The sequence below is a fragment of the Heloderma suspectum genome, chromosome 8, assembly GCF_057233095.1.
Source record: "Heloderma suspectum isolate Gila_16-S chromosome 8, 16-S_ref, whole genome shotgun sequence".
Taxonomy (NCBI): domain Eukaryota; kingdom Metazoa; phylum Chordata; class Lepidosauria; order Squamata; family Helodermatidae; genus Heloderma; species Heloderma suspectum.
Window position 1 is genome coordinate 29,437,082 of NC_139465.1, and position 72,089 is coordinate 29,509,170.

At 44.6% G+C, this 72,089-nt stretch overlaps 1 pseudogene; it reads left to right on the forward strand.

Annotated features, from left to right (window-relative positions):
* Positions 1–14,363: 14,363 nt before the first annotated feature.
* LOC146338998 (uncharacterized) lies at positions 14,364–39,915 on the forward strand (annotated as a pseudogene).
* The last annotated feature ends 32,174 nt before the right edge of the window (positions 39,916–72,089 follow it).

The window sequence follows — 72,089 nt, forward strand, 5'->3', positions numbered from 1 at the left end:
GGGGGTTGGCGGGAGGGTGGCGGGCTGTTCCACCACCGATTTCAGGGGGCTGAATGTGCTGGCATTCGGGCTCCCTGAGATCCGTGGTGGAACTTTCGTACATCCCTACTGGCGGCAGCTGCGGCGGCGGCTGCTCTTTCGACCAGCTGCCATGGCCACCATTTGCATCTGCTGTTTGCCGTTTTAGCCTTCATAAATATTTACGTAGGCTATTACGGTGAAAAATAGGGGAACAGAAATAGCGTAGTGGGCTCTATTTGCATTCTTCTTCTTTTTTTTGCCATAATAGCCTACATAAATATTTACGTAGGCTAAAACGGCGGGGGGGAAAGGAACACAAATAGCGCCCACTATGCTATTTGCATTCCCCTTTTTTTTTTTTTTTTGCCGTAATAGCCTACATAAATATTTACGTAGACTAAAACAACGAAAAATAGGGAACGCAAATGGTGGCTGCCATAGCCGCTGCCATTTGCGTATGCTGATTTTTGTTTTTGTTTTTGTTTTTGCCTTCCATGATAGGCTACGTAAATACTTACGTAGCCTATCACGGCAGCCTGACTGGACACAAATGGCGGCCACTACGGCGGCTCCCATTTGCCTCCAAAGCAGGCAGTCCGTGGCCGGAACTCCGGTTGCGGATGGCCCTGGCCAGCTGCTCCACGGAGCCGCCACGGAGCGGAGCCGGCCGGGCAGGATTCTGGGGAGGAGGACCGGATTGCTTCCCCCCCCATCAAGGATTCCAGGGGGAGGGACAGAGCACCTCCCCCCCCACCGCGAATCACATCCGCGAAAAGGTAAGTGACTTTCGTACATCCCTAGGAAAACCATAGCTTTGATTAGACGGACCTTTGTCGGCAAGGTGATGTCTCTGCTTCTTACTGTGCTGTCTAGGTTGGCCATAGCTTTCCTCCCAAGGAGCAAGCGTCTTTTAATTTCATGGCTACAGTCACCGTCTGCGGTGATCTTGGAGCCCAAGAAAGTAAAATCTGTCACTGCTTCCATTTCTTCCCCTTCTATATGCCAGGAAGTGATGGGGCCAGATGCCATGATCTTCGTTTTTTTAAAAAACAAGCCACTTGTAGGGAACCTAAAATAATTTCAAGATGATGATGATGAGGATGTTTTCTCTGGAGTAGTTTTGTACATCCCTAAGTTGTAAAGGGATTCCACCTAAGGTAACATTTGAGATGAATTTAGAGGTTTCTGTTTAAATTTAAAGAAAACAAAAAGAAGGAGGGGGACACCCAAGGAATGTGAAAGAAAGTATTAAAGGGTTTTGATGAGACTATCAAAACTGTGCAGCAGTGTTTCCCATATCCCTTTGTGTAATGGAAACAGTACAAGAAGACAGCTGATCTCTTTCATGTAGATACTACAATGAGTAACAGGGAATGCTGTGTGCCTTACAACACTGCCCGCCTTATAATACACTGACAAAATCCAGTGATTTTTGCAGTGAGTTGTGACCTGCATGAAGGCAACAGGAGCCACACAGAAATGCGTAAGCAATTGGATCTGGTAAACACACATTTGAGAGATCACTTTTTCAAGGGTACATTTTAGTAGACATCTAACTGTGCTGCAGTGTATTCCTTTGGGGTAAGGGGGAGGAAAAATCTGTAAAAGCATTAGTGATTTGCTAGGAGCATGCTTCTCATCATCTTTCATTTTTCAAGGGTAATTTACCAGCAGCGAGCAATGACAAAACTAGTATTCCCTTTGCCAACAAAAAAAAAGCCTAAATAAACTTATTTGCTGTGTGATACAGGTGATCTTCAGAAATTGCCTGTGTTGTTCAGTTATTTATTTATTTTTGCCCAGCCTCTGTTTCTTTTTTGTCAGTTCATAAAATGTGGAACGTCAATTTATATCTGTAGCACCTCTCTATCTAGCACCGCTGCCTGTCTCTTTATATAAAGTGCTTTATTGTGTTGTTTGGATGATGTCAAGTACCGCAAACAAGAGATGTCTGCTTCTTTGAATTGCCCTAACACTCAATGGGAGAAGTTTAGACTATCAAGGCAATCCAGATGAGGATCAGCAGAGCGTTGGATGGCAGGTGGAAGGAGCAAAATTCATGAAATATGTGTCTATGTATTTTCAGCATGCAAGTCTTTTGCTGAGGGAATGGCACTGGCTGCCTATTCACTACCGGGCCAGGTTTAAGGTTTTGGTACTAGTGTATAAAGACTAAACCTGGGACCAGGATACCTGAGAGAGCGCCTTCTCCCTAGGGATGTATGAAAGTGACTTACCTTTTCACGGATTCTGTTCATGGTGGGGGGGGAGGCATTCCGTCCCTCCCCCCAGAATCCTCGACGGGGGGGCGATCCGGTCCTCCCCCACGGAATCCTCGATGGCCGGCTGTGCTCCGCGGCAGCTCTGCAGAGCAGCTGGCCAGGCCCAGGCCAGGGCTGTCCACAGCCAGATTTCCAGCCGCGGAGGGCTCTGGGTAACAACAACAACAACAACAAATCGCGTACGCAAATGGTGGCGGCTATGGCTGCCACCATTTGCGTTCCTTATTTTTCGCCGTCAGTCTACGTCAATATTTACGTAGACTAAGACGAAGAAAAGAAAGGGGAACACAAATAGCGTAGTGAGCGCTATTTGCGTTCCCCTTTCTTTTCTTCATCTTAGTCTATGTAAATATTGACGTAGACTAAGACGGCGAAAAATAAGGAACGCAAATGGAGGCAGCCGTAGCCGCCTCCATTTGCGTACACTTTTTTTTTTTTTTTAACCTAGATGAGATTGGCTATGTAAGTCTTTACATAGCCTATCACGTCTATGGGGGGGGGGAGACACAGACTGCAAATGGCGGTGGCGGCAGCCGTTCAGAAGACCAGCCGCTGCCGTTGCCGCCGCTGAAGCCGCTGCTGGAGCTGCCACTGTCCAGAACATCCGCCCCAGGTAAGTCTTGTCCCGGGGGGGATCCGCGGGGGGTGGGGGGTGGCAGGCCGTTCTGTGATGGATTTCGTGGGCCGAATGCACTGGCATTCAGCCTCACTGAGATGCATCATGGAATTCTCTGACATCCCTACTTCTCCCTTACCAACCTGCCTAGTCACTAGGGGTGTACGAAACACACTCACCCGTCTGGTTGGGGTGTCCTTTGGAGGGGGCAGGCAATCCCTCCCTCCCCCCAGAATCCTCCCTGGCCAGCTCTGCTCTGCGGCAAGTCCGCAGAGCCACCGACCGGGCCCATCCGCAGCCAGACTTCCGCCCACTGCTGGTCTGCAGCCGCAAATGGCGTCTGGCATAGCAGACTCCATTTGCATCCCTGCTTTAGCTGTGATAAGCTATGTAAATCTTTACATAGACTATCACAAAAAGAGTAGCGATGCAAATGGTGTAGCAGACGCCATTTGCGTCCCCGCTGTTTGCTGTGATGGGCTACGTAAAGATTTATGTAGCCTATCATGGCTAAAGCAGGGACGCAAATTGGAGAATTTTTCAACGTCTTCCATTGATAGTCTAAACTTCTCCCATTTGCATCCACAGACCAGGGCAATGGACAGCAGCAGACAGACCTGGACCGGCCAGAGGCAGGTGGGGTCCGTCCCAGGAAAATGTCGTGGGGGCGGGGGAGTAGTCCATTCCACCACGGACTCACGGGGGGCGGATTCTAAAGAATCCAGCCTCATTGGAGTCTGTGGAGGATTTCTCCGCCATCCCTACTGGTCACTGAGTTCATCACAACATCAGATGGCATGTTCCTGGTGTTTCCACATGGCCCTGTGGCCTGATTGGAGTCCACCCGGAGATAGGGATGTCAGAGAATTCCGCCACGGATCTCTGTGAGGCCGAATGCCAGTGCATTCAGCCCCCCGAACTCCGTGGCAGAATGGTCTGCCACCCCCCCACCCCCCCGCGGATCCCCCCTGGGACGAGACTTACCTGGGGTGGATGTTACGGACAGCAGCAGCTCCAGCGGTGGCAGCAGCAGCGGCTGGTCTTCCGACCAGCTGCTGCCGCCACCACCATTTGCAGTCTGTTTCCCCCCGCCATTTGTGATTGGCTACATAAAGACTTACATAGCCTATCACGTCTGGGTTAAAAAAAAAAAAAAGCGTATGCAAATGGCGGTGGCTACGGCTGCCACCATTTGTGTTCCTTATTTTTGTCCATCTTAGTCTACATAAATATTTATGTAGACTAAGACAGTGAAAACAAAGGGGAACACAAATTGCGTCCACTACGCTATTTGCCTTCCCCTTTCTTGTCTTCGTCTTAGTCTTCGTAAATATTTATGTAGACTAAGACGGCCAAAAATAAGGAACTCAAATGGCGGCAGCTGTAGCTGCCGCCATTTGCGTACGTATTTTTTTTTTAACCCAGATGTGATAGACTACGTAAGTTGTAAAGCCTATCACAGCTTTACATTACGTAAAGCGTAGCCTATCACAGCTGAATTCAGGGACACAAATGGTGGCAGCTATGGCCGCCGCCATTTGCGTCCCTGCTAGCCAGTGGCTGGATGTCCGGCTGTTGGCGAAGCCGGCTGGCAGCTCCATGGAATCCCTGCGGAGCGGAGCCGGCCGGCCAGGATTCCGGTGGAACCCGGTGGAGCCAGGTAAGCGGGGTTTCGTACATCCCTACCCGGAGAAGAGCCTTCAGTGTGCTGGCACCCTTTCTATGGAACTCCTTGCCACTGGAGGTCAGGCAGGCACCAACGTTGTCTTCTATTTGGCACCTCCTGAAAATATCTTTATTTTAAGAAGCCTTCCTTACTGAAGCCAAGTTGTTTTATTGTGTTTTTTTAAAACAATAACAACAACAACAACAACAATTTTAATATGGTGTTTTATTCTTTTATCTTTTTGTCTTTTATTGTTGACCACTCTGGAATCAGTTTAGGTGTGGAGCTGTGTATAAATGTTGTAAATAAACAATCAAATTTATTATTTTGGAGAGAAAGAGGCTCCATCTGTTTACATTTTGCCTAATTGTTTGGCTAGGGCTAAGCGGATTTCCACTTTCTGTTCCTCTGGTGCTCTGTCTGTTCATTTTAACTTGTCCACTGCTCCATCCAGCCCAGTATTGCCAACACTGTCTAGTTCTCCAGGGTTTCAAACGGGAGTTTTGGCTGCTCTACCTGTAGATGCTGTGGATCAAATCTGGGATCCTGTGTATCCCAAGCATTTGCTCTATCACTGCGCTACTGCCTCTCCCCAAGCTCAAACATAGGTGCTCTTGCATATTGGTAACATGACACTAGGAAAGAACCCTGATGGACTTATCTATGCACTCACATCAATATTACTTTTTTGCGGTGGTCTATTAATTTGGTTGCATTCATCAGTAATGTGTGTGCATATAAGGTGTGTGTGAAGACAGGAATGAACATATGTAACTGAGTCGATTTGCACTGACCTACAGCCTTCCCCAATAAGAAATTATAATAAAGCAATAATTTAAGTTAAGGGCAGAAGAAATTCTGCACCATTTATAACAAAACAGCAACATGACAAGTCAATCTGTAAATCTTGTTGAACTAAATGGGTTTTCCAGCTTCTGTTTAAGAGTACATGGAGGTGTTTGTTCATTTTGTTTTCATTTATTTACAACATTTAAATGCTGTATGATAACAAAGTTCCCTGGCCAGCTTACAGTAACAAGGAAAATGTTACAATGCAACTATCAACCATAAACAAGCAAACTAAAATAGAATACAGCATACAAACTCAACAACATCAGAGAATAAAACAATAAAACAAGGCTCTAAAACCACCAAAAGTTAAACGGATTTGAAAAGCTTAAGGGGAAATTCCAGGGAAGAGGTGGTGTTAACACTGTACCAACATCTATCCTCCAATTTCCTGAAAGTTTTCTTTCCCCATGAAAGAGGCCTCCATTTTTCTAACTCATTCTTAGAAGGTTTATGATTTTTTTAAAAAGTATTTGTGTATGTGTGGGGGTGGGTGGGGGTGGTGAGCTGACCACCTAATCATGAGGTGGCCATAGACATGTTCTATTTTTCTATTATTCTGTTATTCATCTCTACATTGCTCTGCAGCCCCCTAGGATGCCTGCATTTCCCGATTTGAAAAGTCCTCCCTATAAGAGGAATTACCACATGATATCTTCCCCTGGGCTTGTATTGAAATATGGGACACCAAGAAGGCTACAACCTGTGAGAGGGAAGATTGTGCAATGAAAGAAAAGGCATTCCTACATCCTCCTCAGCTGCCTCACTAGTAAGAACCCTGAACACAACCCATGAACATTTCTTCCAAATTTTCTTCTCCTTTGACTTCCTTTTCAAAAGCAATTTATTCTCAATCAAATTGAATGAGAATGGTTCAAAAATGTGGAAGGTTTTCTTTGGTTGTTTTGCAGAGCACTAAATTCCACTACATGTATTATTTCCTGAGGTGGTCGCTGAGAGGATAGAAATAACAAGTTGCACACTGGAATTTTGTGTCCAGATTGGTTTGGGAAGAAACTGCTTACCTAGATCAATTCCAGTCCAGCTTCCATCCTGGATTTGAGACAGAAACAGACCTGGTCACCCTGGTGAATGGCCTACACCTTGACATGGATGGCAGAAGCACCACACTTTTGGTCCTTCTTGACCTCTTAGCAGCATTTGAAACCATCAGTCATGGTGTCCTGACTTTCTGGTCTTGGCAGGTACAGTACTACATTAGTTCTGGTCCTTCCTAGATGGTCAGTTTCAGAAAGCAGTATTGGGCGATTTCTGTTCTTCCTATTATGACCTTTGGCTTATGTAGTATCACAGGGGTCCATCCTACCCCTGATGTTCTTCATGATCTACAGAAAGCCTCTGGGAGAAATAATCTGGAGGTTTGGGCTTTGATGTATCAATATGTGGATGAAGGATCTCATGGAGGCTGTATGTAGATTCATTCCCATCTTCTCTATGGGAAACCTGCTCCACAGGTTCCCACCAGTGAAGCCATAATAGAGAGATGTAGAGGGGAGAAGAGATTGATAGTATGTGCACTACCAGGAATTTGTGATCCTAAGGGAGCCAGTCAAGATGATAAAACTGACCAGGGCAAGTTCCCTCACTCTAGAGTAGCTGCATTATGTATATCAGTCTGCCAAGTAGCAAGGAGATCTGTCTGTCTGTCTGTCTGTCTGTCTGCCTATGATCTATCTATCTAATCTGTATACTCCTTTTCTATTAATAACCCAAATAGTTCACAGTCAAAAATTGGAACTTAAGGCTGCCTTCTTTAAGGCACTCACTATGACGAAAGCCCTGTTAAATACAGGGGGACTTACTTCTGAGAAAAGAAGTGTAGGAATGTGTGTCAAAGTGCTCAACGGATGTGTACCATTTGGCCATATTTTTAGAAACAATTAAGCAAGCCAATGTCTAGATTTTCATGTCAAGCAAACAAATCAATTTACACACACACACACACACACACACACACACAGAGAGAGAGAGAGAGAGAAATTGGCCTGTAATAATAACTGCTATATTTATGTTGTTGTTTAAATATAATAACACAAAAATGATCACAGAAGAAAATATTCTTAAAATACACTAGTGTACTATTATTATTACTATTATTACTATTATTATTATTATTTATTGTCTCTGTTTTAATTGTTTTAAGCTGCTAACCTAACTTACTAGGTCATAAGGCCCATGGAACACTGCAGGACTCACTTCTGAGGGCCGATCTACATTGCGCCCGCCATTTCAATGAATTCGGTGTCCTGTCGGGTTAAACGCTCTTGCATTAAAACATGATTATTCACACTCACCCATCTTCCCCGTTGCAGTGCTTCATCGAATGCATGACCTCAGTTCACGCTCGAGCGCTGTGCTGTTTTCCTGCTGTTTTCCTGCATGCGCTTGTCTGATGTCTGATGCTAAGCAGGGTCGGCCCCGGTCAGTACTTGGATGGGTGACCATCTGGGAATCAGGCTTCCTGCACTGAGCAGGGGGTTGTTCTATCCCTTCAAGTGAGACTAAATTTTACCCCCTCCTATCCCCCACTCCTGTTTTTTTTTTTTTTTTTAATTAAGGCATTATCCTCGCAGAGTCGGGGCTTCTCAGCGATGTTTTTTTTTTTTTTCTAATTCAGGCATGATCTTCGAAGCTTCGAAGTTGTGAAGCTTCACAACTTCAAAGATCATGCCTGAGCCCTGAATTAGAACAAAAAAGCATTGCGGAGAAGCCCCAATTCTGCGAGGATAATGCCTTAATTTTTTTAAAAAAAAACAGGAGCGGGGGATAGGAGGGAGTAAAACTTAATCTCATTTGAAGGGATAGAATAACCCGCTGCTCAGTGCAGGAAGCCTGATTCCCAGGTGGTCGCCCATCCAACTATTGACCAGGGCTGACCCTGCTTAGCTTCCGAGATCAGAGAAGTGCATGCACATCCAGACCTTTTCTTGTTGCTGAGGAAACATTGAGTGCTGAGGAAGCTATGCAATCAAGTAGCCGGAAGAAGACATGGGGCCGTTGAGAGCTGTGATTGGACAGGAGGGAAATACAAACACTGCCATATATGGACAGGCGGGGGAGGGGACTACGACCGGATACAGTAGCAAAGGTGGAAAATCAGAGCACATTAAGGGGAAATACCGGGATATTAGGGTATTGAAAGCGGGAGCACGGAAGCGGGAAATTCCAGCTCCAAATCGAGGCGGGTTCTGCGTAGTGTGAAAGGCGGGCAGTCAAACCTCATTGGAAGCGAAAAAGGTGGTAAGTGTAGATCCAGCCTGAGTAAACATACATAGTATTATGCGGTTATTGTCCCTTTTAATATGCATGTCTGCTCAGAATTAAGTTCCAGTGAACTGAGTGGAACTTACTTTCAGGTAAGTATGTATAGCTGTATGCTAATCTTGTATGTGTATATCTATGTTATTTTCGTAAGCCACATTGTATGTTCTTCAGACAAAATAGAGGAATAAAAACAATACATATGAGCTGAAACTGAAATGATACACTTGTACAAGAAACTGCCCTGGAACTATACTGTTGTAGTTTAGATACAGATTTTGCATGCCCCAAAGCTTGCACAGTATTCTGAAAATAATAATGAATTTGTGTAAGACAGACAGTGACCCAAACTTGCTGTGAAGGTGAGCATTATGTGTGTGTTTTGACCAACAAGCCAGTTACTGTAATTATGTAATTCAGCAGCATCACTAATTTGTAGGGGACTTTTACTAGCAGAGTTTCTCATTATTATTTTTTCTTCCAAAGAACAATGTTTGGAGACTCTCCAGTATTAACAAATAATGAATTATACCCGAAGTATGCTCAGGTTCTGTCACTACCACCATTCCCTGTTTGACATGGCTGGGTAGGAAACACCCTTGACCTTTATGAATCCAGACATAAGTTGAGGATAAGGCACCACCGGGGAGGTCTGAGATGATGGAATCTCTACAATCACACCACAGGAACCACCAAACATTCAAAATGGGACTTATTTATTCATAAGCAAAACAGACAGGGTTTACAGATGGAAAACTAGGGGTGAACGAAAGTCACTTACCTTTTCTCGCAGCTTTTTCGCGGTGGGGGGGAGCGCTTCGCTGCTCCCCCCGCGAAGTTCAGGCCGGGGGGGGAGGCTTCCCGCCTCGCCCGGCCGAAATTCAGGCTGGGGGGGGAGGCTTCCCGCCTCGCCCGGCCGAAATTCAGGCCGGGGAGGAGGCTTCCCGCCTTGCCCGGCCGCGAACACGAAAGTAAAAAAAAAGAAAAAAAAAAGTCCCCTGATAGGCTACATGACGATTCACGTAGCCTATCACGGCTAGATCTGGAAAGTCAGCCGTGATAGGCTACGTGAATCGTCATGTAGCCTATCACGGGTGACTTTAAAAAAAAAAAGCGCGTACGCGAATGGCGGCCCCCATAGGGAGCCGCCATTCACGTTCCTTATTTAGTTGCTGTAGTCTACGTAAATGTTTACATAGACTACGGCGAAAATAAGGGCAACGCAAATAGCGTTGCCCTTATTTTCGCCGTAGTCTATGTAAACATTGACGTAGACTACAGCGACCAAATAAGGAAGGGGAATGGCGGCTCCCTATGGGGGCCGCCATTATCCGTACACACTTTTTTTTTTTTAAAGTCACCCGTGATAGGCTACGTGACGATTCACGTAGCCTATCACGGCTGACTTTGCAAATCTTGCCGTGATAGGCTACGTGAATCGTCACGTAGCCTATCAGGGGACGTTTTTTTTTTTTCTTTCATTGCAATGGCGGGGGCGGCAGCCGGTCGAAAGACCGGCTGCCGCTCCCGCCCCGCTCGAACACCGGATGAACCGCCAGCCGGACCCGCCGCCGGGAGGGACATTCAGGGAAGGTAAGTCCCGTCCCGGGGGGGTCGGGGGGCGGGGGGGGCGGAGGATTTCTCCCTGAAACTTGTTCCGGGGGCCGAACACGTTGGCGCTCGGCCCCCCGAAGTTTCGGGGAGAAATTCTCCGCCATCCCTATGGAAAACATGAATTAATATATAGAACCTATATTCAGGAACAAAAGAAACAAACTAGCTACAAACCATAGCTACACTAGGGATGTGCAAATCAGCAAAACTCCAGCTCACTGAAGTTCTCTGAATTCCATCTCGAAGCTCATTCTGACTCAAGTCCGTATCAGATTGCCAGCTTTGTTTTATGGGTGTTTTTTTTTGCAAGAACACCCATGCATATTTTCATGTGTATTTTTCCAAATATTTGCATTAATTGTGTGCATCTTTGAAATGTATGTATTCTTCTCCCATTGATTAAAGCACGTTTGTGTGCATTTTCAAAAATACGCATTTTATGTGCATTTTTCAAATGTATGCATCCTGCCAAACACCTCCCTGCCACCCCACCACCCCGGTCCCCAAAGCACAGTACAAGCTCAGAAATCTACAGGCTTTGACTGTAGATTGTGTCTGAGTCCATGTTTGGTCCAGAAGGTGTAAACTGGGTAAATCCTGATTAAAAAATGAACTGAAATAAATTCCTCATACATCTCTAACTCTAATCCTTGGGTTAGAGAAGATAAACAGCACCATTAGCAGTGTGGCTACCATACTGGGGGGCAGCTGGGGTGAGAATGAAGGTAGAGTAGAGAAAGTGGAGAGAGGAACACTGACATTACCTCTCTTAGAGTGCAGGAGAAAGGATTCTTGTATGTGTCTGGGGTTGGGGGTGCTGTGGGTAACACGATTGTTCTTGGCACCAGGACACCAGTGTTGTTTCTTTGGTTGGGGGCTCAAATTGTGGCAAATTCAGGACTATTTGCCCCAGTATGTGTATGTAGGACCATAATAACCCTATATATGTGGCATCCAGTAATCCAAAGTTTTCTTTGTTTGTTCCACTGTGGACACAAATGCAATTTATGCACAATTAAATGAGCAAGTTTTGGACGCTGAAACAAAATGTCTGGAATTCAAGAGTTCTTCATGAGAATAGTGCTCACTTCACCTGTGTAAACCAATGGCAGAAATAAGCAATTGGTGTAATTCTTCCCCCCGTCCCCTCTTTACCCTGTTGCAGAGTTGACCAATTCCATTGCTCATCAAAGTTTGCTTAGTACTGGCACCAACCCATTTTTTCTTGGCCTTCATTTCCAGATTAATAGAATTGGGATGGCATTAATAGCCCTTTAGATGTGCTGCATGATTTCTGTAATTAAAGTGTCTATATGCCACATTATTTCCCAGTGAATACTGTTTAAAAACCAGTGAACCTTGGGGTAAAATGGATGTCTACAGAAGCTAAAGGCAAAAAAGTGGAGCTCCACTGACAGACAAGTATTTATAACAGTCCCCAACCGTCTATGATAATTTCTGTTTGTTTAACCATCTAAGCCTCAAATCTCCAGATTTTTTATAAACAGTTTTGGAAAGATTAAGGGTAGGGATGTATGAAACTCACTTACCTTTTCACAGATTGATTCATGGTGGGGGGGGAGGCGCTCCATCCCTCTCCCTGGAATCCTCGATGGGGGAGCAATCCTGTCCTCCCCCCCAGAATCCTGCCTGGCCGGCTCCACTCCACGGCGGCTCCGCGGAGCAGCCGGCCAGGGCCATCCGCAGCCGGATTTCCAGCTGCGGATGGGCTGGTGCGGACGCAAATGGAAGCCGCCGTAGTGGCTGCCATTTGTGTCCAGCCAGGCTGCCATGATAGGCTACGTAAGTATTTGCGTAACCTATCATGGCTACCCCCCCCAAAAAAAAACAATGTATGCAAATAGCAGCAGCTACGGCGGCCACCATTTGTGTTCCGTATTTTTCTCCATTCTAGCCTACGTAAATATTTACATAGGCTATTACGGCGAAAAAAAGGGGAACGCAAATAGCGTAGTGGGCACTATTTGCATTCCTTTTTTTCCGCCGTTCTAGCCTACATAAATATTTAATTATTTACGTAGGCTAGAACGGCGAAAAATAGGGAACGCAAATGGCAGCTGCCATAGCCGCCGCCATTTGCGTACACTGTTTTTTTTGGGGGGGGATTAGCCGTGATAGGCTACGTAAATACTTACGTAGCCTATCACAGCTGCAAGGACAGCAATGGCGGCCGCAGCAGCCTGGCTGTGGCCAGCCAGGAGACCAGCCGCCAGAGTTGCCGCTGCCAGAGCCACCGACAGAACCGCCACCACTTCCACTGCCGTCAGAACCACCACCACCACTGAATCCGCCGCATCCACCCCAGGTAAGTTCCGTCCTGGGGGGATTCCATGGGGGGGGCAGGAGGCCATTCTGCCACAGATTCTGGGGGGGCGGATTCTAAAGAACTCACTGGAATCCATGGCAGAATTCTTTGCCATCCCTATTTAAGTGGAACTTCCAGGGAAGAGGTGGCATTAACACTGTACCAACATCTGTCCTCGAATTTCCTGAAAGTTTTCTTTTCCCATGAAAGAGGCTTCCATTTTTCTGCCTTATTCTCAGAAGTGTTATGATTTTAAAAATGTGTGTGTGTGTGTGTGTGTGTGTGTGTGTGTGAGCTGACCTAATCACGAGGTGGCCACATGCATGTTTTATCTTTCTGTTATTCTGTTATTCATCTCCCCCTTGCTCTGCAGCCTCCCAGACTGTCTGCACTGATTTGAAAAGTCCTCCCTATGGGAGGAATTACCACATGGTATCTTCACCTGGGCTTGTACTGGGGCACCAAGAAGGCTGCAACCTGTAAGAGGGATGATTGTACAATGAAAGAGAAGACAATACATCCTCCTCAGCTGCCTCAATACTAAGAACCCTGAACACAACCCATGAACATTTCTCCAAAATTTTCTTCTCCTTTCTCCTTTTCAAAAGCAATTTATTTTCAAACAAATTGAATGAGAATGGTTTAAAAATGTGGAAGGTTTTGTTTGCTTGTTTGTAGGGATGTACGAAAGTCACTTACCTTTTGCAGAATATGTTGATGGTGGGGGGGGAGGCATTCCATCCCTCCCCCCGGAATCCTCGCCTAGGGGGAAGGTGCTCTGTTCCTCCCCCCTGGAATCCTCTGTGGCTGGCTGTGCTCCACGGCAGCTCCACAGAGCAGCCGGCCAGGCCCAGCCAGGCCAGAGCCATCCACAGCCGGATTTCTGGCCGTGGAGGGCTCTGGGTAAAAAAAAACCACAAAAAAACCCCGTGTACACAAATGGCAGCACCATAAATATTTACGTAGGCTAAAACATCGAATCAAAAAGGGATGCAAATAGCGCCCGCTACGCTATTTGCGTTCCCCTTTATTTTTGCCGTCATAGTCTACATAAATATTTACGTAGATTAAGATGGCAAAAATAAGGAACACAAATGGCGGCGGCTGTAGCTGCCGCCATTTGCGTATGCAGTTTGTTTTTTTTTTAAACCCACCCAACCATGATAGGCTACGTAAATCTTTATGTAGCCTATCACGTCGTGTGTTTTTTTAAAAAAAACCTAGCCATGATAGGCTACACAAATCTTTACTTAGCCTATCACGTCTTTTTTATTTTTTTACAAGGCTGGAAATGGCGGCGGCAGCAGCTGGTTGGAAGACCAGCTACTGCTGCCGCCGCCGCCGAAGCTGCAACCCGGAAGATCTGCCACAGGTAAGTCTCGTCCCGGGGGGGATCCATTGGGGGGTGGGTGGGGGGGCAGGCTGTTCCACCACAGAGTTCGGGGGGCCGAATGCACTGGCATTCGGCCTCACCGAGATCCGTGGCAGAATTCTCTGACATCCCTACTTGTTTGGTTGGTTGTTTTGCAGAGCGCTAAATTCCACTACATGTATTATGAGGAATTACCCCAGGATATCTTCCCCGGGGCTTGTATTGAAATGTGGGACACCAAGAAGGCTACCACCTGCCAGAGGGATGATTGTACAATGTGCAAATATGATGAGCATTATTCCAATTGCCATTTTATATCTCACAAAATGGCGACCATGAAGCTCAATGAGACCGCCAGGGTGAGTGCAGGCTATTTGCCGAGCATGAGCAGAGGGCGAGCAGGGGCAAGGACTCAGCGAGCTGGGCTCGGGGGTGTGGGCAGGGATGGTTCCGCCAGTTTCCCAGACTGAATCAGGTGACCATGCCACCCCTACCGGCAGCTGCCTTCTTGAGCTGCCATTGTAGCAGCAACGGCAGTTCAGGTGCTCCCGGGTAGGTAATGTTGTGTAATTGGCAGCTGTAAAGGGCCCTTTTCCACAACAGCACAGGTGTCATGTGGTCATAGCTATATCTATGGCCACAGAGGATGAAATCTGCCCCATCATACGGCTTCGCATATGATCTTTGGAAGCCACAGAATTGCTCCATGAATCAAATAATTATAGCAACATATAAGCATTTATACAGAAGCCCTTAAAAAATGCATTTGGGGTGGGACATCTTTCCTATCAACATTTGGAACTTTTCTACATGAGGCTATTATTCTGCTGTATCTACTTTCAGTTTTGTCACAGAATTGAGATCCGAGCACTAAATGAAGAGTGTTTCCTTTCCTGCTTTTTGCTACATAACCTTTAGGTGGCACTGTGGAATAGTGGAATAGCACAATTACACAAGGGGGAAGAAAGTGTTTTCTTTTGCTTTCACAAATAATTCCACATTCTCCCTGCTCTAAAACACACACACACACCCTTCAGTGAAAGTGCTGTTTAAAATCAGAAATAAACTGGAGGGTCACAATGTCATCTAAAGAACCCATAAACAACAATGAATAGGGAATGACGAGCACACAATAAATGCCTCATGTGAAAAGCTCATGCTGTAATAAGTGCTGATGATAATACAGTGGAGATTAATTTTCTGAAGAGAATGAACATAAGAAAGACTACACAAGCACCACACTATGTAGACATTGCAAAACAAGCCACCAAGCCAAAGCAACCATCACAGTTTGCTCAAAACATGGTGGTTGCATTGCATGTCTGTTGCATATGGGCCACTTCCAGAAAAGCAAGTTCTCCAGATTTCTGACACTTGGCAAATCCAAGTGGGAAGCCACTGAACCACTGATGGCATTCTGGATCTGTGTTGGTGCGGCGGGGGAAAGGTAATACAAGATTGGTTCAGAAAAATATAGTCATTTCCCCCAAACCAGCCCAATGCATGGAGGGCAGTGAGTGTGCAGAGCTCTGGCTACCCTGACTCCACCATCCCTGCTTGTACACCTGTCACCAGCACATGTACAAATCATGTAGATCCATGTGGGAAAACAACCACATGATCCCATATGATTTATAAACATAGACAGCAGTCAGATTATATGTAACATTCTCGTTCTGCTCCACATTTTGCTGGTTGAGGTGGGAAATATCATCCAAACCAGCCCACAGGTTCTGTTTGAGATCTAGATGGGGCTGCTGCCACCATTCATAGATTGTACTGGGCTGGACAGCCTCAATTGACTCAATATAAGGCGGATTCTCATACTAACTAGCTGCACCAATGGAAACTAGGGATGGTGCCCAACTGAGTCCAGAAACCTGCCAAATCCTTGCCCTTGCTCACAAACCTGGCTCAGTGAACCCCCCCCCCCCCAGCCATGCAAGAGGCTAGGAATTATGATAACTGCCTAGTCTCCATGCAAGCCCCATTTTAGTGCATGATGGGGACTCTTTTCTTTTTTTTTTGTAGATCTACTGTTGTGCTCAATGGTGGCCATAAAGGGTCATTGCAGCCATATTAGAGGCCTCTAATATGGTTGAAATGGAAGTTCACAGCCACTGTTGTTTGCTGCAGTAGATCTCTTAAAATACAGAGTCTCCATCTTGCACTAAAATGGGGCTTGCATGGGGACCAGGTTGGCAGCCAAACAAACGGATGCCCTGAGCTTCTGCAGAGCCACTCCCCAGTCCCCAACAGCTCACTGGCTTGTGCTGTGCTGTTCACCTGGTTGGGTAAGTAGGTGTTCGGTGGGCAAAGCATAGAGTGAGCACGGGGGTGGGTGAGGGGTGTCCAGTCATCCCTAATGGAACCTATAACTTCCTCTGTTTAAAACTATGATTGAAGGTGGGAGCCATTTTAAAGACCACTGCCACTATTTCCCTGCTTTGAATTTCTTTTTCAAATCATTTTGATGGCATTCCTTCTTCCCCCCACCCCCTCGGAAGAGCTTTAAAAGTTTTGAGTTTCCATGGGGACAGCAGTCTAAATGGACAGATTTTAAAAACAAACATGTATTTATTTATTTGCAGTATGTATATACCACTTCTCATCTGCATAAAACCCAAAGTGGTTTACAAAAAGCATGCAAAAAATGCACAGTAGTTTCATATTAAAAGATGGCTCACAGGTGCGAGAAAGCCAAAGTAAACTGATGGGTTTTCAACCAGAAAAAAAAGAAAAAAAGAACCCCAACAACATGCCAGTGATGAATCGCAGAGGGGAGATTATTCCAGATGATGGGCTCGTCTCTATGTCATTGCCAAATGGAAATCCATAGGCTGTGACATGGACAAGGCCTCTCCTGAAGATTGTAGTTGCCTGGGAGATTGTTATAGGTGGAGATGTTCCTTCAGGTCATCTGGTCCTGAGTTGTAAAGCTCTTTATATACTACTGCCAACACCTTAAACCTAGTCCTGTAGCAGACTGCTGGCCAGTGTAGATCCATTAGCACAGGCAAAATACGTGCATGGTAAAGATCCCCAGTCAGTAAGCTAGCCACGATATTTTGCATGAGCTGCAACTTCCAAACCAACCCTAAGGGCAGCCCCACATAGAACACATTACAGTGGTCCAATCTTGAGGTTATGAATCCATGGATCATAGTGGTCAGGCTAGCCCTATCTAGACTATCTGGCTGCATGCGTGAACAAACCACATCCTCCTATACTGGTCAGAATGAATTATTGAGATACAATGCATCCAAGCACATCTACAACACCCACTTTTAACAATGGTGTGCCTATTCCATGATTCTTGCCTTTATAGACTGATGTTAGTGTGTGTGGGGGGGTAGCATCTGAGTGTTACAGAATTAGCTCTTGAATAAATGTTTCAATCACTCTTTGTATGTGAAATCAATGAGAAATTAAATTAGTAGCTAAATCTGGATATGTAGGTTCTCTAAGCAGCTTAAACCACTGCCTTTCAAAATCTTTCATTTGCTGAAAGTAAACTGCTCATGCAGTAACTACTATAGTCATTAAATTAAAACCATGTTTTGCAAATTCTTAAATGGCACTGAGTCAACAGAGTGGAACCCACTGGAGTCAGGGGGAAGAGGGTGGGAAATAGAATTATCTTCATAGTTTCTGAAGGATTTGTTGTGCTGGACACTTGTATGTACTGGATAGTCAGCAGTTCATCATGACCATTTATATAACTCCCTAGAATATAGCATTAAATCAGTTACAGGGAATAATGTTCTAGGACTGTTCGGATGATGCCCCATTATTGTTCCACAACTTTGTTCCACCCCCAGTTTCTGGTTTGCCTTGTCCCAGTCAGAGCTGGGCTGAGAGTGCCATTTTGAAACTTTTTCTTCAAAGATTGTAAAGGGATGAAAGGAAGAAATTAAGACATTTTCAGAGGTGGAGGTGGGGGGAAATTACTAAATTTTTTAGAGACCAAGGGTGCAATCCTGTGCAATTTAGACAGAAAAAGTCCTATAATTCCCAGCATGGTACAGCCAACCATGCTGGCTAGGGTATGCTGGGACTTGTAGGACTTTTTTTTCTGTTTAAACATGCATAGGATTGGGGACTATTGGGAAAGGGGGTTCCCCCTTATTTTAAAAGTATAGTTCACCCATCATTGCTTGCTATTAAAAAGAACAAGGACGAAACAACAACCACTTCTACCATTAATTTTTCTGGTAAGTCTCCTGCATACCTCCAATAATTTATTCGCTCTCCCAAATAAATAATAAGAAGTATCCCAGTTTCACAATCTGCAAAGAGGAGGGATAGGGGTGAGATTAAATTGGTTTGAATTTTAATATGAACTAGGAGAATTTTGTTTCAGATCACAAATCACTCGAAAATACCCCATTCACAATCCCAAACATGAATGGGCATGCATTTTCTCCAGAAACATTTGGAAGTTTCCAAACTTTTGTTCATAAAATGTGGGCTTGAAAAATGTGTAGCCTTCTCAAATTGCACAACTTTCCACAAATGCACACATTTTGAAAAATGCACAACTTCCTTGAAATGCAAAACTTTATAATCACTAGCACTAGGGGAAATTGGCATAACTTTCACATCAATGTTCGTAGAAATGTACAAAAATTATATGCAATTTCATGTGACCAAATAATTTGCCTAAATTATTTACCAACTGGAAATGGGATGGAATGAACTTGTATTTCAAAAAGTCAAAGTTGTAGGGACCAAACAGACAGATTTCTTCATCTCTAGTGAAGAGGTCTATGGACGTGGGACAATATTTTTATCTCAGTGCTACAATTCCCAATTTAATGTGGAGAATTTCTAAAATTAATTTTGGAATTGGTGCATCCACAGTTTATGATAAGAACAGGAAGAGCCATGCTGGATCAGATCAAGGGTCCATTTAGTCCAGCATTCTGTTCACACAGTGGCCAACCAGCTTTCCAGGGGAAACCCACAAGGATGACATGAGCGCAACAGGAACCTCCCGCCCATGTTCCTCTGATACTGGAGTACATAGGCATGCAGCCTCTGTTTCTGGAGGCATCATATAGCCACCAGGACTAGCAGCCATTGATAGCCTTATCCTCCATGAATTTGCCCAATCGTCTTTTAAAGCCATCCAAATTGGTGGCCATCACTACATCTTGTGGAAGCGAATTCCATAGTCACCTATGTGCTGTGTGAAGAATTCCTTTTATCTGTCCTGAATCTCACAGCAATCAGCTTCATGGGATGACCTCTGGTTCTAGTATGATGAGAAAGGGAGAAAAATGTCTCTCTATCCACTTTCTCCACACACCATTCTGTACAAATCTATCTTGTCTCCCCTTACTCACCTTTTCTCTGAACTGAACAGTCCCAGATGTTCTAACCATCCCTCATAGGGGAGTTGCTCCGGCCCCTTGATCATTTTAGTAGGGAAGTCCAAAGCCCAAATAACAAGGCAAAGCAGGATGATTCAGAGGTGCATCATCTTGCTATGAAGCAGATCAGAACAGCACCGAGGCACCCCAAACTGAAGAGGGTCACCTACGACATGGCTCGGTCTGCCTCATATATTCAGAGCTCTTCTTATTCCTTATGAGCAGCCCAGACTGGCTGTCTCCAAAATGTATCAACTTCTGAAAGATCATGCGGGGGTGGGGAGGAGGGAGAGGGAAGGGGAGAGGAGGCAGCAGAGAAGGAGTGAGTGAGCTTTGCTGTGAGTCAGCCTCTGTTTGCTCATTGTAGGAGAGATGGTGTTACTGGAGAGAAGAGGACTAGAAGCTAGAGCAGTGGTCTCCAAAGTGGGGTGCATGCACCCCAGGAGGGGGCACAAAATGATCCATTGTGGTGTGCAGGCCGCCTGATAATTGAGCAACCTCCCACTGCCCTGACGAGCTGCCATTGCGTGCAATGATGGTGGTGGTGGTGGCAGCGGCAGCGGCAGCAGGATGGGACGGGAGCTGAGAGGGAAGCTCCATGGCATTTCTCTCTCTGTTCCAGTCCTATCCTGCCTTTGCTGTGCCACTGACAGCAAGTGTGCCAGTCTCTGCCAGGCATGGCAGAGGAAGCCTTAGCCCTTCCCACTCTCCTTTGGCAGAACGAAGCTGAGAAGAAAATGCATGCTATGACAGCTATGCTAGTGTCTCCCCACCCCACCCTTCTGTAATAGGTTTACCAATCATTTGTGTTGGTTATTCATTTAAAAATCCAGAAAAGATCACAGTAGTTGCTTATCTCCCCGCCGCTGCCACACACACACTTTTTCAATTCTCTCTCAACATTTAGTTTGCACTTACTTTGATTCTGTGTGTGTGTGTGTGTGTGTGTGTGTGTGTGTATCCCTTCCTTGTTCTTGGCTCCCCCCCACCTCCCCTTCTGAATTCCTGTATTCCTGCCCTTCCCATTTTTGATCTCTCCCCCACAAACCCCCTTTTATTTTCTGTTAGAATTATAGCTACCCCCTCCCCCACTTGTAGTTTAGTTTATTGCTCATGTCCGTGTGGGGGATCCATGCACAGCCCTACAATTTAGCCCTTTCTGCACTTTTTCCAACTCTATGATATCCTTTTTTAGCTGCAGTGACCAAAACTGTACTCTGTATTCTAAAAGCAGTCACACTGTAGATTTGTATAATGGCTGTGTGATCTTGGCAGGTTTTGTTTGTTTGTTTGTTTGTTTCAATACCTTTCCTAATTATGCCTAACATGGAATGTGCTTTTTCACAGCAGCCACACACTGGGTCGACATTTTCATCAAGCTGTCCACCACAACCCCAAGATCTCTTTCTTGGTCAGTCACCATTAGCTCAGATCCCATCAGCTTATACTTCATCTTGGGATGTTCATGTTCTGCCCCAATGTGCATCACTTTATACTTGATTGCATTGATCTGTACTTCCCATTTCAATTCCCATTTTTCCAGTTTGGAGGGATCCTTTTGGAGCTCCTCGCAATCCCTTTTTGTTTTAACCACCTAAATAATTTGGTGCCATTGGGTAAAATCTGATGTAAATCCCACTTGGAGTAGACTCATGGAAATGAATGGGACTTAAGTTAGTCATGATTAACTTAAGTCCCACTCATTTCAATGTGTCTACTCCAAGTTGGACTTATGTTGGTTTTTACCCATAGCTTTTCTTTCCATGTATTCATTCACACCTTCTTTTATTCTCACCTAGGTTACCAAAGGGTACAAGCATTTGCATGCATTGAGAACCACAATGCAAAAAGAAATCTTTCTTGATGCCATCATGATTCCTTTTTGCACTGTGATTCATCAATGCTCTGAAATAACTATGTGCTTTGGTAACCTGATGGGGGGGAGGGGGAATGCACAAACGAGCAGGAGGAACTGAAAGTTGAAGCAATGCACATCTTCCACTGTCTGTAGAAAGTCTGTAAATCAAAATGGAGGAATAGCCGATTGTTTCACATTGGTGTCACTTGGCAACCAAAACCCCCAACAGTTAGGGAGAAATTTTAATGGGGAGAATTTGGAAATTTGTTGTTTTTGTTCAGTTGTGTCCGACTCTTCGTGACCCCATGGACCATAGCACGCCAGGCCTTCCTGTCCTGCGCTCTCTCCAGGAGTGTGCTCAAGTCCATATTCATTGCATCAGTGATGCTATCTAGCCATCTCATCCTCTGCCATTCCCTTCTCCTTTTGCCTTCAGTCTTTCCCAGCATCAGGGTCTTTTCCAGAGAGTTTTCTCTTCGCATTAGGTGGCCAAAATATTTGAGCTTCAGCTTCAGTATCTGTCCTTCCAATGGGCACTCAGGATTGATTTCCTTTAGTATGGACTGGTTTGACCTCCTTGCAGTCCAGGGGATGAATTTTAAGTTAAATCTACTTCAGTGTTTAATTAAATAAGATACCTTTACACTTCAAAGCAGGCATTCTGCAATATGCAAACAAACAAACAAAACACCTAGAAGGAGGTGTGATTAAATGGGGGGGGGGTGAAATTAAACTGTCATAGTATCTTAATCACATCACTTGGCTTAGTTCATTATAATAACCAATTCCCCATATGCCATGAAGTCTTAACTGCATAGAATGTGTTCTAATACATTAGAACAGTGTTTTGTTTTGTTTTTTCAAATACCCAGAAACCCTTATTATTTCATTTCTGCATTCTTTTGGTCAGAAATTGTGCATAGAAAGAAGTACTACAGGAAAATGGCCACAGACACATGGCTTTGCAATATGCAAGTCTTACAGTATGAGTCTGACGCCTCATCTACTAATTCAGAGAACAAACAGTTGGTACATATTTCCCAGATCTCTAACTCTTCAGAGCAAGGGTGTTGTTACAGGGCTTGCCCAATAATTTTTTTTTTGGAATATATTTTTATTTTATTTTTATAAATGAAATAAACAATACCAAGATTACCAACAACCTAATCAATACTTCAATTTCCCAACAGTACAATATTCTGATGAGGACACCACAGTAATAAAGAGAGAAGAAAAAAGAGAGAAAGAAAAAAGAGAAAAGGGGAGAAAGGGAGGAGGAAAGGAAGTGAAGAAAAAAAGAAAAAAAAATCCCTTCCCTCCCTTCCCGCTCTCCCTCTCCCTTAAAAAATTAAGTTTAAACTCCAACACCCCCTGGCCTCCAATGCCATTCTATTTTAAAAACTATAACTATAAACTTAACAATCTTACAGTTTAATAAACAACCTTACATTTCTATATCATATCATCAATCTTATATCAGGAAACAGGTCTATAATTCCTTCCTAAAAGCCTATATTAGCAGTAGTAGTAGTGGTGGTGGTAATTATAATAATAATAATAATAATAATAATAATAATATATACAGTCAGGACCAGAAATATTGGAACAAGGATAACTGATAAAAAAAGATAAAAGAGAATAAACCAATATAAATATAACAATTTATCTTCTGAATTAGCCTGAGTCACATAGACTAAGAACAAACAGGTAACACAGCTTGTTTAAAGATTCCAGTTCAAGGGTTGTAGCAGAATTCTCACACATTTTTACGTTAACCCAAGCCTCTGCCATTTCATGATTTAAAAACTCCTTCATCTAACCTTCAGACACAATACAAAGTGTAGCAGGATATTTTAAGTAATATTGTAAGTTCATTTGTTTTGCCATATTCTTTGTAGGGATGTACGAAAGTCACTTACCTGAACCGAAATCTGATTGGCGGTGGGAGGAAGGCGCTCCGTCCCTCCCCCCTGAAATTCTGGCCAGGGGGGAGGCGCCCCGTCCCTCCCCCTGAAATTCTGGCTGGGGGGGAGGCGCCCCGTTCCCCCCCCAAATTCTGGCCGGGGGGGAGGAGCCCCGTCCCTCCCACCGCGAATCCTGCCAGCCGGGAAAGCAAATGGTGGCAGCCATAGCCGCCGCCGTTTGCGTCCCTGCAGTCAGCCATGATAGGCTACATAAATGTTTATGTAACCTATCACGGCTGAGTTAAAAAAACAAACAAACGGTGCGTACGCAAATGCGTTCCTTATTTTGGCACATCTAGTCTACGTAAACATTTACATACACTACGGTGAAAATAAGGGAAATGCAAATAGCGTTCCCCTTACTTTTGCCGTAGTCTACGTTAGGGATGGCAGAGAATTTCTCCCTGAAACTTCGGGGGGTCGAGCGCCAATGTGTTTGGCCCCCCGAACAAGTTTTGGGGAGAAATCCCGGAACGGGACTTACCTTTGCCGAATGTCCCTCCCAGCGGTGGGTCCGGCCGGCGGTTCAGCGGGTGTTCGTCCGGGGCGGGAGCGGCAGCCAGTCTTTCGACCAGCTGCCGCCGCCACCATTCCAATCAAAGAAAAAAACAAACGCCCCCGTGATAGGCTACGTGACGATTAACGTAGCCTATCACGGCTAGATTTGCAAAGTCAGTCGTGATAGGCTACGTAAATCGTCACGTAGGCTATCACGGGTGACTTAAAAAAAAAAGGCACACGGATAATGGTGGCCCCCATAGGGAGCCGCCATTCCCATTCCTTATTTGGTCGCTGTTGTCTACGTAAATGTTTATGTAGACTACGGCGAAAATAAGGGCAACGCTATTTGCATTGCCCTTATTTTCGCTGTAGTCTACATAAAGATTTACGTAGACTACAGCGACCAAATAAGGAACGCGAATGGCGGCTCCCTATGGGGGCCGCCATTTGCATACTGGCTTTTTTTTTAAAAATGGCACCCGTGATAGGCTACGTGATGATTAACGTAGCCTATCATGGCTGACTTTGCAGATCTAGCCATGATAGGCTACGTTAATCGTCACGTAGCCTATCACGGGGGCGTTTTTTTTTTTTTAAAAAAAACTTTTAAGTTCGCAGCCGGGCGAGGCGAGGCGCCTCCTCCCCGGCCTGAATTTCGGCCAGGCGAGGCGGGAAGCCTCCCCCCCCGGCCTGAATTTCGGCCGGGCGAGGCGGGAAGCCTCCCCCCCGGCCTGAACTTTGCGGGGGGAGCAGCGAAGCGCCTCCACCCCACCGCGAACAAGCTTCGAGGACAGGTAAGTGACTTTCGTCCACCCCTAGTCTACGTAAATGTTTACGTTGACTAGACGTGCCAAAATAAGGAACGCAAATGGTGGCGCCCATGGGCGCCGCCATTTGCATACGCGCGTTTTGTTTTGTTTTATAACTCAGCCGTGATAGGCTACGTAAACATTTCCGTAGCCTATCATGGTATTTTTTAAAAATCTAGCCGTGATGGCTATGTAAATCTTCACATAGCCTATCACTTTTTTTTCCTTTTTTTTAAACTTGGAAATGGCGGCGGCGGCAGCCGGTCGGAAGAGTGGCTGCTGCAGCCGCCGCCACCAAACCACCGCCGAACCACAGCCAAACCGCTGCCAGAGCCGCTGCCTCCAGGGAGATGCGCACAAGGTAAGTCCCATCCCGGGGGGGGCAGGGGGCAGACCGTTTCACCACCGATTTTGGGGAGCCAAATGCCCTGGCATTCGGCCTCCCTGAGATTCATGGCGAAATTCTCTGACATCCCTAATTCTTTGCCTTGATAAATTGCCTTCTTTTATTCACCATCTCTTTGATGTAGTCTGGGAATACACAGTAGAACTATACAGGAAAGATCTTAATGTCCCTGATAGCCATGATAGTGTGGTCACTGAACTTCAGCCGGACATCCTAGAGAGTGAAGTCAAAAGGGCCTTAGGAAGCATAACTAACAACAAAGCTAGTGGAGATGACAGTATTCCAGCTGAGCAAAAAGATGATGCTGTTAAAGCTAATCCTAAAAGATGATGCTGTTAAAGTGCTGCACTCAATATGCCAACACATTTGGAACACTCAGCAGTGGCCACAAGACTGGAAAAGGTCAGTTTACATTCCAATTCCAAAGAAGGGCAATGCCAAAGAGTGTTCCAACTACCGTACAATTGTGCTCATTTCACATGCCAGCAAGGTTAATCTCAAAATCCTACAAGCTAGGCTTCAGCAGTATGTGAACCAAGAACTACCAGAAGTACAAGCTGGGTTTCAAAGAGGCAGAGGAACTAGAGAACAAATCGCCAAGTTTCTCTGGGTTATGGAGAAAGCAAGAGAATTCCAGAAAAACGTCTATTTCTGCTTCATTGACTACACTGAAGCCTTTGATTGCGTGGATCACAACAAACTGTGGAAAATTCTTAAAGTGATGGGAGTACCAGACCACCTTACCTGTCTCCTGAGAAACCTGTACGAGAGTCAAGAAGCAACAGTAAGGATCAGACATGGAACAACCGATTGGTTCAAAATTGGGGAAGGAGTACGACAAGGCTGTAAATTGTTGCCCTGCTTATTTAACTTATATACAGAGTACATCATGAGAAATGCTGGGTTGGATGAATCACAGGTTGGAATTAAGATTGCTGGGAGAATTATCAACAGCCTCAGATACGCAGATGTTACCTCCCTAATGGCAGAAAGTGAAGAGGATCTAAACAGCCCCTTGTTGAGGGTGAAAGTGGAGAGTGCAAAAGCTGGTCTGAAACTCAACATTAAAAAAACGAAGATCATGGCATCTGGCCCCATCACTTCCTGGCATATAGAAGGGGAAGAAATGGAAGCAGTGACAGATTTTATTTTCTTGGGCTCCAAGATCACCACAGATGGCGACTGTAGCCATGAAATTAAAAGACACTTGCTCTTAGGGAGGAAAGCTATGGCCAACCTAGACAGCATAGTAAGAAGCAGAGACATCACCTTGCCAACAAAGGTTCGTATAATCAAAGCTATGGTAGTAGCAACATATGGCTGTGAGAGCTGGACTATAAGGAAGGCTGAGCACCGAAGTATTGATGCTTTCGAACTGTGGTGCTGGAGAAGACTCTTACGAGTCCCCTGGACTGCAAGGAGGTCAAATCAGTCCATCCTAAAGGAAATCAACCCTGAGTGCTCCTTGGAAGGACAGATACTGAAGCTGAAGCTCAAATATTTTGGCCACCTATTGCGAAGAGAAAACTCCCTGGAAAAGACTCTGATGCTGGGAAAGATTGAAGGCAAAAGGTTAAGGGGACGGCAGAGGATGAGATGGCTAGATTGCATCACTGATGCAATGAACATGAACTTGAGCACACTCTGGGAGAGAGCGGAGGACAGAAAGGTCTGGCGTGCTATGGTCCATGGGGTCACGAAGAGTCGGACACGACTTAACGACTGAACAACAACATCTTGTTTCCAGGAAAGGCTTCCAGCCTCCCTTGCCAAGCGCAGGATATAATTCTTTGTGGAGACTTTTGCAAATTGAACTATGATAGTGTAATCAGTCCCTTTAGCATTTGGCACACAAAATGCCTGCTCAATATCAAGTAAATAATCAGATGAAATAGGGAGTATCTCATGCAAAAGTTTATCCATAAAAATAGGCTATTTTACATCAGTAGGCATATTTTTAATCCCAATAATCCGTACATTGGATCTTTTCATGAAGGCCTCCAGTTGAGAGATTCTATCAAAGATATTTTTAAAACAAATTAGTGACATAGTTTCATTTCCGGCCACTCGGTTTTCAAGCTCATTAATTTTCATCTCCATTTTTTGCCGTGAAGCATTAATTAAATCTACAGCTCCTTGCAGGGTGGTGATGGAATTTTGGATTAAATCCAGCCTTTTGACTTGCTCTGTAAATTGCAAAGATAAAGTCTTTACCAGCGTAAATAATTCCCCTATATCTTCTGTCTTCAACACTTTTGACACAGAGGATGTGGGGGGAGTAGATGCCAGCTCCTTTCTTCTCCTCGGCATAGACATGTTTCTCTCAAACAGATCTTAGAGGTCCTCAGATGTTCTCAAACATTAACTTTTCTTAAATCATCCCTCAGAGGTTGTTGATATTTCTTAATGCATATATTATTATGGAACACGTCAGCCCTGTTTTCTCCTATGAAATAGGAGTCTCAATACAGCTTTTTGCGTTGGTGGGGAGATAATCCTGGAATCCAGCCCCCCCACTATTGCGTTGGAATGACCTTTCTCCAAGATGTTGTCCAGAGCTGTTGCCTTGCCCCCCCTTTCCATTCCAGGGGGGGGGAGATGAAAAGGTTTTTCAACCTTTTAAAAAGCTGTTTGAGAAAGCTCCCAGGGAGACCCATGGGAAGCTACCAGAATGGCATCGGTCCCAACTGGAAGTCCAATTGTGTAATAATTTCTGCTAACTGTGAGACATACTGTAGATATGTTGCCAATGTACAAAATGTCAACATTCACTGGCATAGCTAGAAAGATCTATAGCAGAATCTTTAGCATCACATATGGGGTGGGGTGGGGGTGATATCCTGATGACACTAGGAGCAGATATTCCTTTCATACCATTTGCCCAACTATTCAACTGTGACAAAATGGCTGAGCTCAAGCTTCACTCCATTGGTAGAACTTGTGATCCTGCACCAGGATCAGAAAACCATGCTATGGTCCAGAAACCTCAGCTGGTTCAAAACAGGGCAGCAGGGTTGTTAATGGGGACTGGCCAATGAGATCATATTATGTCAGTACTTTTCCAGCTGCACTGGCTGCCAGCTCCTAGGGATGTCAGAGAATTTCTCCATGAATCTCTGGGAGGCCGAATGCCAATGCATTCGGCCCCCCAAAATTGGTGGAGAAATTATCTGCCCCCCCCGCCCCCCCGGGATGGGACTTACCTTTCCCGAATGTCCCTGGTGCTAGGGGTGCATGAAAGTCACTTACCTGGTCTCGCAGCTTTTCGCGGTGGGGGGGAGGCGCTTCGCTGCTCTTCCCCCGAAGTTCAGGCCCGGGGGGGGAGGCTTCCCGCCTCGCCCGGCCAAAATTCAGGCCGGGGGGGAGGCTTCCCGCCTCGCCCGGCCAAAATTCAGGCCGGGGAGGAGGCGACTTGCCTCGCCCGGCCACGAAATTAAAAGTAAAAAACAAACAAACAACCCTGTGATAGGCTACGTGATGATTAACATAGCCTATCACGGCTAGATCTGCAAAGTCAGCCGTGATAGGCTATGTAAATCGTCACGTAGCCTATCACGGGTGACTTTAAAAAAAAAAAAAGCGCGTACGCAAATGGTGGCCCCCATAGGGAGCCGCCATTCACGTTCCTTATTTGGTCACTGTAGTCTTCGTAAATCTTTACATAGACTACGGCGAAAATAAGGGCAACGCAAATAGCATTGCCCTTATTTTCGCCGTAGTCTACGTAATCTTTACGTAGACTACAGTGACCAAATAAGGAACGTGAATGGCGGCTCCCTATGGGGGCCGCCATTATCCGTACGCGCTTTTTTTTGTTTTTTTTTAAGTCACCCGTGATAGGCTACGTGACGATTTACGTAGCCTATCACGGCTGAAATTGCAAATCTAGCCGTGATAGGCAACGTTAATCGTCACGTAGCCTATCACGGGGGCGTTTTTTAAAAATTTACTTTTATTGGAATGGTGGCGGCGGCAGCCAGTCAAAAGATTGGCTGCTGCCCCCGCCCCTGACGAAGACCCGACGAACCGCCGCTGGGACCTGCCGCCGGGAGGGACATTCGGGAAAGGTAAGTCCCATCCCGGGGGGGTGCGGGGGGCTGGGGCGTGTGGAGAATTTCTCCCCGAAACTTTTTCGGGGGGCCGAACATGTTGGCGCTCGGCCCCCCGAAGTTTCGGGGAGAAATTCTCCGCCAACCCTACCTGGCGCTGGCGGGTCCCAGCGGCGGTTTGTCACGGCGGTTCAGTGGCGGCAGTGGCGGCCAGTCTTCTGACCGGCTGCCGCCGCTGCCATTTCCCTGTAAAAAAACAAAACAAAAAACAGCAAACGTGATAGACTACGTAAAAATAGCATTGCCCTTATTTTCGCCATAGTCTATGTAAATGTTTACGTAGACTACACGTGCCCAAATAAGGAAAGCAAATGGCGGCGCCCATGGGCGCCGCCATTTGCGTACGCGCTTTTTTTTTTTCAAAGTCAGCCATGATAGGCTACGTAAAGATTTACATAGCCTATCACGGCTGACTGCAGGGACGCAAACGGCGGCGGCTACGGCTGCCGCCATTTGCGTCCCGGCCGGCCAGGAGGATTCGCGGCCGGAGGGACGGGGCGCCTCCCCCCGGCCAGAATTTCAGCTGGAGGGATGGGGCGCCTCCCCCCTTGCCAGAATTTGGGCGGGAAGGAATGGAGCGCCTCCCCCCCACCGAGAAGCAAGCTGCAGGACCAGGTGACTTTTGTCTATCCCTACCAGCTCCTTTCCAGGCCCAATTTAAAGTGCTGGTTTTAACATTCAAAGACCTAAATGGCTTGGGGCCAGGTTATCTGAAGGATCTCCCCCTCCCATATGTGCCTGCCTGGACCCTAAGATAATCTTCAGGGGGTCCTTTTCCAGGAGCCCATGCCAAGAGAGGTAAGGCAGGTGGCTACCAGGAAAAGGGCATTTTCTGCTGTGGCACCCTGGTTCTGAAACTAACTCCCTAGAGAGGTTTGTATGGCATCTATGTTGTACTCTTTCCAGCACCAGGTGAAGTCTCCCCCCACCCCTTTCAGGGATTTTTAGGATGTTAGTATTGTAGGGTTTGTTTGTTTTTTAGCTTTGCTGTCTTAAATCTGCTATTGCATTTTAAATATCTTCACTGCTTCTAGGTTTTACTCTGGTTTCATTTGTATTCTGTAGTTTGAATCTATTATATTTTATATTGTATTTTATGTTGTATTTTTGTGGTCTTAACTTTGTGAACCGCCTAGGCAGCTTCAGCTCTTGGGCGGTACAGAAATGAAATAAAGAAATAAATGAAATAAAGAAATTTAAGGGCACCTAAGCCCAGGCAGGACAACATCTTTTTAGGGCCAAACTAAGTGTGATTGGTTTATTTCATTCAGAGTAAGTACACATGACTTCAGTTCAGACTGGGACCATAGTACTACAAGGGGCAGGGGAAGTGATAGCTGAGTGATTTATATGTTTTCCCATACAGCAGGGTAGAATATTTTACCCCACCAAATGGGTTCAGAAACCCCTATCTGGCTCAGTACTCCATCTGTGTTTTGCAAATTGTCAGGTTACTTTTGTTCCATTGTCTGCCCACAGACAGATGTGAACAAGTATGGGCTCAAGTTACAGGAAGCCAGATTCCAGCTGAACATCAGGAAAAACTTCCTGACTGTTAGAGCAATATGACAATGAAACCAGTTACCTAGGGAGGTGGTGGGCTCTCCCACACTGGAGGCGTTCAAGACGAGGCTGGACAGCCATCTGTCAGGAATGCTCTGACTTGGATTCCTGAACTGAGCAGGGGGTTGGACTCAATGACCTTGTAGGCCCCTTCCAACCCTACTATTCTGTGATTCTATGATTTATGTTTCCTCCCCTCTCCATGCGGAAAAATATGCAAATAATCGCATAAGAGTTTTTGTAAGAATTTACATAAATTACTTTAGTACGTAATGTTTAGTGTATTGTCCCCCATTCCATTCAACTTTTCCTTTGCAGAAACTTGCATATTGTTCTATTAATAAATATGCATAAATTTTGGGAAAGTTTGTGTATCTATCTATCTATCTATCTATCTATCTATCTATCTATCTATCATCTCCACACTGGCTCTCATGAGAGCCAGTGTGGTGTAGTGGTGAGAGTGTTGGACTGGGAGCTGGGAGATCTGGGTTATAGTCCCCATTTGGCCATGGAAGCTCACTGGGTGTCTTTGGGCCAGTCACAGACTCTCAGCCCAACCTACCTCACAGGGTTGTTGTGAGGATAAAATGGAGAGGAGGAGGATAATGTAAGCAGTCTTGGGTTCCTTGTGAGAGGAAAAAAGGTGGGATATAAATATAATAAATAAATAAATAAATAAATAAATATTCAAATGTCCACAGACTCTGTGCAGGCTCCACAGGAGATTCCACAGGTTGGCTTCTTAGAAATCCAAGCTCATTTTAGTCCATCTTGAATCACTCCAGCATCTAGGGATGTACGAAAGTGATTTACCTTTCGTGGATTATGTTGATGGGGGGGGAAGCATTCCGTCCCTCCCCCTGGAATCCGGGCCGGGGGGGAGGTGCTCCATTCCTCCCCCCGGAATCCAGGCCAGTGGGGGATGCGCTCCGTTCCTCCCCCTGGAATCCTCGAACGGCCAGCTGTGCTCCACAGCACCTCCGCGGAGCAGCTGGCCAGGCCCGGCCCGGCCAGGCCAGAGCTGTCCACAGCTGGATTTCCGGCTGCAGGGGGCTCTGGGTAAACAAAACAAACTGCGTACGCAAATGGCGGCGGCTATGGCCGCCGCCATTTGCGTACCTTCTTTTTGGCTGTCTTAATCTATGTAAATATTTACGTAGACTATGACAGCGAAAATAAAGGGGAATGCAAATAGTGTAGCGGGTGCTATTTGTGTCCCTTTTTGATTCCCCGTTCTAGCCTACGTAAATCTTTACGTAGGCTAAAATGGTGAATCAAAAGAGGACGCAAATAGCACCTGCTACCCTATTTGCGTTCCCCTTTATTTTTGCCATCATAGTCTACGTAAATATTTACGTAGATTAAGACGATAAAAAGAAGGAACACAAATGGTGGTGGCCGTAACCACCACCATTCGCGTACGTGGTTTTGTTTTGTTTTTTCAACCCACCCACCCATGATAGGCTACGTCAAGATTTACGTAGCCTATCACGTCTGTTTTTTTTTTTAAACCTAGCCATGATATGCTACGTAAATCTTGACGTAGTCTATCATGTCTCTCTCTTTTTTTTTTTTACGCAAGCCTGGAAATGGCGGCGGTGGCAGCCAGTCAGAAGACCAGCCGCCACCGCCGAAGCCGCCGCCGGAGCCGCCGCCACCCGGAAGATCTGCCCCAGGTGAGTCTCGTCCCAGGGGATTCAGAGTTCAGGGGCCTAATGCACTGGCATTCGGCCTCACCGAGATCCGTGGCGGAATTCTCTGACATCCCTACCAGCATCCCTAGCCAGTGGGTAATGAAGACACACTAGTCTTCCTAGGCTGAGCCAGGGGAGGCTGCTGCCAGACTTGAGCACATACCTCTGTAGTAGAATCCTGTCTAGGAGCTGGCTCAACCACCTGTGCTTCCTCAGAAATGCCACCCCCCAAAACTGCAGGTGATGCCTATGGGCAATTCTCCCCTAAACTGCAGGAGATGGATGAAAAGACCCCCAGGCAGGCCAGAGGCATGGATGTAAAAGTGGAGATTACTTACCCGATAGCAATTTAGAAGAGGCTGCAGAATTGGATGTCAGATCCCCAAGTTGATAGAATGGCAAAATTCAGGATCAGCAGCAGATGTAGTTGGGGCAAGGTCATGAGACTCAGCCCCCAAAGCTGCCAGGTCAGCTAAAACACCAAGTCAACCCTTATTCTCAGATTACTTATTTGATTCTCCCTTCTTAGATGGAACCTCCATAGCTTTCTTTTGTTGGGATAGCTTAATTTTTTTTTTCCCCTGGTCTTTTCCAATGCGAACAAGCAGGCCAACTTTTCAGAGATATCAGGCTCCTCATTCCCAGAAGATGAGGCTAGGGAAACCAGGCATAGCCTTTTAGCCAGGGGTTAGGCCTAGATGCCTTCCCTGTCCACTTCATGGGAGCCTTAATCCAAAATCTAAAGTATTTATAAGCAAAAGAGAAAGCAAATACAAAGACTGGACTGGATTCCAGTGGAAGGAATATAGATCTGCAGCAGAACTAAGTGCAATCCTAAAAAACCTGGAAAAAGGTAAATCTATAATTTCACCACTATCACCACCACCATCACTATGTGTGCGCGCGTGCACACACACACACACACACACACAGTATGAAGGCCAGGGGGTTAAAGGAACTAACAGAAGGCACCAGACACCAGGAAGGCCTTCCAAGTTTACAGTGAAGGGTGATGAAACTAGGGATGTACAGATTTTGTGAAATCCATTCTGTCTGCATTTCACAGATTGCCAGGTGCCTTTTGTTCTATTGTCTACTCATTGACAAAAATTATCCCCCCCAATTTCCCCAATTTGTGCAAATTCACATTTGCACAAATTCAAACTTATGAAAAACTTGGGGTGCTCAAATCCCACCCCAAGTGTGCAAATCCCCCCCCCCACACACACACATTCATAAATCCATCCAAAAAGTGTACCATAATTTAGCCTAGGGAGGAAAGAAACATTTTTGGTCATTGTTGTTGTTAGTTTTTCTATGACTAAATTTAAATACAAGTAAAACAAATGAAGAAACAAACACACAGTCTGCAAGTCCATGGAATCCATGAAAACCCAGTCCACTGTGGAATCTGAAGGTCAGATTCCTAGAAATCTGAACTCATTGGTTCCATTGCAGATTTCTCCAACATCCTTAGATGAACCTAGCCAAAGGCCTCAGAAAAATGAGCAAAAATAAGGAACAGGACATAGTGTCTAGGCCTAAGTACTAGTCTATTGAATGTTTGCCCTGACTAAAAGGAGCAGGCATGAGCCAGAAGTCAGGCCCAAGGTATATGGCTTAGCTAAATACCTGCCAGTCTCAGCAACAAGAAGCACGCACAAAGCTGTGGAAATACAGCAAGGACTAGCAACATTGATGCCACAATTGATGCCAGCTAAATAGGGCCAACTAATAGCCCCACTGCTATAGAAATTTCAGTTGTAATATGTCTGTTATCCCATAATTTTATAAGCTAGGCTATGTCTATTCTACCTCTGTGTGATATTGTCATGCCAAACAAAAACACAGTGCCTTATCAGAGACTCAGGAATGCCAAGAATGTATTTACGTTAGAGTACAAGACTACCTCTCTGCACATGTGTAGATATGTGAAAGGCGCTGCCTGCTTTCTGTCTCCTTCTCAGCTAGACAAAGAGATTAGTACAGTGCAAGTGTAAGACAGCCCCCAAAGGTCTTGCATATATAAACTTTTGGATCACATTATTTGATTGTGACCTTTGTTGGAGTGTTAGCCCCAAGGGTTGCCTTATTCTTCAGAATAAAATCGTGTTGGACTAGATCTCTGCCTCCTCTCGTTCTTGGTAAACAAATTGGAAAGTCTACCAGGGAAAGAACACAATTTTTGTAACAATTTCTGGCAACCACAAAGGGATTCCCTGTGTGACCTGGGAGCTGGGCAAATGCTGGATCAACCCAAGCAGAGGGCGCCCTGGACCTTGTTTGGTTCACTGTGATGTTTGAGGTGGCTGTTGCCTGGCAACCCGGCTAGCAAAGGACTCCTGAAGAGATGAGGCGAGTGGCGGTCTTTGGAGGACAGGACGAAACACTGTCTGACTCTGGGGTTGTTTGGAGGCTGAGCTACGAGGTAAGTCAGATCGCACTGTCTGGGCCATCTGGGGAGTGTAAAACTCCCAATCTTGTCCAATTGGGCCTTGCTCAAGCAGCAGCTATTGGATAAAGAAGAAAAAAATATATAGGGCCGACAGGATGGGATTGAAACATTCCGTAGATGAACATAGCCAAGACCCACTGGGATGCATGCTTAAGAATTTTAACTTGTTTAAGTTGGATTATGGTGTCAAGATGACAAAAAAAGAGCTCATAAAGTTTTGTAATGGGGAGTGGGTGACATTTGGTGTTGGCTGGCCAACTGGGGGAAGCTGAGAAAAAAATGTTGTGTCCAAGGTATATAATAAAGTTATTGTTGATAACCATGGGGATCAGCTCCCTTATATTGATGCTTGGCAAATGTGGATATTGAAAAATCCTGACTGGATAAAAAAATGTAAAGGTCAATATTGTAAAGCCATGATGGTATGCTCCAAGGTGAAATCCAAGGTTCCTGTTCTCCCTGATTCAGGTCATACGGAAAGAGACCCTGCCCAAGGTGTGCTGAGTTTTCCCCATCCCATTCAGCCTGTTAGGTTGGGAGGGGAGGTTGCTGGGGGAGGGAGCCCCCCCCATGGAGAACCCATCTGTTACATTTCCGGGTCTCGCTCCCTCCATATTCAGGTTTGTTAGAGGAAGCAAGAACAGCTGAAAAAGTTGTAAATCCTGAGGAAAGTGATTTATTTGAAGCCTTAAAACTGTGGCAGAATCAGGAAGTAGAGAGGATATATTGGATGTTGTGGAAAAAGTTGCAGATGTATATTCGCCCCCCAATTTGAGATCTACAGCCAGAAAGGGCTCATATGAGTGCAAAATGACAAAAGTGGGAAGACAGCTCCCCCTGCGGGAAGTAGTTGGCCCTAATGGACGGGCTCTTGTTTATGTGCCATTCACTACATCTGACCTGTTTAATTGGAGGAATCAGAACCCCTTCTTAAGGGAGGATCCTCAGAAAAGGTACAGGCTGTTTGAATCTAGGGATGTCAGAGAATTCCGCCATGAATCTCGGAGAGGCCGAATGCCAGCACATTCGGCCCCCCGAAATCAGTGGCGGAAGAGTCTGCCACCCCCCCGCCACCCCCGGGACAGGACTTACCTTGGGCGGATCTTCCTGGCAGTGGTGGCTCTGGCGGCGGCTCTGGCGGCGGCTCTGGCAGCGGCTTCGGCGGCGGTTCAGTGGCGGTTCGGCGGCAGTTTGGCAGCGGTTCAGCAGTGGTACGGCGGCAGTACGGCGGCGGTTCGGTGGCGGTTCGGTGGCGGTATGGCGGCGGTACGGCGGCGGTACGGCGGCGGTACGGCGGTGGTACGGCGGCGGTACGGCGGCGGTACGGCGGCGGCCGGTCTTCCGACCGGCCGCCACCATTTCCAGGTTTAAAAAACAAAACAAAACAAAAAAAGTGATAGGCTACGTAAAGATTTATGTAGCCTATCACAGCTAAATTTAAAAAAAACACCGTGATAGGCTACGTAAATGTTTACGTAGCCTATCACAGCTGATTAAAAAACAAAAACAAAAACGCGTGTAGGCAAATGGCGGCACCCATGGGCGCCACCATTTGTGTTCCTTATTTTGGCATGTCTTGGTCTACGTAAACATTTACATAGACTAAGACGGCGAAAATAAGGGGAATGCAAATAGTGTAGATGCTACGCTATTTGCGTTCCCCTTATTTTTGCCGTCTTAGTCTATGTAAATGTTTACGTAGACTAAGATGTGCCAAAATAAGGAACGCAAATGGTGGCGCCCATGGGCGCCACCATTTGCGTACGCGTGGCTTTGTTTTGTTTTTTTTAATCAGCCGTGATAGGCTACGTAAACATTTATGTAGCCTATCATGGCTGACTGCAGGGATGCAAATGGCAGCAGCTATGGCTGCCACCATTTGCATCCCTGCTAGCCAGTGGCCAGATGTCTGGCTGCTGGTGGAGCCAGCCAGCGGCTCTGCAGAATCGCTACGGAGCACAACCGGCCGGCCAGGATTCTGGGGGTGGGGAGGAATGGAGCGCCTCCCCCCGCACCATCAGCATAATCCCTGAAATGTGTTTTTCGTAAATCCCTACTGCCACCTTGCTCCCTAAGCCAGACCTAAATTGTCATGACTGTTTAGAGATTTTGAGTCATGTGACTCTGATCAGGCCTGACCTCACTGATTCCTTGTTACCAAAGCCAGACCTTGCGGTGTTTGTAGATGGCTCCAGCTGTGTTATAGACGGAAAAAGATACACAGAATGTGCAGTAGTTACTCTCGAGAAGGCCTTTTGGAAAGAGCGTCTACCCAGCCATTGGTCAGCACAAGCAGCAGAACTAACAGCTGTGACTCGAGCCCTAGAAATAGAAGAAGGAAAAAAAAAATCTTTTCAGATTCGCGATGTGCTTTCAGCATGGTACATGCAAATGGAGTGCTGTGGAAAGAAAGGGGTTTCATTACTGCTTCAGGACAGAGGATTGCAAACGGATCCCAGATCATGACACTTTTAGATGCCCTGATGAAGCCAAAAGAAGTAGCTGTGATGCATATGAAGGCGCATGGAAAAAGTGCCAATCGTGAAGAAAGAAGAGGCAATGCTTTGGCAGATAAGGCTGAAAAGGAAGCTGCATGGATGGGAGGTGAGGAGGTGCATTATGAAGGAGCCCTAATCCCATATTTGAGTACAGACGTGGTTCCAATCTACTCTCCAGCTGAGAATGAGAGAGCTCTTGAATACAAGGCAAAGCAAACTGAAGATGGATAGTGGATAGTCCCAGGAGGCAAAGTGTTCATACCCAAGCCTCTTTTGAGCTTTATAGTGAAAGACTTGCACCAGGCTACACATTTAGGAGGAACTGCAATGGGGGATTTGCTTGTGAGACACATTGTGGCCCCAGGATTGTATGTTGAGACGCAGAGAGAGGTGGCTAATTGCCCTTTGTGCCTCAAAAATAACCCAAAGACGTCCAAACCCCCAACTCAAATGTGAGGTCGCCCATGAGCTCACTATCCTTTCCAGAGACTTCAACTCAATTTTTCAGAGTTGCCCCAGACTCATGGATATTGATATTTATTAGTAATAGTAAACCAATTGACTGGGTGGGTTGAGGCTTACCCTACTCGCACAGCCACTGCACAAATAGTAGCCAAGATACTGTTAAAAGAAGTAGTCCCTAGGTTCTTGTTACCTGAGGAGACTGAATCGGATCAGGGACCCCATTTTGTTGGACAGGTGATGTGAGCAGTGGCTCAGGCACTACAAATCAACTGAAAACTACACTCCCCTTGGAGGCCTCAATCTTCAGGTCAAGTTGAGAGGATGAATCACACCCTAAAGTCAATGCTTACTAAAATTTGCTTAGAGACTAAGTTGAAATGGCCACGGGCCCTGCCAATTGCCTTAACCCGAATACAGTGCACCCCCAGGGGAAGTATTAAATTGACACCCTTTGAAATGTTATATGGGTGCCCACCTTGGATATTACCTGTGGCTGATAGTTTAAATGTAAACTTAGAAGTAAGGGCCTTAGAGATTCAAGAATATGTTACTGCTTTGCAGTCTGTATTGTCTTGTTTTCACAGGTTTGCAGCACCATACCAATCCTTGCCTTTGGATGCTCCAGTGCATGATTTCAGTCCTGGTGATTGAGTGCTGATCTGGTTCTGGAAAGATGAACCACTTACTGAAAAGTGGAAGGGTCCGTTTCAGGTTCTACTCACCACTCACATGGCTGTAAAGGTTGCTGGAGGAAAGAAGTGGATCCATCACACGCACATAAAGGCATCACCTGCACCAGAGAGGGTCACATCAGAAGCTGACCCACCTGAAGGCCATTGTTGAAGTAGCAAACCACTAGAGGGCCTATTTGTTCAGGAGAGAGCAATCTCCTGATGCTTAAACATGCCAATTACTCTTTCCTTCTTAAGTCTACTTGTTTTAACACTTCCCACTCAGGTAAAAGGAAACTGGTTTAAGAGACATGCTGAGCATATGTTTAGGCAAAATGGGGAGGATTCTGTTCTTTACTATGAACACCCATCAAGTGTCAGAGACTTCACTTCGTTGCCTGCCTTGATCAGAGAACCGCACGTAATAGTTGGAGCTCTACAGAAAGAGGGCACTCTCTTTTCAAGAGTCCATGATGAATTGAGCAAGACTGAGTTTTGAAAGTTCAAATTCCAGACTTACACCAGGGGAATGTGTATTTGGTGTCAACATTCTGGTGTCTGGAATAATAAAGCCCTTAATTATAACAAGGCTAAACCTCTTCTAGATGGGATGGGAAATTATTCACAGTGCACCGATCGGTTTTGGCTTTGGGGAAGTTTTAATTCCTCCTATTCTTCTTCCATTAATCTTGGTGACACTGATTTTGGCAGTCTTTACACAGAGTACCCTATGTTCTCTCCCAATTATGCTGGGATAGGTAGCATATGCTCAGGTTGGCAGATGAGAGATCCCAATCTGTGGTTTTTCTTCGATGGATGGGCTACCAATTACCACCCTGGAAATTACCAATGTGTAGGGGTCAGGTATCTCACCATCCCAGTACAAGTGGTAGAACCTCAATCTGGGAGAAGAAAAAGAGAGGTTGGAGGGATGGGGCAACTTGTAGGACAGATGGGTAAGAACTTTGATGACACTGTAATTATTGGAAAACACTTGTCAGATTCAGAACCAAACAGGGTAGGGGGCGGGCTAGTTACAGGATTGCTTACCCTGGGTTCATACCCAGGAATTATTGCACAAGAAAATAGAAAAAGCATCCTAGGCCTCACTTGCCATTTAGAGAAGACCATCAATGCCACAGCCATAATGGTAAGGGCCATGCAATCTGAAATTGAAGATCTCAGCCAGCTAGTGGCCCTATATCAGTTTGTTTTAGATTATCTCTTAGCACACCAAGGTGGCCTCTGCACCCTAGTGAAGCAAGGGTGTAGAGTAAAGTTCCATGATTTAAACAAAACTATAGAAGATGAAATCGCCAAATGACAAGATATGACTGGACAGAATTATTCAGGAGCAAGTGATCCTTGGTTATGGTTGACTTCCTGGCTCCCTGATTTTGCATGGCTGAAACAACTTGTAATTGGCACAGTTCTGTTTCTTATGATACTATTGATGATGATTTGCGCCTTTAAGTGTGTAGTCCACTGCTGGACCAAGGAGAGGTATGGGATTTAAGAAAAGCCTTTTGAGGGGGGGAGTGTTATAGAAATTTTAGTTGTAATATGTCTGTTATCCCATAATTTTATAAGCTAGGCTATGTCTATTCTACCTCTGTGTGATATTGTCATGCCAAACAAAGACACAGTGCCTTATCAGAGACTCAGGAATGCCACAAATGTGTTTACATTAGAGTACAAGACTACCTCTCTGTGCATGCCTAGATGTGTGAAAGGCGCTGCCTGCTTACTGTTTCCTTCTCAGCTAGACAAAGATATTAGTACAACGCGAGCATAAGACAGCCCCCAAAGGTCTTGCCTATATAAACTTTTGGATCACATTACTTGATTGTGACCTTTGTTGGAGCGTTAGCCCCAAGGGTTGCCATATTCTGCAAAATAAAATTGTGTTGGACCAGATCTCTGCCTCCTCTCGTTCTTGGTAAACAAATTGGAAAGTCTACCAGGGAAAGAACACAATTTTTGTAACACCACTACAACATGGAAAATGGGCCTAACATGGCCCAGAACACTGATGTGCTGGCTGCAAAGGCAGCCAGAAGGCAGTACCTAGCCAGATTGGGCCCAAAAGCACAGTGGGCACAAAAGCACAGTATTGTTAAGGAAAAGAAGAATATATAAGCACCCTCCCACCCACAACATGTTCCAAATTGCAAGAAGGTCAGGAGTGCTCCAATATGTACCTCCTAGAACCACAGGATGGAGAGAGGCCTGCTTGGGGATGGCCTCCAATTTCTTCTGGCATGCCAGCAAAGACATCCTCCTCCTGAGTTGTCAGCCCATTCAAGGAACAGAGACCGCTCATGTAGTTGGGGGTGGGGGAGAGAGATTTCCTTCAGAGTGATTCAAAGGGAGCCCTTTCCACTGCTGATGAATTCCAAGTCTCTCTGAATCTGTCCAACTCCTCTTGGGATTCATCTGAGTCTGAATCTGAAGTACACTGAAGTCCTTGAAACCAATCCAAAAGCTGATGGTATCTTAGTTAATTGGCATGTTTTGTTTACCATGGAACAGTCATAAAAGTACTAGGTTAATTAGTCCTTGAGGCCTCTTGAGTCAACTTAACTAAGAATTTCATGAACAGTTTTTTAAAAACATAAAATCCCAGAGAAATTTTTCATCCAAGTGCAGTTGTAGTCCAATTTGACTTAGCTTGAAATTTGAAAAGAGCATAGCCTGAGGTGATACAGTTGGAGAATAAACAATGTTGAAAGCTGCCTATCCTTTCAAATTAATAAACACTAGAACCTAATGCTATATAGAAACAATCAGAGCAAATAACATATAAGGAAGGAAAGAAATGTGAATGAAGAATGGCAGGAGATACTAAACATTTAGAAGGTGGGTTAAGAAGGGGGAAGCATTTTATATCAGCTTAAAGCACACTGACACCAAAATTTCTCCCACTGCTCTGCCATCACCTACTGTTCAAACTAGATGTATAGTCTGCACACTTTTATTAGCAACGGTAGAGTGACACCGTTGTCTTTATCACTGCCTAATCTGTACAGAGGTAACACATTTCCCTCCCTGTTGTCTTATGAGACAGATGACACACTCAGTTGCCACACTTCAGGGGCATGCACAAAATGTGTGCAGTGCAGTATTACACAGTCATTCATTCAAGTAGAAATGAATTTTGAAGGGGCGGTAATTCAGTTGGCATGTTGCTGCATTGTCAAAGATTCCCATTTTCTGAGCTAGATCACAAATGTTGATTTACTATCCTGCCCAATGTATCCACTTGAAAAATTGAAAGGATAGAGAAACATTTGTTCTTCAAATAGAATCAAGGAAGACATCAGGGGTGTGTGGTTTGTGTGCCATGGAGGCTTTCTCCAGCTAATCATGCCTGATTTATGCTTCTCAAATTAGTTGTCAAGCCAGCTGAAGCATAAATTCTACCTCACATGTACATGTGAAAGAGCCAAGTCTCTAGTGTTTCCACTGACTCTCCCCACCCCTTAAAAATGAACTTTTGAGTAGGGATGTCAGAGAATTTCTCCACGAATCTTGGGGAGGCCGAATGCCAGTGCATTCGGCCCCCCGAAATTGGTGGAGAAACGGTCGGCCCCCCCGGGATGGGACTTACCTTGTGCGAATGTCCCTGGCGGTGGTGGCTCTGGCAGCGGTTCGGCGGCGGTTCGGTGGTGGCAGCTGCGGCAGCCAGTCTTCCGACTGGCTGCCGCCGCCGCCATTTCCAAGTTAAAAAAAAAAACAACGTGATAGGCTACGTAAAGATTTACAAAGCCTATCACAGCTAGATTTTTAAAAAACACTGTGATAGGCTACGTAAATGTGAGGGAAAAAAACCCGCGCGTACACAAATGGCGGCGCCCATGGGCGCCGCCATTTGCGTTCCTTATTTTGGCACGTGTAGTAGCATTCCCCTTATTTTCGCCGTAGTCTACGTAAATGTTTACGTAGACTACACGTGCCAAAATAAGGAACGCAAATGGCGGCGCCCATGGGTGCCGCCATTTGCATACGCGTGGGTGTTTTCTTTTTTCCACTCAGCCGTGATTGGCTATGTAAACATTTACGTAGCCTATCACGGCTGACTGCAGGGATGCAAACAGCGGTGGCTATGGCCGTCACCATTTGCGTCCCAGCAGGACAGGAGGATTTGCGGCCGGAGGGATGGGGCGCCTCCCCCTCGGCCAGAATTTCAGCGGGGAGGGACGGGGCGCCTCCCCCCGGCCAGAATTTTAGGGGGAGGGATGGAGTGCCTCCCCCCCCCCACGAATCAAGCTTTGGGATCAGGTAAGGGACTTTCGTACATCCCTACTTTTGAGGTCAATTTAGAGTGTCAGGGAACTTTGGGAGAAGCAAAAACAAAGTAACAAAAAAGATTTGATAAGACTAGTGACCTCTCTTAAGAGGAATCCAATCATGACTAAATTGGTATTAGCCCTGTTCAGGCATAGGGATGGTGGAGAAATCCGCCATGGACTCCAGTGACTGCTACCCCCCACCACCCCACGAAGTCTGGTAGGGACAGACGCTGCCTGGCACTGGCCGGTCCGTGTCCATCCGCTGCCATCCGCAGCCATCCACTCCGCAAGAGGCGTCCACAGTAGACGCCATTTGCGTTCCTACTCTTTTCATGATTGGCTACGTAAATATTTACATAGCCTATTACGGCCAAGGGCATGGACGCAAATGGTGTCTGCTACGCGGGACGCCATTTGCATGGCAGCGACCGGACGTCCAGCTGTGGATGGGCCCAGCCGGCGGCTCCGCAGAGTTGCTGTGGAGCAGAGCCAGCCAGAAAGGCTTCCCGGGATTCCTGGAGGAGAAGGATATCAGTGGCTACTAGTCCTGTGCTTCCTCCAGTACCAGTGAGCCTATGTACACCAGTTGCTGGGGAACATGGGCAGGAGGATGCTGTTGCACTCATGCCCTGCTTGTGTCTAGTTCTTCTTATGTTCTTATGAGACATTTATTGTGCACTTTTGATTCCTTACTCATGGTTGTTTATGGGTTCTTTAGACAATGTCGTAATCCTCCAGGTTTGCTTCTGTTTCTCAAGACCACTTTCCCAGAGGAGGTTTTAGAGCTGGCAAAATGGAGTATTATGTCTGAACAGGAAAGAAAAGGTAGTTTCCAACTTGGGTGTTTGCACTATTACACTATAGCACAGTGTCGCCTAGAGGTTATGCAGTGGACATGTAGGAAAGGAAAAACTCTTTGTGTAGAGCTTGGATCTCAATTCTGCGATGAAACTGAAAGTAGATAAGTGGTTAACAGCCTGGTGTAGGAGAGCTCAAAGTCTGAAAGGGGGTGTCGACTTTCATTCACTTGAACATGAGAACTCTGTGGACAACTGAGGACCTGTGTTACCTAATTGTGTCCAAACAAATCTGAGTAGAAGCCCACTCCAGACCTACCATTTCAATGCTGGGGAGTAAAAAAAAATGAGGCAGTGTGGCTGGCTCACACAGGGACATTGAAATCAATGCTCATGGCCCTCTGTACCTTGTTTATGTACCCTGTTCAGGCATATTGCCTGCACAGGGCTATTGAGTTTTGCCTGTAGAGAAATATAAGATGGATTTGGTGATTCATCCTTTGGAAAAGCATCAAATGAATTTCCAGGCAAGAAATAAGTCTTAATAACACTAGGAAAAAAACAAAATTCTTAGAGTGATTCTACACCTCAGTAAGTTGCCACAGAGTTTGCTTAAAGTGAAATGTCGGGTGAATTGTGAGGTTTCTGTTTGAAAGAAATGTAGGAAGAATTTTAAGGAGAGCAACTGAAAAGCAACTGTAGATGTGATACATTTCTAAGGACCATTAGAATGTCCATTTTTAAGGACATTTCTAAGATGTTACCCTACTATTATTCTGTGATAAAACTAGTGGTACCTCCTTGCAAGGTGGGGGTGGATTTGCAATCACAACATTCCTAATCATATGCATAGAACTCAGAAGGCTTACACATGAGTAGAAAAACAACATGCCCAAGGATGTCTCAGTATGTGCGGTAAAGAAGGTTTCTCCTCTGACCTTAGAAACACACTATGGATTTCCTAATAATTGTCTTGTTTAGGGCTGGGCTGCCTATCTTGTATTTGAAGAATCTCCTCATCTGTTCCCATTTCACAGTAGGACATGGTGTTCCCAAAGTTATTTTACCCTAAAGGCGAAACATTGTTAATAATAAGGCAAAACTTTGTTAATAATACCATGAGTCTTTGCATGCTTTCATAAAGTTAAAGACTGATCACACATTTTTTTGTTCCTTTGCTTTGGGTGAAATACAGCCTTTATTTCTTTTCATTCTTGTTCCATGGAATAATTTACTAAACTATTTCTCCTGTTTGAGATCATTTGAAATTTACCACAAACCACTAATTTTCTTTCCAATACATCTTTCCCTTATGAATCAAGGTGGTAATTTTCAGAACAGGTTTTGTTGTTGTTTTGGGATATTTTTTAATAGCCTCATTATTAGTTAGCAAAGACACCTGCATTTCTAGAAAGCTGGTATTCTTTTCTGGCAATATATCTCCTAGCCAGTGATTCCAGACCAGACCCACAGAGAATAGAAATAGATGTGTCATTCAGTTTAGGACACTACAGGTTGTGTTTGCAAAGCAATACTGGAAATAGTTCAATGAAATTAAAAGAAAGCTTATCTCTCCCACACCAGCCCACTCATCTTTATACCCCTGTTGTCTACCCCTCAAGCAATTATCCATTCCCCCCCTCTCCTAGCCAGAAAATGGGAACAAGCATGATTTGTGTGATTTTCTCAGTAGCTTAGCTTGAGCACGATTGAAAAACAAAAATAAAAGTTTGGGGGTGGAGAGAATGGTGCCATATACAACCATGTATCAGGGGATGTAATGAATTTGCTCCCCACCCCCTCATAAGGATGGGAAGAGAAAATCACCATGGGAAAAGCTTCCCAGGCCAGAGTGGGAGAAGTGAACCAACTGGAGCCATCCAGAACAGTGAGTATAAAAGGCTGATCCCCCACCCTCTGAACTCTCTAGTGCATTTCTCCAAGCAGTAATCCATGCATCCTTCCCTTGGTTTTACACAGCATAGGATTAGCTAGACACACATTTATGTGGTTGAGTGGAATTTGATGTGTTTTTTTTTTAAAAAAAAACCTCAATCGGCTGTTAGATGGCATCTGTTTTCATCTCCTTTGTGCTATTGTGATGGATGGGGACCTATGCCATTGTGGGTAACTGGAAACTTTTCAGGCACACCAAGAAGATGCAGTGCAGGCTGGGCGGGTCGGAAGCTGAGGCTACCTTAGTGAGCACCCTGGCACTAGGGATGGATGGACAGTGTAAAATCTGCTCAATCTGTGTTTCACAGATTGTCAGGAGCCTTTTTGTTCTGTCATCCACTCACAGATGGATGTGGATTTTTTTTTGGTCATGCAGAAAAATACGCAAATAATTACGTAAGAGGTTTCACAACAATTTAAGTAGTTTACCTTAGTACGTGATATTTAGCTTATTGTCCCCCATTCCATTCAAGTTGTCCTTAGCAGAAACATCTGTAGCTGCCTACGGATAAATATGCATAAATTCCAGGGAAGTTTTTTTAAAAAAAATAATCAAAAGTCCACGGATGCCACGTGGCCTGAGGGGGTCCCCTCCCAGCTGATTCTGCAGGTTGGATTCTTAGAAATCTGAGCTCATTTTTCCATCTCGAATTTTTCCAGCATCCCTACTTGGCACCCCTTTAGGGTAAAGGGGAGCTTATCCACCTGACCCCCTCACTGCCAACAGTCAAGAGGGAATATCAGTGGAGCCTGGTGACTCTGATGTCAGTGGGGTGGTGAATCCACCTTAGGTTTCAGTCAGAACTAGGGATGTTGCGGGCACCTGACTGGGTCTGGGAGTCCGTCGCCCCCCTCCCGCAAACTCCAGACTGCACCCGCTGAGATGCTGTCCTTGCTCGCGCCCCGCTTGTGGCCTCCGGGACTCATCGCATTCCCATTTGGTGAGCACCCGCCATTTCCCCACCTCTGTTGTGTGTGCAAAAAGGAAGTTAAAATATGTGCACATTTAAATATGCACAGTTTGGGGCCCGGGAAAGCTTAATGTGCACGATATTAGAGTCATGATACCTCTAATATTGTGTATATTAAGCTTTCCAGGGGCCCAAACTCTGCATATTTAAATATGCACTTTTTAATGTCCTTTTTGCGCACACAACAATGGTGGGAAAATGGCAGGTGCTCACCGAACGGGATGGCGGTGAGTCTGGGCAACTCGGATTCAGCCAACTGGCCAGATTCAGCCAACTGGCCAGGGGTTCTGCACCATGTTCCAGATTAACTACTGGACCAGCTTGGTTCCCACACAATAAGGAAGCATGTGACAGTTATACCTGTTTTCCCTTTCATTTTTTATTGGCTTTTAATGATTTGTCATTTTACCTAAGAACAAGCGGAGCTTAAAAGAAGTGTGCCTGTAAGTGTGCCATTGAGTCAAGCCCTTCGAAATACTACAGGAATGCTATGCATCGACTCTTATTTCCAATTATGAACCAATAACAGTGCAAAACATTGACAAAAGCAGGTAAGTGTTACTCGTGGGTGGCAAACATTCACTCCCTCAGCAGGTGAAATTAGAGGCTGCCTGCAATAGGAATAAAGGGTTTGTTTTGCTACTAAAAAGGTTTGTTTCCTGCTAGCACTTTGTTAAACTTCCAGTTTAGAAGTAAAAGGATTTTTCTTACTACACACTGCCTAATTGCTTAATACACTCCCAAACTTTGTATTTAGTATGAGAAGAGGTGTTGCATTTAGTAAGTAATGGAACTCTCTCTCTCTCTGTCTCTGTCTCTCTCTCTCTGTCTCTCTCTCTGTGTGTGTATCCAAACTATGGTACAGTTTGATTGTGTTTAACAGTAACGTTTGGTTCCCTCTGTGAAAGCAGTTAAGAAATAGCAAACCATTTTGGAAGTGGTTGTTCTTTGTAATTTCAGCCCACTGGGAATGTTATGTGACTACACACATAAGAACAGAGAAAAAAGACAAAGAAAGGTCAACTACAACTCTTCTGGTAAACAGCAATAAGAATTTTGTGTGAAATTTGACTACTTTACAGGGTATAATAAAGTAGATGGATATTATCTTTCACCCTCTGGGGTGGGTGGACAATTTTATATGCCCCCATGGTCCTCATTGGCCCAGAAGAGTATCAGCTAGGCAAATACCTGCCCCCTGATAAAACACATACCCTCCAACACTGCACAGATAAGGGGGGGCATATTTGTAATAGCCTTATTGCCATACAAAGGATCAGTGCCTGACCAGTAGGTTACACATTGATGGAATTCTTTATTATGCCTGCTGTTTGCTATCTCTGCAATAATGTCTCCTGTACTGAGTTAACAATCAAAAAGTGGTTTGTTGTTTTGGTTAAAGATAAGCTTGGAAAACATTCTTGTCCTACAATTGGTTAACAACCATTCACTGTGAGTCTCCCCAGCCTCTCAGTCAGTAGGGACGTCCGTTGCTGGAAAATCTAGCCCTTTTGGGGCCCGACAGATCCCCGCTGCCCACCCAGCTTGGCTTGCATCCCCAAGCCAAGCCATGGGCTTTTCCTGAAATCTGGGAGGTTATTGCGCATATGTGTGTGTTTTCTTATCAATTGAAAGTTGTACAAATTGCAGCCACAATTTGCATAATTTGCTGAAATTATGGCTGTAATTTGCTTAATCCATGCAAATGCTGCCTGGAATTTGTGGAAATTAAGCAAATTACACTCCAAATTTGCACAACTTTCTGTTGAGGAGAAACAAGAACAACAACCTGGAAAATCCATGAGCTGACCCGACTTAGAATAATAGAATCATAGAATAGTAAGGTTGGAAGGGGCCTACAAGGCCATCGAGTCCAACCCCCTGCTCAGTGCAGGAATCCAAGTGAGATCATCTCTGACAGATGGCTGTCCAGCCTCATCTTGAATGCCTCCAGTGTGGGAGAGCCCACTACCTCCCTAGGTAATGAGTTCCATTGTCATATTGACCTGGCTTGATGCAGATCGGGTTGGGCTAGCTCATGGGGAAGTGAGATGAAGTCCGGGTGGCCAAGCTGGTGAAAGCTTGGTGAACTCCACCCCCTGGATGGATTCAGGAGAGCCAGTGTGGTGTAGTGGCAAGAGTGTTGGACTAGGAGCTGGGAGATCCAGGTTCTAGTCCCTACTCAGCCATGGAAGCTCACTGGGTGACTCTGGGCCAGTCACACACTCTCAGCCCAACCCATCTCACAGGGTTGTTGTTGTGAGGATAAAAGGGAGAGGAGGAGGATAATGTAAGCCGCCTTGGGTTCCTTGGAAGAGGAAAAAAGGCAGGGTATAAATGCAATAAATAAGTAAATAAATTCCTCTGACATCCATACCTGTCAGTTGGTCAGCTGGCACATAGGAACATGGGAAGCTGCTTTATACCAAGTCAGACCATTCTTCCATCTAGCTCAGTGTTGTCGACAACACTGACTGGCAGCATCTCTCCAGGGTTTTAAGCAGGACTTTTTCCAGCCCCACTGGAGATGCTGGGGATTGAACCTGGGACCTTCTGCATGCAAAGCAGGGGCTCTACCACTGAACCATGCCCCCCCCCCAGTCCCACAGGGCATCTGCACAAGGGCAGAATCTGTTCCTGGCATACTCACGGAACTGCTGGGGCTCCAGTCCCTCAATTAGTCCCACCATTAATGCCTGCTCTGGGCCACCCATTTCCTATGAGAGCCAGGAAACTTGGAGCCACTATTCCAATTTCCTATAATGCCCCAGAGGAACACTGATATAACATTGCTCTGGGGCACTGGTGGTTGTCATTTCAACTTCCCACAGTACCCCGAAGCAATTATGTAATGGGACTCTAGGGCACTGTTGGAAATGTACGTGGTGATGATGCTTTGCTGCCCAGTTTTAATGGTATGCTGATCAGCTCTGCTGATGCCACCTGCCCTCTGCTTCCTGCAGTTTAGCCCAGGGATCCCCAACCTTTTTGGGCAGGGGGTCACGTTTGGAATTTTGGCAGTGAGTGTTCTGGGAACTCTAACAAAATGGCTGATATGGGGCAGGGGTTTCCATTCATAAAATGGCTGCCATGGTGAACATGGCTGGTCACAAAACAAACAAAACACTGCCTAGAGGGTAGGGATATACGAAAATCCCCTTACCTGGCTCTGCCAGGTTCCGCTGGAGGGGAGAGGTGCTCCATCCCACCCCCCGGAATCCTGGCCGGCTGGCTCCACTCCTTGGGGATTCCGCGGAGCTGCCGGCCGGCTCCGCCAGCAGCTGGACATCCAGCCTCTGGCTAGCAGGGATGCAAATGGCGGCATCCATAGCCGCTGCCGTTTGCGTCCCTGTAGTCAGCCGTGAAAGGCTACGTAAAGACTTACGTAGCCTATCATGTCTGGCTTAAAAAATAAACAAACGTGCATATGCAAATGGCGGCGGCTACAGCCACTGCCATTTGCGTTCCTTACTTTTGGCCATCTTAGTCTATGTAAATAGTTACATAGACTAAGACGGCGAAAATAAGGGGGAACGCAAATAGTGTCCGCTACGCTATTTGTGTTCCCCTTATTTTCGCCGTCTTAGTCTATGTAAATATTTACGTAGACTAAGATGGACAAAAATAAGGAATTTTTGTACGCGTTTGTTTGTTCTTTAAACCAGACATGATAGGCTACGTAAGTCTTTATGTAGCCTATCACGTCTTGTTAAAAAAAACAAAAAACAAAGCGACAAGACTGCAAATGGTGGTGGCAGCAGCCGGTCGGAAGACCAGCCCCTGCCGCCTCCGCCGCAGCCTCCGCCGCCCGGAAGATCCACCCCAGGTAAGTCTCGTCCCCAGGGGGATCCGTGGGGTGGCGGGGGGGGGGGTGGCAGGCCATTCCTCCACAGATTTTGCCAGTGCATTCAGCCTCACCAAGATCCATGGCGGAATTCTCTGCCATCCCTACTAGAGGGCAAACTGGTGAGATTTAAAGAAAAGTAACTTGCCCATGAACCCAAGTACAAAGCAGAGGTACAGTCTGAGCTCCAAAACAAAGAGAAAAAAAACCCACATACTTTTCAACCCAAATAAGGGTGGTGCTGGAGGACAGTACCTCAGTTTGTAGCACACCAGCCTTTCAGGTTGGTGGGTTTTTTTTATTGTTATTATCTTAAGAAATATAATAAAAAATAAGAACATAAAAACATAAGAGCCATCCTTAATCAGATCAAGGGTCTATTTAGTCTAGCATTCTGTTCACACAGTGGCCAACCAGCTGCCCATGGGTAGGGATGGTGCGGCCATCCGATTCCATCCAAGCATCTGGAAGAACACCCCTTCCTGCTTACCAAGCCCCTGCCCCCGCTCCCTGCCTGCCCACATTCAGCGAGCGGTCCACACTCACACTGGCTGCCTTGTTGAGCTCCCTGGTCACCATTTTTTTAAAAAAAATAAAATGGTGATTGCATAAATGCACATATTTGTGTGCATGTGAAAATGCACATTTTCATGAATGTGCATATTTCTGCATGTGAAATGTGCATTGTTGTGAATGTGCATATTTGCATATGTGCAGAAATGCACGTTTTTTGCAAAAATGTGCATTTTGTGCATTCAGAAATATGTGCATTCGCAAAAATGCACATTTTTTTCCATTTGCAAATATGTACATTGTTGTGACTGCCATTATATTTTTCAAAATATGGCAAGTATGGATCTAGACAAGGCCACCAGGGTGAGTGTGGGCCGCTCTCTGAGCGTGGGAGGGCACAGTCAAGGACTGGCGAGCAGGGGCTGGGCAGGTGCCCAGAGAACCCGGAGAGTGGTAGATTTGCACATCCCTACCTATGGGAAACCCACAAGCAGGATGTGAGTTCAACAGCACCCTCCTGCCCATATTCCTCAGCAACTGGTGTACATAGGCATACTGCCTCAGATGCTGGAGGTAGCATATAGCCATCAGGACTAGTAGCTGTTGATAGCTTTCTCCTCCATGATTTTTTTTAACCCCATTTTAAAGCCATCCAAATTGATGGCCATCACTACATCTTGTGGTAGTGAATTCCATAGGTTAAATATATGCTGTATGAAGAAGTATTCTTTTTTATCTGTCCTGAAGGGACAGGGAGCCTGGTGTGTGCCAAGAAATCTCTCTGCAGGCATATTGGTACCCACAAACACCATGTTGGAGACTCCATGTTTAGGTTGTTTTCCCAGCAAATATTTAAATTTAGAGGTGAACCAGTCATGAACATATGTGAAAAACAGAGAGTGAAACAAAGTGAAATATACAGCCATGTGCATATTGCCCAGATATCAGTATATATATCAGCATTTCTTTTCAGTGGCCAAAAATCTTCTGAGGCTGCTGAGCTCTAAGTGTGCACAGGATTGCCACTCAAATCTTGTTTGTGTGTGTTATTTAGATGTTACATTCCATCCCCACACTTTGCAACTGCTGTTAAGATTAAACGCCATCTTTCATCCTTGTGATGTATGAAAAGTGTGCATTGTATTTGCAATGGATGATGATCTGACACAATTTGACATACAGAACCCAGAGTACTTCAAAGAACGGTTGTGTAATACAGGTTGATGGGTTTAATAACTGTAAGAGACAGCACATGTAGGTTTCTTTTAAGATGCTTAACAAATAAGCAGGAAAAGTGCATGTATGTTGTATGACTGCAGTGCATTTTAGAAAACCTTCAGTTCAGTTACATACCGAGTAGTATCATTAGCAGCACAAAAACCAAACAAAAACAAAATCCCACCAAATAACAAAATAACAAGAAACAAGTAAGCAAAAACAAAGCCTAATCCCAAACTCATTTAATGTAGGAATAATGTAGGCTTTACCACACTGTTGCTTCAGAATAGTTTGGAGTAATCATGACGTTGAATTTCAAAAGCAGGGGAGTTTTGAAATCTATGCTTCTTCCCTTTCTCCCAACATGATATAGTAGGGATGACAGAGAATTCCTCCACGGATCTAGGTGAGGCCGAATGCCAGTGCATTCGGCCCCCTGAACTCCGTGGCGGAACGGCCTGCCCCCCCGCTCCCCGCGGATCCCCCCCCGGGACGAGACTTACCTTGGGAGGATCTTCCGGGTGGAGGCGGCGGTGGCTCCAGTGGCAGCTCCAGTGGCAGCGGCGGCTGGTCTTCTGACCGGCTACAGCCGCCGCCATTTCCAGTGTTAAAAAAAAAAATACATGACAGGCTATGTAAAGATTTATGTAGCCTATCTAGGGATGGCGGAGAATTTCTCCACGAATCTCCAGGAGACCAAATGCCAACGCATTAGGCCCCCCGAAATTGGTGGTGAAATTCTCCGCCAGCCCCCTGCCCCCCCCCCGGGATGGGACTTACCCCGTGCGAATGTCCCTCTTGGCGGTGGGTCCCGGCGGTGTTTCGGCGGCGTTTCGGTGGGGGCGGTGGTGGCGGCCAGTCTTCTGACCGGCTGCTGCCGCCGCCATTGCAAAATAAAAAAGGAAAGTAAAAAAAACAACAACACATACCTGTGATAGGCTACGTAACGATTTACGTAGCTTATCACGGCTAGATTTCCAAAGTCAGCCGTGATAGGCTACGTAAATCGTCACGTAGCCTATCATGGGTGACTTTGAAAAAAAAAAGCGCATACGCAAATGGCGGCGCCCATGGGGCGCCACCATTTGCGTTCCTTAGTTTGGCACGTCTAGTCTATGTAAAGATTTACATAGACTACGGCGAAAATAAGGGCAATGCAAATAGCGTTCCCTTATTTTCGCCGTTGTCTACATAAATCTTTACGTAGACTAGACGTGCCAAACTAAGGAATGCAAATGGCGGCGCCCCATGGGCGCCGCCATTTGCGTACGCGTTTTTTTTTCAAAGTCACCCGTGATAGGCTACGTAACGATTTACATAGCCTATCACGTCTGACTTTGAAAATCTAGCCGTGATAGGCTACGCAAATCGTTACGTAGCCTATCACGGGTGTTTTGTTTTGTTTTTTACTTTACTTTACTTTTTCTTTTCGCAGCCAGGTAGACGGGGCGCTCCTCCCCGGCCTGAATTTCAGTGGCGAGGGATGGGGCGCCTCCCCCACAGCCTGAATTTTGGCTGGGCGAGGCGGGGCACCTCCCCACCCTCGCCTGAACTTCGGGGGGAGAACCGAAGTGCCTCCCCCCCACCACGAAGCAAGCTGCGGGACATGGTAAGTCCCTTTCATCCATCCCTAAGCCTATCATGGCTAGGTTAAAAAAAAAATGATGTGATAGGCTACGTAAATCTTTATGTAGCCTATCACGTCTGACTTTAAAAAAAAAACATGTGCGTACGCAAATGGCGGCGGCTACAGCTGCCGCCATTTGCATTCCTTATTTTGGCCCATCTTAGTCTACGTAAATATTTACGTAGACTAAGATGGCGAAAATAAGGGGGAACGCAAATAGCCGCCGCCATTTGCGTACGTACGTAGCTGCCGCCATTTGTGTACGCACGTGTGTGTTTTTTAAAGTCAGACATGATAGGCTACGTAAAGATTTATGTAGCCTATCATGACTGACTACAGGGACACAAACGGTGGTGGCTACGGCCACCGCCATTTGTGTCCCTGCTAGCCAGCAGCCGGATGTCGGGCTGCTGGCGGAGCTGGCCGATGGCTCCGCGGAATCCCCATGGAGCGGAGCCGGCCGGCCAGCCAGGATTCCGGGGGGAGGGATGGAGCACCTCCCCCTCCCCAGCGGAACCCAGCGGAGCCAGGTAAGGCCAATTTCGTACATCCCTGTGATATAGAGCCAGTGGAGGCTGGTGGCTCCTATTTCAGTGGGGCAGTGAATAGGGATGCTGGAGAAATCTGTTGCAGACTCAAATGAGATTGGATTCCAAGGAATACAACCTCCAGAGTCTGCAGTGGACCAGCCACACTCACCTCCATGTCCAGAAGCATTCCTGCAGGGCAGCTCTCCAGCTTTCTAAAAAAGTGTGATATGCTAATGCAGGAAAACTGCAGCTGTAAATGGCATATTGTATTCCAATTGTGGCCATAAAACACTTACTTTTACATAAATACAACAGCTGCAGTTTAGGTAAAAGGAAGTGCTTTATGGCCGCAAATGGTGTAAAATATGCCATTTACAGCTGTAATTTTCCTGTGATAGGTAATAGCAGCCTCCATTAGCATATGGCATTTTTTGGAAAGCTGGAGTGCCACTTCACCAACTCTGGCAGACACAGCAATGCTCCAGAGGAATCCACAGGACCCCAAGTGGTCTGAATTGGGTGATGGCCAAGCCACTGTTGCTGCCCACCCATGTAAGCCATGCTGTGGGAGCTAAGGGACAGCCTGGCAACTGCCCAAGAAGCTCTGTGAGGCCATCCATCCCCTTGTCGGGCTGCAATCGTGTGCAATCTGGGTTACTTCCGCATATCTGAAGTTGCATGGCTGCCTTAAAGGGGCGATGACTCAGGAATACAGGCATAAAGAGCCCACTGAAGCCTAGCAAGCAGGGTTGGGGTGGCCAGGCAGGGAGGAGGACATTAAACTCCACCCCCTCCTTGGACTCCTGCACCATCCCTAATGGTGGTTACCACAAAAATAAATGGCGGATAATATTCTGAGAACATTCTTCAAAGTGGCCTTTTTTTTATTATTATTAACTGCTGGGGTGGGGGTGAGAAAATGTAAAATCCCAGACATTTTCTCAGAAAAAAATGCCCTATGAGAAATTCATCTCTGATCCAATGTACATATATGTCTTAAAAGAAGTGACATAACACCTTCAATTTCAAGTGCTAAAGCAGTTGGTAATATATCATGTCCATGTTCCCCAATTTCAATAAGGAATGCCATGTTTTTTAATGCTATCAGTTTAGTTCCCTACATTACACTTAACTTTATTCTGTGTTAATTGCTTGTTTGGCATGTCAAATAGCTCAGCGGGGAGTATATAATATTTTGAATTATTAATGATAATTAATAAAGTACTTTAAATCAAGTCCTTTGGAATGCTCCCCATATCTCTTGCTTATAGCAAAGCATTTGTGCCCTATCCTTAGTTCCTCTTTACCAGTTTATTTTCCCATCATAGGAAAAACAATAATACCTAGTGGTTTTAGAAGCATTGTCCTGTGCAGTAGTAATGGTTATAATGATAACAATGATGATAACAACAACAACAACAACAACAACAACACCTAAAGCATTCATTATCACAGTAAACTATGCATTCATTTTAACAGAATTAAGGATTATGTCCATATAACAGGCACATTCACAGTTAAAATGTTGACAGTATTAAGAGAGATGCCCAGCCTCTACAACCTGAAAAGGGAAACATTTCCCCCACTCAACTGCTTAGAAGCCAGAGGTTCCTTCATCCACCCCACCCAGGAAAACATCATTGCTAGTCCTGGAGTGCCTTGACTAGGAGGAACCCAGGCCCCTAAAATAATGAGTATGGAAGGTTGACCTTCACCGGACAACGTTTCCTTCTCCCATTGGGAAATGGGAGATCACTCTGTGTTAAGGCCTCAGAGGCACCTTGCCAATGCCAACCAGGTAATTTTCCAACATCGTTTGTTCAGGTTAGGGATGTATGAGAATTTTGTTTCTGTTCATAAATCATGGAACCGTTCCATTCTCAACTCCAAATGCGAACACAAGCAGTAGTGGGTTTTTTAGAGAAAAGGTCATACATTGTGATTGCTTTTGAAAAACACTTTTGAAAAATGCACTTTGAAATGTGCATTTTTTGGGGAAAATACATATTTTCACACTTCGGTGGATGGGGGGAAGTGCACACTTTTTTTGGGGGGGGAAATGCACACACTAATGCACACTTTCTCCATTTGAAATGTGCATTTTTCCTGTTCAAATGAGCCAGAAAAAGAAAAGAAAAGAATTGAAAATGGTAGTGAGCTGAAATGAGGTTCAAAGTGATTTTTGGAGAATGTAGCAAGCTCAAAAATCACTAGTTCTTCCATCCCAAGTTCAGATGTCAGAGTGATTTCCTATTTCAAACTGGCAGGCCTTCAGCCTGGCAATTGAAAAAAGAGCTTGCAATTCCTTTCGGGGCCTGAATCATACTGTAGAGCTGGTGCATATTGTATGGTGCAAGGGAAGCCTTTAAAATTGGGCAATGGGTGTTTATAAAAGGGATTCCCTTCCCCTTTTATGGGCAATTTGCTGTGTTCTTTATTGTGGGACTATGTTACACACACACACACGGAGTAGTGCTTGGTGCAACTATAAACCCTAATTGTGCGTGAAGCTCTCTAATCACTCCCTAAAGAAGGGGTTGACCTTCACCCTCATTGTTATATTAAACAGTGGGCTTTATGGATGACCCAACGTTGAATCTCTGGGATAAGGTGGCCTACCAATTAAATAAAAGCAACATTTTACTAAACTCAACACTAGATGCATTAGTAGTACAGGATTAGAATTACAAATACAGGGTGGGGTCATGGAGGGCTACCAGGCAAACTTCTTGGTTGTGCTCAGGTGGATGGGTGACTTTAGTCACATGAAGGAGAAATGCACTTTCTGGTAGAGTTGGTTTTACAAACATAGCCAATAGGTAGTGAGCTATGATTGTAGCAGATGTTTCTTTTTCATGTTCAGAGTGAATCTTCACTGCATTGTTTGCTGTTCAAACACACACAAAGGGGGAAAAAGAAAAAAGAAAACATTAAATACATTTTCTAAAGGAAGAGGCAGCCATATAAAATTGACTCACACTGTTGGAAAATTATAGCTGTAGATCAAAGCAACTGGAAGCAGTGAAATGGATACTTCTAATGCAATATTTATGAGCAGGGGAATGCTGTGGAATGGTTGTGGTATTAGGTAGAAATTAAAATAAACCATATATTATCTTGGACATTGCTTCTTAGTTTTGATTCATCAGGGCTCTTAACAGTTGTATATTAGCTGAAAATCAAATTTGTAGGCAAGAATAATCTCCCTCTTCCTTGTCCCCTCAAACAGATGGTTGAATGACCAATGTTGAAGAACATTGACCTGCCACTGTCTTATGCCTGATGCTCATTTGCATTTGCAATCACTGCTTGCTCTCTAGAAACCAGAAATTTGTGCAAATTGAGCAGTGATTGAACAGGAAATTTGTGGAATTTCCCCCAATTTGTGCCAATTTCCTAATTTGTGCAACTTTCCTCCATAGACTAAAGTGGGGTACCTCAATCTATGGAGGAAATTTTGGCAAATTAGGAAAATAGTGCAAATTGAACTGGGAAGTGTGAATGTGGTATGTTTTTTAGGGATGTGCGAAACTCACTTACCTTTTCATGGAATCTTTCGTGGTGGGGGGAGGCGCTCTGTCCCTCCCCCCAGAATCTTCGACAAGGGGGAGGCGATCCGATCCTCCTCCCCCGGCATCCTCGACGGCCAGCTCCGGGCCGTCCGCAGCTGGATTTCCAGTCATGGATGGGCTGCTGCGGACGCAAATGGTGGCCGTGATAGGCTACGTAAATATCTATGTAAATATTTATGTAGGCTAGAATGGTGAAAAATAGAGGAACGCAAATAGCGCCCACTATGCTATTTGCATTCCCCTTTTTTTCACCATTCTATCTTACGTAAATATTTACATAAGATAAATCGGTGAAAAATACGGAATGCAAATGGCGGCCACCATAGCTGCCACCATTTGCGTACGCTGGGGTTTTTTTTGGGGGGGGGGGTTAGCCGTGATAGGCTACGTAAATTCTTATGTAGCTTATCATGGCTGCAAGGATGGCAATGACAGTGGCAGCAGCCCAGCTGCGGCTGGCCAGGAGACCAGCTGCCACTGCCGGAGCCGCCGGAACTGCCGTTGCCGCCGCTGAATCCGTTGCATCTGCCCCAGGTAAGTGCCATCCTGGGGGGATTCCGCAGGGGGGCGGGGTGGCAGGAGGCCGCTCTGCCACAGATTCTGGGGGAATCATTGGAATCTGTGGCGGAATTCTCTGCCATCCCTAATGTTTTTGACAATTTACGAATATATGCTGTGGTAGGGATGTCAGAGAATTTCGCCACAAATCTCGGGGAGGCCGAATGTGCTGGCATTCCCGAAATTGGTGGAGAAACGGTCTGCCCCCCCGCTCCCCCCGGGATGGGACTTACCTTTGGTGAATCTTCCTGGCGGCAGTGGCTCCGGCCTAATCCCAAACTCATTTAATGTAGGAATAATGTAGGCTTTACCACACTGTTGCTTCAGAATAGTTTGGAGTAATCATGACGTTCAATTTCAAAAGTAGGGGAGTTTTGAAATCTATGCTTCTTCCTTTTCTCCCAACATGATATAGTAGGGATGGCAGAGAATTCCACCACGGATCGAGGTGAGGCCGAATGCCAGTGCATTCCGGCCAGAATTTCGGGGGGGAGGGATGGAGCGCCTCCCCCCTACCGCAAATCAAATTTTGTTACAGGTAAGTGACTTTCATACATCCCTATCTGTGGACACATGCTCGCTTTCATATCATACTTGCATTTGGAACTTCGAACAGGACTTGCTATATGTTTTGTGAGCAAAAAAGAAATTCTCATATATCCCCATTCCCTCGTAATATTAAAACACAGTACAGATCTTGATTACAGCATTTTCGCTAAGGTATATTAAAGGCCAAGGCAGTTGGAAAGGAAAAGCCAATAAAAACAATCCACCATAAACTCAATTTGTCAGCAACATTTTTGTTGTTGTTCAGTCGTTAAGTCATGTCCGATTCTTCGTGACCCCATGGACCATAGCACGCCAAGCCTTCCTGTCCTCCGCTCACTCCGGAGTGTGCTCAGGTTCATATTCATTGCATCGGTGATGCTATCTAGCCATCTCATCCTCTGCTGTCCCCTTCTCCTTTTGCCTTCAATCTTTCCCAGCATCAGGGTCTTTTTCAGGGAGTTTTCTCTTCTCATTAGGTGACCAAAATATTGGAGCTTCAGCTTCAGTATCTGTCCTTCCAATGAGCAGTCAGGGTTGATTTCCTTTAGGATTGACTGATTTGACCTTGCAGTCCAGAGGACTTGTAAGAGTCTTCTCCAGCACCACAGTTCGAAAGCATCAATTCTTCAGCATTCAGCCTTCCTTATAGTCCAGCTCTCACAGCCATATGTTGCTACTGGGAAAACTATAGCTTTCATTATACAAATCTTTGTTGGCAAGGTGATGTCTCTGCTTCTTACTATGGTTTGCCATAGCTTTTCTCCCAAGGAGGAAGCATCTTTTAATTTCATGGCTGCAGTTGCTGTTAGGGATGTACGAAAGTTACTTAGCTTTTCGCAGCTTGGCTTCGCGGTGGGGGGGAGGTGCTTCGCTTTCCCCCCCAAAGTTCAGGTGAAGGGGGGAGGCTTCCCGCCTCACCCGGCCAAAATTCAGGTGGGGGGGAGGATTCCCGCCTCTCCAGACTGAAATTCAGGCCGGGGAGAAGCGCCCCATCTCCCCAGTCGTGAAACAACAAGTAAAAAAAAAAATAAATCCAAATTTTTGCTATTTGCGTTGCCCTTATTTTCGCCGTACTCTACGTAAATCTTTACGTAGACTAGATGTGCCAAAATAAGGAACGCAAATGGCGGCGCCCATGGGTCGCCGCCATTTGCGTACGCGCTTTTTTTTTTTTCCAAAGTCTTTTTTTCAAAGATTTTTTTCAAAATCTTCAATTGAAGATTCGGGGAGAAATTCTCTGCCTTCCCTAGTCGCTGTCTGTGGTGATCTTGGAGCCCAAGAAAATAAAATCTGTCACTCCTTCCAGTTCTTCCCCTTCTATATGCCAGGAAGTGATGGGGCCAGATGCCATGATCTTCATTTTTTTAATGTTGAGTTTCAAACCAGCTTTTGCACTCTCCACTTTCACCCTCAGCAAGAGGGTCTTTAGATCCTCTTCGCTTACTGCCATTAGGGTGGTATCATCTGTGTATCTGAGGCTGTTGATAATTGTCCTGGCAATCTTAATTCCAACCTGTGATTCATCCAACCCAGCGTTTCTCATGATGTACACTGCACATAAATTAAATAAGCAGGGCGACAATATACAGCCTTGTCATACTCCTTTCCCATTTTTGAACCAATCGGTTGTTCCATGTCTGGTTCTTACTGTTGCTTCTTGACCCTCGTACAGGTTTCTCAGGAGACAGGTAAAGTGGTCTGGTACTCCCATCTCTTTAAGAATTTGCCACAATTTGTTGTGATCCACACAATCAAAGGATTTAGCATAGTCAATGAAGCAGAAACAGACGCTTTCCTGTAATTCTCTTGCTTTCTCCATGATCCAGCAAATATTGGCGATTTGATCTCTAGTTCCTCTGCCTCTTGGAAACCCAGCTTGTACTTCTGGTAGTTCTCGGATTTTGAGCATAGCCTTGCTGGCATGTAAAATGAGCACAATTGTACGGTAGTTTGAACACTCTTTGGCATTGCCCTTCTTTGGAATTGGAATGTAAACTCACCTTTTCCAGTCTTGTGGCCACTGTTGAGTGTTCCAAATGTGTTGGTATATTGAGTGCAGCACTTTAACAGCATCATCTTTTAGGATTTTAAATAGATCAGATGGAATACTCTCATCTCCACTAGCTTTGTTGTTAGTTATGCTTCCTAAGGCCCACTTGACTTCAGTCTCTAGGATGTCCGGCTGAAGTTCAGTGACCTCACTATCATGGCTATCAGGGACATTAAGATCTTCCCTGTATAGTTCTTCTGTGTATTCTATTTTCCACCTGTTCTTAATCTCATCTGCTTCTGTTAGGTCCCTGCCTTCTTTGTCCTTTATCATGCCCGTCTTTGCACAAAATGTTCCCTTGAGATCTCTGATTTTTTTGAAAAGATCTCTAGTCTTTCCCATTCTATTGTTTTCCTCGATTTCTTTGCATTGTTCATTTAAGAAGGCCTTCTTGTCTCTCCTTGGTATTAACTCTGCATTCAGTTGGATATATCTTCCCTTTTCTCCCTTCCTTTTTGCATCCCTTCTTTCCTCAGCTACTTGTAAAGTCTCATCAGACAGCCACTTTGCTTTCTTGCATTTCTTTTTCTTTATATAAAGAACAGGGGGGGTGCTACTTGTTAGATGAAACACCTATAGACTTCTGAAGGAAGAGCTTCAAGGAATTTTGAAGAATTTCAACAAGATCAGAACAATTTTACAGGAGAGTTCTCCTCTTGTTACTAGATGTGGTATAAAGTGAATTGTCAAGGCAGTTGAACATATTTTGGATTCACACATCCATAGTCCAGTAAGGTGGAGTAGAACTCCAACTAATGAAACAATTGGAGTGGCTAAATAAAGCTCAAACTAAGCATTGCAGGTCCATCAAATATATGAAATAACATTTTCTATATTAGTTCAAAAAAGTTGCATTTCAAGTTCTACAAACAATGGGTTAGATCCAGGCTTAGTCACACTTAGAGTACATCCACTGAAGTCAGTCATGATAAGTCCCGTTGATTTCAATGGGTCAACTCAAAGTATGACTGTCCAATTCAATGTACACAATTCAGCCACTTCTAAGTCCTATAGATTTTACTAGGAGGGATTTAAACCCATGCTTAACTAGTCTTTTGAAATCAATGGGACTTAAAACTAGGAATGAATGGACCCCCCCTCCTTTTTCTTTATTGTTTCTTTATTGTTCTGTGGATTTGCTCTGTCTTCCTTTACACTCCTCCTGAATTCTAGCCTAACTAGGGCAGTTTCTAACATTAATTCTGGAATTAGAGCATTTTTTTTGCATCCCTCCTCTTAGTGTTACTGATGGACATTGATAAAACACAGTAAAAACAAAAAACCAAACAAACAAACATGCTTCATCAAGATTCACTTGGTGTAATGGTTTACTGATGTTCCCCTGAACATTGGTAAAACAACACACAAAAAGGATCTTGATAAAACTAAGGATCCAGATTTGGTTCCCAGAAGTGGAAGCATCTCATGACTGAAGTTCTGCTCAGGTGATGATCCCACTGGCAGAGGGAGAGGAGGCAACTTTTGCTAATTCCCCTCCCCTGCAGTGTCCAGCACCACTTTCCATAGTGCCCTGGAGGGTTGCGGGGAGGGGCATCCAGAACAGTGTGGGGGGTGGCGATTGGGGCTGCAAGGGGAGGGGAATTGGAAAAAGTCAGAAAAGTCAGGGGAGTTTATCAAAATAAAAATGGTGGCAACTCTAATTCAGTACTGCAAACATAGTTAAATATACAGGGATTCAAACCCCGACTTTAAGGGCTGAGCATTCAAAGCCATGAGCTTTGGATGGATGAATCAGTTTTGGTTTCTCCCCACAATCATCTTTCTCCTCCTTCTCCTTTTTCTTTTAAATCTCAAGGGGTTGGATTTCCCCACCCGCTCCTTCCCCTGGCAGCTGCTCCAGCTCCCTGAAAATGCTACACAGAGAAACAGAAGACCCTACTTGAATGGGGTGAAGATAAGGGTGGATCCCCCAAAAGTCAATCACAGGGACCTTCCATGAGCAGAGCCCTTCCTCCTGAGGAAGATTATTTCCTCTTGAGGAAGGTAGGTCCTGAATCCAACCCAAGTTCTTTCTATCCAGTTTATGAAGACATCTGCAAATTTTGGTAAGTTATTAATTATTAAAAAAAGAAAAAAATATCTGAAAAAAAGGAACTGAAAAAACATTTTTTCACTAGTTCCATTGCTGTCTTTTGTAAAGGAATTCTTAATCTTAAAACAATGACCTAGGGAAGCAATGTAGCTCAGTAGTCAAGCACATGCTGTGCATGCAAAAAGTTCAGTGTTTTCGATCCCTGAAATCCCAGAGAGCTGTGTGACTAGTTCAGTGGGCACAATACTGATCTGGATGGGCTAATGGGCTGGCATATGACTGTTTTAGACACGCATTCAAATTTTTTTGGGGGGGAGTCTTCCTGGCACAAACTTGTATTGGGTAATATATTGTGTAGGGCACAGACTTCATCATACTTAGGATAGATGCATTGAAATCAGTCGTACTTCATTTAGACATGGCTAACTTACATCCCATTGATTTCAGTGTGTCTACTCTAAGTATGACTAAATATGGATCCAAGCCATTATATTAAACTAGGTGAGGAAAGGCATATAGAATGTACAGTGATCTGTATAGTGTTAAGCAGCCAGCAACTAAAGAGGATGCTCTTGTAACAGGGTTTATGTTTGTATTTGCTGTTTGTTGTGCTTGAATGGGAAAATTGCGCAAAGCAAACATGATCAAATGTGAAAGTGGCACACAGAACTCCTCAATTTCCACAAATTTCCAAAGTTGTGCAAAAAAACTCCCCATGGACTAAAATGGCACATTTTAAAGGTTGCACAATTTCCCATCAAAATTTGCACAATTTTTGAACATGAGCAGATGTTCAAGAATGTGTGAACATTTTCAGAGAATGCATTTTCCTGATTGCACTCATATTTGGGATAGCAGGCAGAGCATGTTCGCATGGTTTGTGAGCAGAAACAAAATTTGCATACATCCCTACCTTGTAACATGCCAAACTTTTATCTAACCAGAAAGAATGAAGGCTCTTTACTTAAAGCCATAGTGATAGCTCCTGTAAGAATACAGCTACAGTTCTTCTCCAAACATCTGGGCCAAATTTGGAATCAGTTAGAAGGGCAAATGTATCAAACCGACTGTCTAAGAACTGACCATTATCATCTCAAAAAACATAATTGCAGCTTCAGATGTTGCTGTTCTCCCTCTCTCTGTGTTCTGGAACTTAATACGTTTCTTTTGAGATTTCTATATATATAATCTACATGATGTACCTTGGATGTTTCAACTACCTGGTTTACCTCTCTCTCTTCGGTAAAATTACTAGTACCAGCTTTCTCCTATTTTATGAAACCTGTGAAATCTGCCTACCTATCCCCCTCCCAGTTTATTATTCTTTGTGGATTTGGCAGCTCAGAGATGAGTGTACAAGAGAACCGGAGACATCATTTTTCCATGCATCAAGACTTCTCTTTGCCTTCCTTTTCCTCATCATTCATCAATGACATATGGAGAGTTGTCTTCTAAGTCTTATAGGCAGTTTTATTCCTCATCATTTATGATACAGAAGCTCTGTTATAGACCCATCAAAGTCCTCATTATTCTGTTCTTACATTTAGTCTAAATGGTGTTTGCCATATATTGATACTGAAGTATTTTCATCTGCATCTTCAGAAGCAAAAACCGTTCTCATTCTTTCATCTTTTTCTTTCTTGTACTTGCTCCCAAGGCAAGCCTGTGAATTTACAGAAAATAATAATACAACTATACTATTACCATCACACACACGCGTGTGTGTGTATGGATTATTTTAATTGTTGTTCTATTCCAACTTGTAAGCTATTTTGGTAAAATATTTGTAAAAGCTGGAAACAAGTGATTAAAATCAAAACAAATAAAATTTAATATCAGTAGCAGTCCTAGTAGTAGTAGTAGGAGGAGGAGGAGGAGGAGGAGTAAAGTTTGAGTAAACTATGTTGTCTATAAAAATTTGGGGTATGAATGGGATTATTTGGGGAGGAATGTTCCATGAAACTTCCTTTGCTTAGCTTGTTCTGTACACTGTTTGCCATGTTTCAACAGCTACTTCTTTCCTTGATCTGCAGCCTTGATGTCATTTCGATAATAATAATAATAATAATAATAATAATAATAATAATAATATACATTAATTCCTTTCTGAGTTGATCCCAAACTATTAGGGATTTTATAGGCAGAATAATTAGATCCCACATCTTTGTTTAATATATACTTTCAGTCCATTTAACAAGTAATTTCAAGACAGCTGACAAGAACATATAACATTATAAGATTATAAGATTATTGAACTAAAATGAATATAAGATTATTGGACTAAAATGAGACACAACGATAACATTACTTCATAAAAATATAATCACATAGACAGTAATAACAGCACACACAGTAGCACATCCATCAGATATTAAAAGCTTGGCAATTGTGTTGGATCCAGACTTAGTCATGCTACATAGAGTAGATAACTGAAATCAATGGGCTTTAAGTTAGTCATGACTAAATTAAGCCTCATTAATTTCAATGGATCTACTCTAAACATGATTAACAGTGCAGTCCTATACAAGTCTACTCACAAGTAAGCCCAACTGAGTCCAAAACTGAATCCCAGATAAGTGATTATAGGACTGTGACCTAAATATTTCTGCCAACCTAGCAGTTAGAAAGCAAGAAATTGCAAGTAGATAAATAGGTACCGCCTCGGCGGGAAAGGTAACAGCATTCCGTGTACCTCGGTGTTCAGTCATGCCGGCCACATGACCACGGAAGCGTCTTCAGACAGCGCTGGCTCTTCGGCTTAGAAACTGGGATGACCACCGCACCCTAGAGTCGGACACGACTGGTTGGGGACACCTTTACCTTTACCTTTTTAACCTAAATATGCAGTCTTTACCTAGGTCTTGAAAAACAACAGAGAATGCACCAGGATAAGGTATTTTGGGGGGAGTATTCCAAAAGCGGGACATTGACACTTTAAAGAGCCCTGTCTCCAGCTGCCACCTACCTAATCATAAGAAGAGGAATGCTTGGAGCAGAATCTCAGAAGATTGTGCTCACACAAAACTGGTGATTCATATGAAGGTTTATCATAGGTTCTTTATTAGGAAGCATTATTTCAGGATCATTGTGAAAAAGAGATGACAGCAGGAATCCATTTGAACGAGTGGGCCACTGTCTCCTCTCACTGTTGCTAAAGAGTGATGAAAGACAGACAGACAGACAGACAGACAGACAGACAGACAGACAGAGGAAACACTGGAAACCCACGACCTCTGGTCAGCTGACCCAAATGACCCAAGTAATGAATCAGCCTCTTTGAATAGGATATCAAATATGTGTTGTTTTTAGGGATTTATGGATTTAGTTAAATCCATTCCATCTATGTTTCACGGATCATCAGGCTTCTTTTGTTCTGTCACCCACTCATTGAGAGAATTGGATTTTTTTGTATGAGAATTTTGTTCATTTGCAAATACATAAAAAAAAACCTGTCCACAGAACCTGTGCAATTCAAAAACAGCCAGTCTGCTGGAGTTTTGGATTCACAGAAATGATCTATTTTGAATCTGTTGTGGATTCCTCCAACATCCCTAGTTGTATAAGGTCTTCATGGAGTTGACCCTGCTGTGTTAGAATGCATTGGTGGTGGTAGTCTTAGGGAGGTGGGCTTTTCACATTCCCTGAATGATTTTTGCATGCCCAAGCCCAACCCTGGCTTCCAGGTCTGTGTATCATCACTTCCAGCACATAACCCATTCATAGCCACCATTCCTTCCTGATCTAGCAACTTAGCCTCATTTCCTTGCTACAATTAATGACGTTGCTCAGTATGACCATTCTGCATCTTTGTGCTCTGTAACATTTCAAAGACTAAATGAAGACAGGACATAAAGGCATTTTTTTAAGCCAAAGTTCTCCAAGCATGCTTACATAATTCATGCAATGCAAAAGGCATTATAGTTCCAATACTTCATCCCTTTCACAAAGATTATAGCAAGGACAGAAAGTGTCCACAAATTAATCCATCATTTTGACATAGTTTTTAATGAGTGGAAATGCCAAAGAGAGGAGGGGGGGAGAGAGCCATTGTCATTGAATTTCAGAGACTCAAATGCATTTCCAGTTTGAGTGCAAGCTAAATCAATTTCTTAAATAGTTGTTCTCCCGCCCAGAAAAGAACTACTTATTTAACATCTTTTAAGTTAGATTTATCTTTCTTTTGTATATATGTTAGATATATACTTTCTAAAAGGGGGAAAATAGGTTCAATCTAAAAAAAAATCCCTTTTATATGGAAAAAATGTTTCTTTTGAACAAAATGCAATGTGGCATTGCCCTCCAGTGGTTAAAGTGGTTCACAGGAAATTCTCTTTATTTAAAGCACTCTGCTTCTAGAACCATAACATAATTTAGGAATGTGAATAGCTCATTCTGCAAACTATTTAAGACAGTTTCCTGGGATTCAGATCAACAAAATTAAAATGGCCAAGGATGCAATCATATGCATGTTTAGACAGAAAGAGGCCCTACAACTCCCAGCATGCCCCATGCTGGCTGGGACTGTACCCTTAAAGAGAAATATTTTACGTCATCCTGTGTTATTCAGAAATTAAATAACATATGTTGATTATTAATCATCTGTCTTGTGGTGGGGAAAGTGATGTTCTAAGGGGGCAAAAAAATCCATGACAATGCTCTACTTCTCACTGTTCTAAAATGTTTTGAACCTGTGCAGTAATTTATTGTCCTGATCTGACTGTTGTTGAATCTGTCTTTTGGTTGACGCACTCTGTATTCATCCCCATTGTTATGAGCTGATGTGAATGTCAATACACATTCCTACAGAATGTTGTATGATATAGCAGAATCCTGTGAAAGTTTCCTCAAAAGTAAGACCCAATGTTCAATGGGGCTTTATTCCCTGGTAGGGATAGCAGAAAAATCCATGTGGTTTGTATTTTAATGAGAACCTATCTATATCCCACTTCCTCAACAATACACAAACCAAAACTTGGTTTTCGTTCAGTATTCACACAGAAATACTACACTCCGCTAGAGAGGCTGATTAATTGGGGGGGGGGTCCACATTTTTAAATGAACCAACCTAAATCACACTTCCTGAATGGATATGCAGATCAGGACACAGTTCCTTTGGATTCTGCACTTCTTCACATTTTGTAAGAGAGTGATCCTTTGGTTTCTAGACAGCATCTGGAGGGCCATAGGATATTTCTGATTCCTGGATCTGAGGTCAGAGACACCACTCCAACCTTGGATCTGGGAATCCACACCCTGCACCCCCCCCCCCGCCAGTGCAGAGAGCACCATGCCAGTTGACTCTCCAAGGTTTCAAACACAACCTCAGACATGCGGTAACGGGGGTGTTCTGGTAGGTGGGGAGGGGACTGGAGATGCCACATTACGCCATATCCCAAAACCTCTCCAGCCTCCTTCCCTTCCCCTCTGATGCACACACCCCTCCCCAGCAAAAAAGACCATCTAGCTAAAATACAGAGCAGGAGAAGAGGGGAGGTGAAGATCTCTGCTTTGGATGGCTGTACTCCTTCAAATTCGGAGGCGTATGGCCATCCTGATAGGATTGCACCCTAATACACTTTTCCATTAAAAAAAATGTATACCAAAATGCACATGTAAGGGGAAGTGAACACGAAAATGCATATGTTAGAGAAAAAGAATGTCACACACACAGAGAAAGAGTTTGCAAATACTGGGCAACATAGCATATAAAATGCATATATTAGGAGAAATGGATGTGAAAATGTATACAAATTTTCATGCAGATTTTTTGGGAAAAGCAGACTCAATCAGAAATGAATTTAAGATTGGAAAAGTAAGATACTGAGACTAGGCAAAATTGGAAGATTTGATAATCCCTGTTCCCCAGTAACAATGTGTTTAATCTGAAGGTGCCTTTTGTGAGTAGAAAGTGTTCAAGCAAGGTAGCCCTCCTGAATTCTGCCAGTTTGTCTCTCCCACTTCAGCATCATGTGACCCATCCCAATGCTTAATTTCAGGGTGGGGGGGAGAGAACAGGCTCAATATGACTGGAAACAACACCCAATGATCGTAAGCCATTCCCCATGCCTTTATGTGTGCAGACTTCCTTTAGATATTCAGGGATTAAGGACATGGCCTTGGCACTCACTCAGGGTTGTATCGATACTTACTTGTTATATACCAGGGTTCAGATGAGAAAGGAATCACAAGTCCACAATAAATGCCTCATAAGAACATAAGAAGATCCATGCTGGATCAGACCAAGGGTCCATCTAGTCCAGCAGTCTGTTAACACAGTGGCCAACCAACTGTCGACCAGGAACACACTGGCAGGACACGAGTGCAACAGCACCTGCCCACCCATGTTCCCCAGCAACTGGTTTAAATAGGCATACTGTCTCTGATACTGGAGGGAGCATATAACCATCAGGACTAGTAGCCATTGATAGCCTCCTCCTCCAGTAATGTGTCTAACTTTGGCTATTGAGTGGTATAGAAATGTAATAAATCAATCAATAACCCCCTCCCCTTTAAAGCTGTCCAAATTGGTGGTAGCAAATTCCATAGTTTAACTGTGCTGTGTGAAGAAGTCCTCCCTTTTATCTGTCCTGAATCTCCCACTAGTCAGAGTCATGGGATGACCCTGGGTTCTAGTATGAGAGAGGGAGAAAATGTCTTCTTATCCACATTCTCCACACCATGCATAATTTTGTGCACCTTTTGTACACATCCTATGTCTGGGGTGGGGGCAGAGAGGAGCTAGCAAATTCCCCCCACCCCCATCTTCTGTCCTGGCCAGCATGGTCTGGCAGGGCTGGGGATGAGGCAGTAAGCCCGTCTTGTCTCTGCCCACAAGCTCCACTCAGGATTGCTCTGAAAACCTGGAAACTATTGTGTGGACATAGTGAAAGGGTGTGTGTTGTATTTCAAAGCAGGTTTTAAACAATCCTACTCAGTCCCCTGTTATAAATAAGCCAGTATAATCTTATAGGTTTCATAGCAACTTTGATTTTCTATTTTCAGGGTAAAACAGCAATAGCTTGATGTGATTGTAGTAAGTTTATGAAGCAATCCTGCATCTCTATTTAAAATGCAAATCACTTGAAATGTGGGAACGTTTCACATGCAATATAATTTAACTGTTACTTTTACAGTGTGATTCTAATTTTAATGACATAGGCCTGAACGAAGGACGGCAGTATCTAGAACGAAATAGGAATTTTAATTTTTACTCTGAAAATTACCACATTTTGTGTATCCAGATGACACAAACCTTTAATTATACTATGTGAAAATTATTTTCCCTAAATGTTCAAAGTAATCTGCATGTACATTCTAAGCAATCTTAATAATAACCCTGTAAAACAAAACAGTAATATGATTCCTGTATTATAGGAGGACTGAGAGATAGAAATATAGATAACATCTTCTTTCCTATGATCCTACATACACCCTGAGGTCATCTGCTGAGAGACTCTGCCCTACATTCCCTCTCTGCCTGACATGTGATCGACACAGGGACCAGAGCCTTTTTTTTTAGTTTTAGCACAAAAGCTATGGAACTCACTCACATTGCTCCTGCTTTCATAATTTTTAGTCTTCAGGACAAGACAAATTTGTTAGTTAGTTATGTTGAAGACTTTTTAATTACTGCCTTATATCCAAAGATTTTAAACTTAAGAAGTTTGAAGAAAACTTTTTTTAAAAAAAGATGAAGCAGTAAAGCAGAAGATTCAAAGTGCAGTTAAAAGTCAAAGTTTAAAATACATGGTTGAATAAAAAATGTTTATTGTATGGGACCCCTGGTGAGTCTCTTTCCACTCCATTCATGCCTAATTGGGATTTGAACAGCATGGGAAGGAGGCACCCTACTTGGCTGAATCACTTTCTCCCCTAGTGTATAAGGCTTTAAACACCTTGGATCCAGGTTATTTGAGAGACCTCCTATGAAGTTTTGAGGCTTACAGAGGCAAGGAAAATAAAAAGGTTAGCCCTAGAGGCCTGGGTTTTTTTTTTGGTTGGGGGGGGGATCCATGAGAGGAGTAGTTTCATTTCCTTGATTAAGTTTCAGTTTCATTTCCCCAGTTAAGTTTCATTTCTTCAGGTTTGAAACAGTACTTTCAGTACTGAGGGAGAAGGGTATATAAAGAGAATGAGAAAGCCAGTAAGAGCAGAGTCAGGAGACCAGACCCTGAAGAGGGAGCAAGGAAGAAGCAGCCTGGAAAAGTCTAAGTCCAGCTTGGGTAAAGGAATTTGTGTTCTGCAATTTTTTTTTCACTTGATGCCTTTTGTATCACGCAGCTCTATTGTGTAAATACCTATAGTTGTGATTGCTTGCTTTACATTTACCAGTAAACTGTTGTGGTTAAACCCCAAGTTGTGTGTGTCAGTCACCCCAGGTCTACAGCTTAAACCCCACATTACTGGGAAGGGGAAGTTCAAAAGAAGGAAGGTGGGACTCTTAAGGAGGCAAGAGATGCTTAAGAAGTTGTGCAGGGGTCCAGGTCAGAAGGAGAACCCTGATACCACCATATATTTATGCCCACTCCCTTTAGTCATTAGGGGAAGCCCTTCTGGAGGTTCCACATTTTGCCTGCATTGTTCTGGCAGCCACTCAAAAAAACAAAAACCAGGAGTCATTTAGTATAGCTGCCCCTTCCCCTAGAACTAAGGAAAGCACCAAAAATTGTGAAGCTTTAGGTGCATGCTAAAAACACTTATTTTCACCTTTTTTGTTGGAGTATGCTGTTGGTTACTTTTTTAGAAATGTATATGTTAACATTTTACTATTTTGCTACCGTTATATTATATTTTATTGTGTCTGTAATTGTGATTTTGTAATGTACACCACTCTGGTAAACTCCTTTGTAAGCAGTATATAAATTATTAATTATATATTTCATGGAAAAAAGACATTAAAATAATGAAAATTTTCATATATCTTTATATTTATATATGTGTGTGTGTGTGTGTGTGTGTGTGTGCGTGCTCGCACGTGCATGCACAGATATTTTGAGAAATAGAATGGAGTGGGTTTATGAATGAACACATGTGAAACTGACCCAGAGTGGAAATAGAAATAGACATCCATCCATTGTGAATGTGTGAACTAATCTAATATCCCCCCATCCCTGGAAAATGATAGAGACAATTCTACCCACATGTCGCCACGCAATCATAA